Source organism: Lagopus leucura, unplaced genomic scaffold (assembly GCF_019238085.1).
Source record: "Lagopus leucura isolate 7727_CA_CO unplaced genomic scaffold, USGS_WTPT01 Super-Scaffold_100033, whole genome shotgun sequence".
Lineage (NCBI taxonomy): Eukaryota > Metazoa > Chordata > Aves > Galliformes > Phasianidae > Lagopus > Lagopus leucura.
In genome coordinates this window covers 6,581,334-6,650,695 of record NW_024962282.1, presented here as the reverse complement: position 1 = coordinate 6,650,695, position 69,362 = coordinate 6,581,334, and the positions used below count along the sequence as shown (strand labels likewise).

General features: G+C 42.1%; 4 protein-coding genes across 6 annotated transcripts in view; 1 reads left to right on the top strand and 3 right to left on the bottom strand.

The window, feature by feature from the left end:
• The first annotated feature begins 10,298 nt into the window (after positions 1 to 10,298).
• On the top strand, positions 10,299 to 43,075 carry RMDN3 (regulator of microtubule dynamics 3). The gene is made up of 12 exons (XM_042881898.1): positions 10,299 to 10,515; positions 13,094 to 13,289; positions 14,461 to 14,607; positions 18,591 to 18,858; positions 20,048 to 20,150; positions 21,627 to 21,687; positions 33,561 to 33,636; positions 34,391 to 34,468; positions 35,533 to 35,631; positions 36,981 to 37,034; positions 38,786 to 38,866; positions 40,377 to 43,075. The coding sequence occupies exons 1-12, from the start codon at positions 10,299 to 10,301 to the stop codon at positions 40,428 to 40,430; spliced, it is 1,434 nt and encodes a 477-aa protein (XP_042737832.1). The 3' UTR covers positions 40,431 to 43,075.
• Positions 43,076 to 47,126: 4,051 nt separating this feature from the next.
• Positions 47,127 to 49,041, bottom strand: LOC122185781 (cytochrome P450 1B1-like). The gene is given in 3 exon segments (XM_042881859.1): positions 47,127 to 47,632; positions 47,635 to 48,578; positions 49,034 to 49,041. Coding segments are annotated over 3 exon segments (1,458 nt in total).
• Positions 49,042 to 51,103: 2,062 nt separating this feature from the next.
• RAD51 (RAD51 recombinase) lies at positions 51,104 to 58,170 on the bottom strand. Of its 3 annotated transcripts, none has more exons than XM_042882075.1 (10): positions 58,131 to 58,170; positions 57,488 to 57,587; positions 56,548 to 56,685; positions 55,712 to 55,829; positions 55,315 to 55,406; positions 54,655 to 54,749; positions 53,778 to 53,891; positions 52,465 to 52,594; positions 52,102 to 52,223; positions 51,104 to 51,840 (listed from the first exon to the last, which is right to left on the bottom strand). In XM_042882075.1, exons 2-10 carry the CDS (start codon positions 57,572 to 57,574, stop codon positions 51,717 to 51,719), a joined length of 1,020 nt encoding a protein of 339 aa, XP_042738009.1. In that variant the 5' UTR covers positions 57,575 to 57,587; positions 58,131 to 58,170; the 3' UTR covers positions 51,104 to 51,716. The 3 variants fall into 3 exon arrangements, with proteins under 3 accessions (XP_042738009.1, XP_042738011.1, XP_042738010.1); XM_042882077.1 differs by lacking the exon at positions 58,131 to 58,170 and adding an exon at positions 57,744 to 57,763; XM_042882076.1 differs by lacking the exon at positions 58,131 to 58,170 and adding an exon at positions 57,739 to 57,758.
• Positions 58,171 to 60,169: 1,999 nt separating this feature from the next.
• KNL1 (kinetochore scaffold 1) overlaps positions 60,170 to 69,362 on the bottom strand; it is a 28,239-nt gene continuing 19,046 nt past the window's right edge. Inside the window, 12 exon segments of the mRNA XM_042882085.1 lie at positions 60,170 to 61,126; positions 61,235 to 61,357; positions 62,447 to 62,565; positions 63,099 to 63,208; positions 63,363 to 63,431; positions 63,720 to 63,820; positions 64,261 to 64,362; positions 64,470 to 64,509; positions 64,816 to 64,899; positions 66,453 to 66,540; positions 67,180 to 67,296; positions 68,817 to 68,907. Coding sequence (XP_042738019.1) covers positions 61,021 to 61,126; positions 61,235 to 61,357; positions 62,447 to 62,565; positions 63,099 to 63,208; positions 63,363 to 63,431; positions 63,720 to 63,820; positions 64,261 to 64,362; positions 64,470 to 64,509; positions 64,816 to 64,899; positions 66,453 to 66,540; positions 67,180 to 67,296; positions 68,817 to 68,907 — 1,150 coding nt within the window. The 3' untranslated portion in view covers positions 60,170 to 61,020.

The window sequence follows — 69,362 nt, the reverse complement described above, 5'->3', positions numbered from 1 at the left end:
TTCTGCCCCTGCACATTAAATAAGGGATGGAGATAAGGGATGGAGGATGCATGCTGGCAATTGATGGTGCTTAGTGATGTGCCATTTGCACAGCTGCTTAACAGGATCCTTTATTAGAGGCAATTACGTGTTTTATGTATATTACAGTGCTACAACAGGTCCATACTGCCTAGACTCTTTCAGGCTCCCTCAGAGCTCCTTAGGTCATGTTTAAGGCTTTGGATCTCAAGATGCTGTGGAAAGGGTGAGATTTGTGTCATCATGTGGCAGTGGGACAGAAAACCCTGCTCGACCATGGTGCTCTCCTCCCCAGCAGGGTTTTTTGGCAGAAGGTGAATGGAACTTGCCTTGCTGGCATACCACTGTGCCTCTCAGGGTGTCAGTATTCCAGCCACATTGTTTCCTCCACCCTGTGTTGCTCAAGAGCAAACAGGGAAGACATGCTTGAAAATGTCTATCAGGCCACAAGCAGGCACAAGTAGAAATAGAAGGATCCCCCAAGGAAGCAAAATCTGCCACTCTACTTCCTTATTACCCTGTAATGGCCTTAAAAGGACTTTCAGGCTAGACATTAGGAAAAATTTCTTCTCAGAAGAAGCGGGGATGTATTAAATGGGTTGCTCAGGGTAGCAGTGGAGTCACCATCTCTGGAAGTGTTCCAGAACCATGGAGATGTGGCACTGAAAGAAGTGGTCAGTGGGCATGCTGGGGATGGTTTGGGGTTGGACTTCATCATCTCAGAGGTCTTTTCCAACCTTAATGATTCTGTAATTCTATGAACTCCTCCCTGGCTGCTTGGGCATGCAGCATGGAGGCATTTCACCTTCCTTCCATTTTTGTTCCACTCAAATCCTGGAGATTCACCCCTATCAGAGCCAGCAAAACTTCATCCTCCTTGAAGCCTCTCCTGGTTTTCTCCTCAGGTCTCTTCTCCCATTGCATAACTCCCAGGCTCAGCTCCAAAGGCAGCAGCACGAAGCTGGCACTGCTGCCAATTTCTGTGCCACCCACGGGCTTGGGAATAGCAGTGCAGAGATGGCTCTGCAAACCCACCTGAGCCCTGCTGATGGAAAGGAGTAATGGAAGAGGCCAAGTTCCTGCCAAAGCAGATGGCCCAAGTTTGCATTTTGGAGACTTTCTTGAAAATCAGGGTACTTCCATTTTTCCTGTTCTTTGAACTCCTAAGTTTTGTAAAGCAATGGAGGAGCTGGGTCTCGATACCTGCCAGCCCAGTGCTGAGGACATGGGTCTTTCCAGCTCCACTGATGGAAGTCTGAATATGCTGGGACCAAGGAAACGCCTGGTTTTCCTCCCACTCCTCCTCTGCGCTGCCTCATGAGTGGGCAAGCATGAGCAGAAATCCAACTGCTGCCCTCTGCTTTAACTTGATTTGCATTTAGGTGTTTTGTTTTGCTGTGTGTTTTTTTTTGTTGTTGTTGTTGTTGTTTTTGTTTAGTTTTGTTATTGTTGTTATTATTTGAATCTTAGAGAAAAATAAGAAGTCAAGATACCAAATGGGGGGAGGGGTTGGGATGTGTGCCAAGATGTAAAGAACAGGATGGCAGCATTTCTAAGCTGCACCCTTGGTTTCAAACTCAGCGTAGGCAGGTAGAGACACAGCATCAGATGTGTTGGAAATACACAGCCTAATGGGCTGGGAACACAAAGCAGCTCAAAGCCTGAAGACTCAGCAGCCCAAGGGAAGGCTTCAGGGAGGGATGCTGAGAGGAGAAAGGGAGAAAGCTCAATCTGGGATGGGTTGGAACAGGCTGTGGGAGAGTACCTAATGTGGATTGGCACTAAACCTGGTCAGAGCCAGGCTGAGAGGAGAAGGATGGGCACCATTTGCTTCTGAGCACCTTGGGGCTGGAAGTGATACCAAAACAGAAAAGGTGTGTCATTGAGGATGGGATAAAGGCAGATTGTTATGCAAAAAAGTTAAAATGCTTCTGCATTTTAACTGCCTGCTGCATCTGTTTTATTTCAGCCTGGCTAGATAGCACCCAAAAGCGTCCCAAGAATGCGAGATGTGAGGATGAGAAAGGGTTATGGTTAGAAAATAACAGAAAACTGCTTGAAATATTAGGAAAATATCCTTGGCTGAGCACTGACAGGTGAGGGCAAGGACAGGCACATGCCCGTCCAGCAGCAAACCAGTCCTGGGTTTAGAAGTAGGTGTGCCAGGGAGTGAAGCTTTAGGGTAAACAGGGAGGGGGGAGAGATTGAAACATTGCACTTACAAGTGGTTCCCGAGCATGTTCCTCTTTCTGGCCCCCAAGAACTGCATCAGGTTGGGATCCGAGTGCTCATCTCCCACCATGGTGGGGCCAACCTCCTGCAGAAAAGCAGCAATGCATGGTGAGCATGGTAGTACAATTAACTGGGAAGAGAAGGGTGTCCTGAGAAGAACGAGGTTTCTTCTGCCACCATTAATGGGATCAGCGTGAGTTCCTCAACTTGTAGAAGCCTGGATATGTCCCAGGACAAAGCTACCTGTGCGTCTCAGGTGAGGACCCTGGTGGCTTTGCTCTGGAGGGCCACCTGCTGGCTGAGCACACGGTGGCTGTATGTCATTCAGTCTGTAGGACAGCTATGAGGTGGCACTCACAGCCTCGTTGCGACAAACCAGCAAACCTCAATGCTTGGCCATGAAATGATAGGACCACTTAGGTCTTGTCCTGGCAGAGGACAGCTTTGGGAAGGGCTCTACTAGCAAGAAAGAATGAAGGAATAATTAAGGTTGGAGAAGACTCTGAGACTGTAGAGTTCAACCATCAACACATCACCGTGCCCAGTAGCCCATGTTCCCCAGAGCCACATTCGTGTGAAAAGGAGATGTCATGGGTTGGTTTGGACAGACTGGCACCTATGGGACAAGAAAGGACTGTCACATTGGAGCGACAGGAGGCAATTGGAGATGTGAGTCATCTTCCCAAGACAGCCATCAGAAAGACTTCCCACATGTCATACAGAGAGGACAGGGACATTTTCACAGCATGCTCCAAAAGTGTTATTTTCTGAGATATTCTGAGTCTGAATAACTTTCAGAACTAAGGAGCAGGGCACAGCAGACATGTATAGCTCCCATGAGACCTCTGTAATGACCACACTAGGGGTGCCAACACTCTTCGTACTCCAATTTCTTACCCTTGCAAGCTCTTTTTTTGTAGCTCCTCATATTAAAATCAATTAAAAGCTCTTTTTTTTTTTTTTTATTAAAAAAAAAAAAAAGCCTTTAATTGATTTTGATGTGAGGAGCCACTTCTCCCTTTTCATTCTCCTCCATTCTACACATGAAAAATTGGCAAGTCAAAAACTGTTGTGGAAAGCGTCCCCTATCCATTGGCATTGCCATCAACAAACTCACGTTAATGATCATTTCATTTATAATATGCAAAGGGCTGGAGAGTCTGACAGCAGAGAAATTGTGTTTGGCTTGAAAAGCTGAAGAAATGTGGTTTGGGGAAGGCTGAAAAGCAGAGATGGAAGAGCCTTCCTGCAGCATCCATCCCCAACCCAGCAAGTTGTGTGTTAACTGTGAGTCTTTACCTGACCCCTGGGAAGCACTTATGCAGTGCCACTGAGCAAACATTTCGGTAAGCCACCAAAAGCAGCAAAGCCCATCACCTGTTAGGTGCCAGTATGAGCTGATTCCAGCTGTGGCTTGATGCCAGGGTTAAGGCTGTAAATGTTTGCTTTGTCCTGGTAAAGAGCAGAGTTCCTGAAGACTGCAGGGAAAAGTATTTCAGTCCATTCCATTGCATGTATTTCCCTGAAGTGCCTTAAAACATGACTACCCAATGCATTGTAGCTGTGCAAAGTCAAAGCGTTGTTTCTGCATTGAACACTGAAAAGGGCAATTGATCTAAAGAATTAAGCTGTAACATATCCTTAGAAATAGTTAAATAGCTGATGTGGAAAGTAAGAACACCACATACATATTAGTAACATATTTTAGAAACATAGTTACTGAATTACCTAACAAATACTTTCTCACAAAGCTGCAATAGATTTTGAACGTTCTAAACCATATGGGTATGGTATTCTCAGCTAAGTAACAGTGTAAGGTTGTTCATTAGACCAGCAGAAGCAAAATACATTTAACAAACTTTAAAGGAGTCAGGGCCTTTACACAAAGCAGAACTGTCCCACTTTGTGGGAATGTCAGGATGCCATAGGCAGGCTCCAAGATGCTCCCCTCTATCCGCCTTCCAAGCTTATCTCTATGCAAGGACAAACGAATGACCAGAACAATGACCCAGTGTGAAGGGGCACAAATGTTAGGGGGGTAATAAAACAATGGAGGCTATGCCTATGTTTATGTTGTAAAACTGACATCCAAAAAGTTATAACCAAATGTTTGTTAAGAAAGCAATTGTTAGAAGTCAATTAATCAATTAAGACATTTGTTTTTGGGCGGCAAAGATTTGTGTCTACTTGGTGTTTATACGATTAGTAAAGCATCGCGAAAGAGTGTGAACCTGCAGCACTCAGCCAATGAGGAACCAGGGGAGAAAGAGAGAAGCGGCAGGCAATAGGGGATAAAAGATGTACCACTGTTTTCTCGGGGCTCTCCTGCTTGCAGGAGGCCGCCATTGCAATTGCGAATAAAATCTGCTTTACCAGAGAAACGGTCCTAGAAAATTATTTGGATATTTCCAACATAGCTCAGTCCATAATTATTCAATCAACTTGTAATGATGCCAGATGCCATCACAAATGGAGGCATCTCCAGGGATGTGTCTGTAGGGCCAGGCTGGAAGGGGCAGCCTGGGGGGGTTACTAGCCCATGGCATGGGCTGGGGCTGGGGGGCTTTGAGGTCCCTTCCAACCCAACCATTCAGTGGTTACATGATCTTTAAGGATTCTTTCAACCCAACCATTCTGTGATTCTATTATCTGTAAGGTCTCCTCCAACCCAACCATTGTATAGTTCTATGATTTGGTGCCGCAGCATTCCAGAGCGTTTTCCTCAGTTCTCTGTTCACAGGGTCTGAGATGTAACTGTAACGAGGCATCTTTGCACCTCTCATTAAACTCCTGCCAACTTGGTTTGCCATTTTCCTCATCGCACCTTCCTATTGCAAAACGGTGGTACTTGTACCTATAGCTCCCTTTGGGAAAAGAATAAACACACCTAGATATCCTTCTGCTTTTGCAGATGTGCAGCTGCAGCTGGCTGCAAGAGCTGCTCTGAGGGCTGCAGATACTGCAATCAGTATCAAGCTGCAATCACTAGCAAGCAGCATTTCCTTTGTGTTTTTCTATGACAATGTGGCTTTGGGTGCTACACAACGATCCTGCTACCAATAACATCTTTCCCTTTTGCTGGGGCTGTGTTTTCCACGGGGGCTTTTCGGGGAAAAGGGAAAACCTGCAGTGAGGCCACATGGCTGGAAATTACTTTCCCTGACTTTCACAGGCTTCTGCAACAAGTTTCAAACGTGATGCTGTTGGGTATTTGTAGGGGGAACCGGGTAGCACTACAGGGACCCCACAGCACAGAAAGGATGGGACGAAGGGAGGAGGGCTTGTGCACAGCGCTATTTGCTCAGCATAACTCTGGGGCACCGCACCCCACGGGGAGCCCCCTCCCCATCCCGCTGCTCGCGTCGCCCTTTGCCCTTAATGCAACCTCCCAGCCTTAAATACGACCCACAGCCCGAGCTCTAAATAGCTCCCCACAGCCCGGAAGGGTCCGGCGGCGGGGCGGACTCACCATGCGGATCTGTGTGCTGATGAGGAGGTACGGCATGATCCCACCGCTAGACCGCAGCCCCGGGGCAGTGCAGGGGGAGGCTGCATCCCCTCCCATCCCGCCCCCGCTCCGCCCAAGGGAGGCGGTGGCCGCGCTGCACCCTCCCGGGGGACTAGAGCGGGGGAGGGGAGAGAGGGAGGTGTGGAGCCGGCTTTGTGAAGGATCTTGGCTCTGTTGGGCCATAGAGGGATGGGGAATGGGAAGATGTGCAGGGAGACATGGGACAGAGAGAAAAGGGAAAGGGATGGAGAGACAAACGAGGGAGGTGATAGATAGGGATATAATGGACAAGGAATGAAGGACAAGAAGATGATGGATAGGAAGGTGTTGGATAAGAAAATGATAGACAGGGAGACAAAGGACAGGGGATGAGGGGCAGAGAGATGAAGGACAAGGTGATAATGGAGACAAGGAACAGAAAGATGAGGAATAGGGAGATGATGGGCAGGGAGAGCAAAGGACACAGATAAGAGAAAGGGGGATGGTGGACCGAGAGGTGAAGGACAGAGAGATGAAAGATAGGGAGATGATGGACAGACAAAGAGCAGAGAGAAGATGGATAGGGAGATGAAAGACAGGAGATGATAGCTCAGGGGTGATGGAGCAGAAGACAATGGGCAGGGATGCGATGGAAGGAATATGATAAACAAGGAGATGAAGGACAGGAGAGGATGGCTTGGGGGTGATGAAGCAGGAGAAGATGGACAGAGATGTGACAGACAAGGATATGATGGACAAGTAGATGAAAGACAGGTAGATAAAGGCTGGGAGATGATAGCCTAAGAGGCACTGCGGCAGGAGACACTGAATAGTGAGAGAATGACCTGGGAAATGATGGATAAGAAGATGATAAACAGGGAGAAGGACAGGGAGAAGAAGGACAGGAGAATGACGGATGGGAGATGAAGGATAGGAGATGATATCCCAAGAGGCAATGGACCAGGAGATATTGAATAATGAGACAATGATCTGGGAGATGATGAACAGGGAGATGATAGACAAGAAGATGATGAACAGTAGACAAAGGGTAGGGAGATGAAGGACAATGAGATGATGGACAGGAAGGTAAAGAATGGGAGATGACATGATATTCCAGGAGGCAGTGGACCAGGAGACATTGGACAGAGTGACAATAAACTGGGAGATGAGGGACAGGGAGACAAAGGACTGAAAGATGATAGATAGATGATGGACAGGGAGATGATGGGCAAGGTGAACCCTGGGCCTTGCAGCTTTTAAATGTGATGGTTTAAATCCCTTCAAAATGTGAGGGGAAAAAAGTTCCTCCCATCTTGATCAGCAACTGTTAGCATGACATAATTAATCCCTAATTTCTTATTGATCTTCAGAAACAAGCAGCTCAGGGGGAAAGCAGAAGGCTGTTCCCAAGCAGCTGGGGCATGCTGTGTCCTTCCGGCCTGACCTGGGGCCCACTTCCCTGCAATGCCACAGTTACCGATTAACCCCAGTAGGGACTGAGAGGGAAAATCCACATTTCTACTCATTAGTCTGAAGAAAATGCTCCAAGGCAGCCAGGTTTTGCTGTTGTTCCTGTCATGTTCGTTAGTTTTGATTTGACAAAGCAAAACAACTAATATACATTGATGTTACCATCTTCCTAAAATGTGCTTGGGATATTTCACCCCTTGGGTTACGCATCCATTCATTTAGATCACCTTCCTAAGGTCTTCCTGAATTCCCTGGTGTGAAAACAACCCAAATGTTTATTCCTAAGATTTACTCCCTAATACAAATCTGTGTTATTTTCACTTTTTTTTTTTTTTTTTGCCCCTATCACCCAGCAACTGATACAGAAGTACTTTCCCTGCTGGTTTCACCACAGTTGTTTTTGCTTCCTATACCCAAATCCATCACCTTGTAACCTGGACCAGATGATCTCTGCTGTGAGAGCGTTCCCATCCCAAGGGAGCCCAGAGCTGAAATCCAGACCCTTGGATCTTTCATCAAATTAAAGAAAAAAATATATATCCAGGGCTCTTGTAGAGTGGCAGGCTGCCCAGCGCTCACTCTCACTGCTCAGTTTGGCTCCCGCAAGGCTCTTTTTAAAGGGAGGAGAGGAAATAAAAGAGAGGAAAAAGAAAGCAGAGCCTGCACACGACATTTTGGTATCAGAGTTCCCGTTGAAAAATCAAAACCTGGGAGACAGCCCAAGTGCTTTGAGCAGCAATGGCGTGAGAGCAAGCTATAAAACACAGTGCCATGTATCTCAGTGGTGCCATTCATCATCAAAAAGCAGTTATTGCCCCTTGGCATGGCTCTGAGATTTCTGCTTAAAGTTGGACATGGACAGCAAGAATTTGTGTGAAAGAAAGCAAAAGTCTTTTTGGCAAAAGGTTATCTATGGTCATAAATCCCTTATGCACAAGAGTGACACTGAAGAACACTGAAGAACTCTGTTTTTCTCCTTCTGACAGCAGTGGCTTTTTCTAATTACCACTCTTCTTTCTGCAATGCCAGTCGATACCAATCAAATTTCTTGCCTCAAATAATACTGATTAATGGGATGGAGGCGTTTGCTAACAACTCAGTTCCCCTGAATTTAAGGGATGGTTCTGCTTCTGGAAGGAGAACAAACTTCTGATCAAGGAGAAATCCCAAAAATGTACTGTAAAGCTGATTGAATGATTGAATGGCATTGCTCACCCTGTAGGTTGCTGCTGAGAATCCCCACCCTTGGGTTGGAGTAACAGAATGTGTTTAATCGATCTTCTAGCTGGAAAATAATACACTGTGCAAGTCGTTGAAGTTGTTGCTACTTTCCCTTCAGCTGTTCTGGGAAAAGGCATTTCTAGTTGTAATCCTGGTGTATGTAACCAGACAGGGAACCGTTTCACCCACAGTTCGCTCACTGACTGTGGAATGGGAAAATTCAAACCCCAAACCTTGAGATGATGATTCCACCATTCACGTTATCATTAATATCTCCCTTGTCTTACACAGAGCCCATTTCCACCTAACATACTGCAATCACAACCCAAGAGTGAGCAGTTTTTGGACTCGATGATCTTTAAGGTCTTTTCCAATGTGAGTGATTCTGTGATTCTATGATTCTCGCAACAAGACCTATGAATGGTCTGCTCTGTGAAATAACCATCATCTACTCCCACCATGGTACTCACCATCTTTCCTCAGTGCTGTTTTTTGCTACTTTTGTCCTTTGCTCCTCAAAGCCGACCAGAAAAGTGTGAGAGTTGAGAAATGTACATGCCTCTGTCGCTCTCCCAGAGCCCTGTGCCATACTTCAGGGCATGTTCCGAACCCCAGAGCTCTCTGGCTCGTGGACTAAGTCATCTTCAAGCACCTCTGCAGGGAGGATGAGAGCCTGTGCTGCACTAAAAGGTTTGATATTCCAAGAACATTGTGCTTAATGCAAATATTGATGCATACAAAAGTGACTACATTTCTTTTTAGTAGTGTCCCTAATTACTAAAGAAGTCATTCCTCCACAGCATTGGATCCTTGCAATCTGCTGTTTTTGATCCTGCTACAGATGTTGTTCATTTTATCCAGAGCCCTATCATATTCCATAACTAACAGTGTGGTTTCACCAGTGATCTATAATTCATCCCCTCCCTCCAACCCCAGCAAAAAGATTTGTGCTGAAGATGCAGAGGGCATTATTACAGCAATCTCTTTATTTCTAAAGGTTGTAATGACAATAACAAAACTGTGGTGCAGTTCAGGGGCTTGTTTGCAAGGGCTGGCAGACCAAGAGATACTACTACGTGAGCAGCTGGAGCTGTTGTGGTGATAAACCCAGAGGGGCTTATGAAAACCAAGGAGAAAATGAGATCCAATGGAGATTTCACATCTTTACAATTCTCCACCAACATACGGTTGTTATCTGCTGCATTACAGGGGTTAAAGGGAAAGAGCAAAGCAGCTCAAGCAGAAACTATTATTTCTGGGAATTATTTCCTTCAAAAAGCTTGTTTTTATTACTTTCGTTAAGGTTCAATGCAAGACAGGCAGGCATAATACAGCTGCAGAATGATGTTTCTCTGATACCATCTTTAATATCTGCAGAACCACAGATTTGTGCTGCCTTGGGTTGTACCCAATAACCAGGCAAAGAAATTCAGCTTCCTGCCTCTATGCCCACAGCCAGAGAAGTGTTGCTGTGCTTGTCACCTGAAATGTCTGCATCAATTGGAAAGGGTCGGGCAGGTTGGTGGCACCAGGATTTGTTGGGTGCGAGCTGCGGCTGCAGGGATTGTGTTGGAGGTGAAGTAGCTGTGAAGTAGCTGGAGGAACTGGGGTTGCGTTGTACAGGTGCAGATCCAGATACACGTGTGGGTACAGATGTGGGTACAGCTTTACGCGTAGGCAGAAGTGCAGGTGTAGATACAGGAATAGGTGCCAGGGAAGATACATGTAGAGTTACAGCTGGAGTGCACGAGTAGCCATAGCACCGCCCCGCCACCGCGGCTCCCGGTTCTCCGTCGCTAAGTGATGTAAGTGCGCCACGTGACCACCTCAGTGACGTCATCCCCGCGCCGCTCGCGGTTCTCGGAGCTGCATGGCGCGCTCCGGGCCCAGCCGCCTGGCGCTGGGGCTGGCGTTGGGCGCGGCGGCGGCCGCGGGCCTGGGCCTCAGCCTGCTGTGGGCATTGCGGCGGCGGCGGCGCGGCTGGCGGCGGGGCGGCGGCAGCGGCCGGGAGGTGGCCCGGAGGCGGCCCGGAGGCACGGCGGGACTCGGGGACGGCGGCGCGGAGGTCGTGGGGAGTTGGAGCCAGGGTAAGGCCCGGGGCCGGGGTAGGACCGCAGGGAGGACCCTCTGATTCCTTCCCAGAGGTACCGGCAGCCGTTCACCAGTTGAGGCTTTCTGTCAAGGCCGTCTGGGTGCACCTGCTCTCCTGTCAGTGGAGGACGCCAGAGTTGTTGGGTACCTCATGCCACGTGCAGTATGGCAGGAAAGCGATAAGCCACCGCGATATCGAAAAGATGCTTTTGTAGCATGAACGGGTTCAAACGCTCTTCACAAAAACCTTGGAAACAGTGACAAGGCTTTAAGATATGAGACATTCAAGGCAAAGTGCTCTCCTATGAGCAACTTCTGTTTATTTACTTTATTTAGTCTAGGCTCCTGAATTCTGCATGTCAACAAAGTGAAACACCTGCTTGTACCCACTCTCTCAGATCATCAGGTGCAACTGTCAGCCCATCGCCACCATGCCCCTAGAAGGAATTATAGAATCATTAGGGTTGAAAAAGAACTGTAGGTCATCTAGTCCAACCAATCAGTCCGTCACCACCGTGCCCATTAAACCACGCTCAAGCCCAGGGAAATTACATCTTTTCATGACTCTACTGCTGGGACATGACACCAACCTGGGAAGTGGTGTCGATCTGCCTGAGGGTAGGGCAGCCCTTCAGAGGGATTTAGACAGGCTGGACCGCTGGGCTGAGGTGAATGGGATGAGGTTCAACAAGGCCAAGTGTCGGGTCCTGCACTTTGGCCACAACAACCCCATGCAGCGTTATAGGCTTGGGGATGAGTGGCTGGATGATTGTGGAGAAGAGAAGGACCTGGGGGTGTTGGTTGATGCTCAGCTGAACATGAGCCGACAGTGTGCCCAGGTGGCCAAGAGGGCCAACGGCATCCTGGCCTGCATTAGAAATAGTGTGGCCAGCAGGAGCAGGGAGGTGATCATCCCCCTGTACTCAGCACTGGTGAGGCCGCATCTCGAGTACTGTGTTCAGTTTTGGGCCCCTCTCTACAAGACAGACGTTGAGACCCTGGAGCGTGTCCAGAGAAGGGCAACGAAACTGGTGAGGGGTCTGGAGCACAAGTCTTATGAGGAGCGGCTGAGGGAGCTGGGATTGTTCAGTCTGGAGAAGAGGAGGCTCGGGGGAGACCTCACTGCACTCTACGACCTCCTGAAGGGAGGTTGTGGTGAAGAGGGATTTGGCCTCTTCTTCCAGGCAACGAGCAGGACACGGGGTAATGGCCACAAGTTGTATCAGAGGAGGTTTAGATTAGACATAAGAAAAACTTTTTCTCTCAGAGGGTGGTCAGGCACTGGAATGGCCTGCCCAGGGAGGCGGTGGAATCGCCATCCCTGGCAGTGTTCAAGAGGTGTCTGGATGAGGAGCTGTGAGATATGGTTTAGTGCTAGTGGTGGCAATGGTGATGAAGAGACGGTTGGACTAGATGGTCGTGTAGTTTGTTTCCAACCTTGTGATTCTATGATTCTATGATTCTTAAAGTCCAGTATCTCTTAAAACAGATGTATGTAGAATAGAAACGGAACTTATTTTGCAGTAAGGTGTTCTTAAAAAGAAGCAATTTGCTCAACTGCCATGGTCTTTGTGATATTCAATATGGATTTTGTAGTTTTTTTAAGTGTTTCACAAGGGGATGCCTGCAGAAGTGTCACTGAAAGAACTCATAGAATCATGGAATCACTTGAGTTGGAAAGAACCTTTAAAGATCATTTAATCCAACTGTCCTGCAATGAACAGGGGCGCCTTCAGCTCGATCAGGGTGCTCAGGGCCCTGTCTAGCCTGACCTTGAATGTTTCTAGGAGTGAACTCTATTCACTCTGTTAGCATTGTGGAAGTGTTTAGTGTGACTGCATGCTGATGTCAGGATGGAGTGGTAAACCAGTGCAGGAACCAAAAGCACCAGGCCAGGTCAGGGGGCAGTACTCAAGATTAAACTTTATACCCTCTGTTTTCTGAAGACAAAATTGAACTGACATTTCCTGTGAGAAACCCTTTCCCATTTCCCTGTACTCAGCACTGGTGAGGCCACACCTTGAGTATTGTGTTCAGTTTTGGGTCCCTTTCTACAAGACAGACATTGAGACCCTGGAGCATGTCCAGAGAAGGGCAACAAATCTGGTGAGGGGTCTGGAGCACAAGTCTTATGAGGAGCGGCTGAGGGAGCTGGGATTGTTCAGTCTGGAGAGAGGAGGTCTCAGGGGAGACCTCACTGCACTCTACAACTTCCTGAAGGGAGGTTGTGATGAGGAGGGGTTTGACCTCTTCTCCCAGGCAACAAACAGGACCCGAGGAAATGGCCACAAGCTGTACCAGAGGAGGTTTGGAATAGACATCATGAAGAAGTTTTTCTTTCAGAGAGTGGTCAGGCACTGGAATGGCTGCCCAGGGAGGCGGTGCAGTCACCTTCCCTGGCAGTGTTCAAGAGGCGTCTGGATGAGGAGCTATGAGATATGGTTTAGTGGCTTGTGGTGGCAGTAGTAATGGGAGGACAGTTGGACTAGATGATCTTGTTTGTAGGTCCTTTCCAACCTTGTGATTGTATGATTTTCATCTGATAACCTTTTTTTCTGTCTTGTTTTCTCAAAGGTCTAACCAGAAAGCCAGTTCCTTTAGGGGCAGGAGATTGTGCTGTGTATACACCTCTGTTAACACATGGTGAGCAGGTGGATGTGCTGGACCGCCTGGATTTTGTGCTGACAAACATCTTGGAGCTGAGGAGGGAAGTAGAGGAACTACGAAACAGCCTGCAGAACCTTGCTGCAGATATTGTGGGTGAAGTCAGGTTAGCGTCTGCCCTTCTTGTTTTGTCATCTTTTGTCTGCTCTGCTGTGTTTTGTGTTCTACAGCACAGGGAAACATCTTGAACAGTTGGGTGTCTGTTAAATGGAAAAAGTGGAAAAAAATGTCTCTTTAGTTTCTGCTGCCGTTATATCTTGGCAGTGAGATTATGTTGAAATAAGACCAAGTGCTAGGTCCTGCACTTTGGTCACAGCAACCTCATACATCACTACAGGCTTGGGACAGACAGAGTTGCTGACAAAACTGCATGGAGGAGAAGGATCTGAGGGCATTAGTCAGCAGCTGGCTGACTAGTAGTGTACCTGGGTAGCTAAGAAGGCCAGTGGCATCCTGGCTTGTATCAGAAATAGTGCAGCCAGCATGAGCAGGAGGTGATGGTCCTTCTGCAGTCAGCTCTGGTGAGGCTGCATCTTGAATACTGTGTTCAGTTTTGGGTCCCTCAATGCGAGGAAGACTTGGATCATATCCAAAGATGGGCAACAGAGCCGTGAGGGGACTGGAGCACAAGTCTGATGGGGAGCAGCTGAGGGAACTGGGATTGTTTGGCCTGGAGACGAGGAGGCTCAGGGGAGACCTCATAGCTTTCTACAACTTCCTGTTGTAGAGGTTGTGGCAAGGTGGAGGTTGGCTTCTTCTCCTGGGTATCAGCAACAGGACAAGAGATGATGGCCTTGAGTTATGCCAAGGGAAGTTCAGGTTGGCTGTTAGGAAAAATCTCAGAAAAAGTGGTTGGGCATTAGAACAGGCTGCCTAGAGAAGTGATGGCGTCACTCTGGGGGATTTTCAAGAAAAGTAGAGATGTGGCACTGAGTGGTATAGTGGAGTTGGGTCCTTGGTTGGACTTGATGATCTTAGTGGTCTTTTCCAACCGTAATGATTCTGTGATTCTGCAACGTGTTTCAGAATTCCTTTGTTCACTGAGGAAAGCATATGATAAAATTATCCTTTACTGTGTGGATTTCAGTGGTCAGACTTGCTTTAACTGTAGAATACAGTCTTTGCTGTATGGTAATGAGATGTTTGTATAAGCAAGAGCAAACCACTTTGTGAATTCTTTGGGGCTAGAGCAAATTGGAGAGAAATTGCTGGAGAGCAGGAGGCGGAGTAGCACAATGTCAAGTGCTCATTTGTTCTTCTTTTTGCCTTTCTTACAGGTCCCATCTGGAAGAAACACAGAGAGTAGCACGCCGAAGGCGGTTCCCGTTCCATAGAGAAAGAAGTGATTCCACAGGGTCCAGTTCAATTTATTTCACTGCTAACTCGGGAGCAACCAACACAGATGATGGAGAAAGTGAAGGCGGGTAAGGCAAACACCATGTTGATGGCAGCTTTTGTAGGTTTTGGTGTCCAAAAGCTTGTTTCTGAGCAGTTTATAATGTGAAGGTGGGTTTTGTTTGTTTGTTTTTTCCTTCCAGTTGGCCTGAATTGTACCTTTGGAATATAGATCTCTCTCTCTCTCTTTATATATATATATGTATATATATGTTTGGATTACATCCTAAAGGTGCTTGCTGAAACCTGATAAAGTTCCCTGAGTATCTGAACAACTGTACAGATCAAAACAAACACACACACAGGTGCAAAACCTCTGAAGGTTTAATACAAAATATGAGGGTTGGGAGCATCAGTCCGTCATTGGTGTATTATGGGTGATAAGGAGCTTTTGCTCTTTTTTTTTTTAATTGTATGGAGTTAAATTTCCATACAATAAAAAATACATTATAAAGGGTCTAGAAAACTTGAGAAAGCTAAAATATATTCATGTTAATTACAGTGTCCTTTGCGTAGAGTATTTCTGCTAAACTTTTTTCAATATGGCACAGTGATCACTTATGTTGCTTAGGTTCTTTAAATACGGATGAAAACACACAAAAAAATCCAATCTAAGTGCAAACAGAGATCTGCTCCGTACATATTTCATTCTTTCTGATTAAATGCTTCTATGCCTTAATCAGATGAATTTCATAGCTTTTCAGATGTGTAAACGTTTTGTAAAACATGCAGTGCTGGCACTAACCATTTTCCCAAAGGTATGAAACATAAAATAAAGACAGAGTTTTATTACAGCACAGAGAGAAAGTCAGAATTTGGGTGTGCAGTGCTGTTTGGTAGCAGTCAAAGAAGCAGTGAGCATTAGAGAGTGACACTTCGTAGCACGTTTGTAATCAGAGCACAAAGCTGCCATTGCTGTAGCAGCCTCCTAGAATAAAGGACACAGATCTGAGGGAAAACGGGCTTTGTTGCTTCCATTAAAATACTGCGTTACTGTCTCAGTCAGTGCAATTTTAGAAGCAAGAAAGAGCTGATGAGGTCTCCTTTAGGTTATAGATGTGCTTCATTCATCTGAAGCGAGTGCTGAGTGTTCATAAAAAAAGCAGAATTTGGAGTGAGTGATTCATGGCAGTGTGACATTTAAGAAGGCTACATAGCTAATTTTAAATTGACAGGGCCTGTGCTAGCTGGTTAGTAATATATGTGTTCAGTCATCAGGTTTCCAACGTGTATTTTGTAAGGCACGCTAAATAGGAGAGTGTTTTTCAACAAAAACCTGTCCTGAGTGGCACCTGACCATTAGAAATGTATAAATTATGCTAAGGGCCAAGGAGGATCCTGAGGTTTGCTTGGGCTTTCACCTTGGAGGACCTTAAGTGAAGTGTGGAGCAGGGGATGTGTTTTCTTGTAGAACCTCATATATGGTTATGGCTATATGGGGTCATTGCTGTGATGTTGCTATGTGACGTTAGGGGGAGTTTTCACTTGTTGCTTAAAATATGTAAGTAGGTTTAGTGTTTGGTATGAAGAATTGGTGGGTAAGGTCTCATCTGATTTGATTTAAAAAGTTTGAGTAGTGTATCGTGTCACTCTGATCCAGTTTGTCATGTATGAATAGGTATAATGTTAGCAGTGTTGTCTTCTGTGGATACAACTTGAACTTTTCACTTTTTGGAAAACAAACTAAGCTTTTTAGCAGCCACTAGGAAGAAGAATAAGACTACCCTCAGCAGATACATTTCAGCCACGTATTTATTTCTGACAGTTACATTCTTTTAATGAAGTTTGGGGGGGGTAAGGGGGAGAAGTTATGTTTCAGCTTTATTTTTTAAACCACGTGAACATAAGCATCTTCTCTGATTTCATACATGATTGGCAAAAATCATTACAAGTTGTCATGAGCCTGAGGATCTTGGGCTGCTGCAGAACTTAATTTCTGTCTATTGTTTTGGCAAGGCTTTGGTCTTTTGGACTGCTTTGCTTTCTTCCACGTTCTTTTCAGTTCCAGACAATACGTTTTCATTTTCCATCAGGATGTGTGCCAGCCAGAGGCCTCAATATACAAAAGCCATTTAAGTACTTTCCTTCACTGTAAATTTCAGGAAAACAGTTGGATAACATCTAAATCCTGTAATTTTCCTAAAAACTCTGAGTTTATGAGGTTATAAAGCATTGCCTCTCTTGTAAGCTAGCAGCATCTTGTATGTGCTGTCCTGGAGAAAAAACACGTTTTTGTGTTGGAGAAAAAAAGGTCTATTGTTGCTTGTTTTTAAAGACCATATTGTATTTCAGCATGGGAAATGAAGTAAGTAAGCTGCAGTACTGAAATCTCTGCAGCCACCAGGAAAATGCTGTAGTGAAACACCATCCCTGCTGCAGAGCCCACAGGACAGGATGGGAAATAATGAATCAGGCTAAATGTAAGCAGCAAAGAGAATTGCAGGAGTTTTTGTTAAGTGCTGAAAATGAAGTAGTCTGGGGAACTGATAGCAGCATTACTAAGAAAATACCAAGAAATCAAGCTTTTAACTCAGTTTGAAATAGACCCGCACCAGTGTCGCCTACGTGGTTGCTACAGCATCCATTAAATTCATTGCTGCCTACTTAGTCTTAAGCTTGTTGTCTTGTGTTCAGCTTTGCAGTGATAAGGCTGATTGTTACTTTATTTTTCATCTTAATTTTTCACTACAAAACTGTACTTCTTAAAATTTATGGATGAGGGTTTTTATTTACTCTCTACCAGAGAGGGAAATGCTTGAGCAAAAGGGATGGTTCTTGGAAACTTGAAGTTTTGATAGCCAAATGCGTTTTGCTATCTGTGTGTGGCTAAATGGGTGTCACTGCTTTCTTCAGAGGCAGACCCTGCTCACATATCTCTGTCTGCAGACAAGGGCAGCTTCACACACAGAGCACAGGGCTCTGTCTTGAGTTACTTGAGCTGTAGTTACTCATTACCCCCAGGCTTGGTGGCTTTTAATCCTAAACAAAGTTTTCGGTACGTGGTTTGGTCACCGTTCATTTGGTTAACAACTGCAAACATCTAGAATTAAATATTTATGGGATTTGAAGTATTCTCCTTCTGAGGAGAGCCTTCTATCTGAATGTGGAAGTGCAAATTTCTGAAATCCCTGGGTAACTTGGGCTTATTCTTTGACCAAATACTCAAATAAATGTGAAGGGAGGAGAAATAATTTTAAAGAAACTTCTTAATCTATTAAATTGTTTGAGCGCTTAGTTATATAAGCATGCATCTTCCTGCAGCGATATCAGTCAATATGTAATGCTGTTTTAAATGTGCCCATGTGTATTTGGAGGAGCTCAGTTTTGGCCATTTTCAGAATCTCCGCTTTAAGCTTTATGGTATGTTGTTTGATTAAGTTAGCAGCTAATCATTGCTCACAGGGTGCCTTTCTGTGGCTCATCTGCCATCTCCTTGCTTGACTTCTCAAGTGAAATAGTTCGGGTCTCTCCCCTCCTGTTTTGCAATGTTTCACATGTCAGTGTGAACAAGCTGCTTTGTATTTAGCATTCAGACAAGGTGGTGGAGCTACTAAATATTGCCAAAACAGCCGTTGCATTTGAAACTCCTTGAAGCAGGCAAAAAGCCTCAAATTATATTTTCTACATGGATGAGTGTGCTGTATCTTTTGTTGAAGTTCGCTTTCATAATTCATACACTGAACTGAATAGTTCTGGTTCTAGTTTGTTTAATTTTATATTAAGAGACCGAAGATAAAATCATACAGATATTATGTGGGCACTTGTGACTGAGCTGTGCGTAAATTTGGGGGGCTTTCTTTCTGTCTTTCTTCAGCTCTTTATGGTTGCGTTACGTGAGAAATAACAAATGGTGTCATTTGGGAGACTTGAATTGCACAGTACTCTCTGGGCTAAACTAAGATATATTGCTCTATTAGAAGGGGTTTTTTTGTGTGCCATCTGCGTCCCAGCATAGCATCTCCACTGACTAATTTTACAATGTGTTGGTGTTTGTTTTTTTTTTTTCTGAAAGGTACACCACAGCCAATGCTGAGTCTGATTATGACCGAGAGTCTGAGAAGGAGAGTGAAGAAGGGGAGGACGAACTGAGCTGTGAAACAGTGAGAACAGCAAGACGGGATTCCCTGGATCTCATCAACGAGGATGAAACGCATTTAGTCCTTGATTCCTTGCAGGATGAAGGACTGAGCCAGCTACTGCAGCAGGCAGATCACTTGCACAGTGGTGATGAGCAGGAGAAGAGAGAGGGATTCCAGCTGCTGCTGAATAATAAACTGGTGGTAAAAGTTGCCTTTTGGTATTTTCCAGCAGTGATTTGTGACTTAGCTACATAGCTGGGAAAGAGGAAATAGCATTTCTTAGCGGGGTCCAGTTCTACACAACGGCTGGGCCAGTTTCCAGTTGCCGCCTTTCTCAGGAGCAGCTTGAAACAGGCTGAAGACCAAAACTGCTCAGGCTGCAGCAGCAAACAGTTCCAGTTGCCTGACCTGGAGTTCCACGTCTCCTCATGTCATCTCTTTCCCTTAGACAATATGTTGTGCATGTGTGAAACAACAGTATGTCGTAAGCTCAGTAAACTTCTAGAGAGCATTGACAGCATCATGTTTTTGTCACCTTAAAGCTAACGTGGTGATGTACCCTGCACTGAAATGTGACTGAATGTGACTGCAGCTGGTTCAGGCATGCCTGTGTCTGGAACTGTCATCCTCTGTTGGTGCTTTCTTAAGCCAGTGAAGGCAGCTTGTCAGGTTACCAGCCTTTTAAGCAAAACTTCTATTATTTCTGTATATAACAGGGGGAAGGTATTAAAAAAATGGTTTGTGGTGAGTTCTTATTCCAAGGAAATTCTTCTTTCCTTCCCATCAGAAGTAAATGGCAGCCCATCAGCTTCTCACATTATTTTATATGCTTTCTGTATTTACAGTGCTGTTGTAACATAAATCAGACTGTTGGGTGGCTGTGTTTCTAAGGGGTTTTGTTGTTGTTCTTGTTTTTCAAGTAAACTAGCATTTGTCAGAACACAGCTACTCCAAAATCGTGGTGTACCTATAGTACAGCATCTGGTTCGAGAATGATCCAAGAACTGAATATTTGAATGCTGGCTGACACATGGAAACAGTACTTTTAATCTGAGGTTGTTTCTTTTTTCCAGTGTTTTGAGATTAGTGGACACTGCTTAAAAAAGAATGGCCCCAATATGGCCTTCAGAGTGAAGGAGCAGTCTGCTGGAAGGCAGCAGTGATTAGACCTGTTCCTTAATTATTAATTTGGCTACTGTTTGCTCTTTTTTGGCTCTGCTTCAATTCTCATATTGAGGACTTCTAAAGTTTCAAAAAAATGTCCCTACAACTGCCAGTATGTATCCTCATTTGATTTTTTTTTTGTTTTTTTTTCCTTCTCATACTCTTTGTCAGTGGCAGAATGGATAGTTTATGTGGCTGATGCATCTTATTTATGTTTTTACTGCAGTATGCAGACCAGGGAGACTTTCTTTGGCGCCTAGCCCGAGCATATAGTGACATGTATGATATCACAGAAGACACAGATGAGAAGAAATCGTATGCATCTGATGGTAAGGAATTGCGTGCTCAAAGGGAAGGAAAGGTGCAATTCAAACCTGTGTTAAAATGTTGCTTTGTTAAAGGCAGTGTAAGTAGACCAAGGGCTTATGTAAAAGTTCGTTTGCCAAGCCTATTTCATATATATCCTGTCTGATAGTAAGTTAAGTAAGTTTATGCTGTAATCCGTTTAATTTTTTGTTGTTGACACTAGCAAGTATAACAAAAACAAAGTTTAAAATGTGTATTTCTTATTGAAGTCCATTCAATTTTATTTCTTCATTCTCCTCTATTTCAACTGTAATTTGTGTTCAAGATTGTAGATGGGTCAGCAAAAGCAAAAAATAATCTTTTTATGTTAAAGGTGTGCAAGAAAAGATAAAATAATCTCTATCTAGTGTACAGCTAACTAAATAGAATTGTTTAATGCTGTAACAATATAATTGTTTTTTTGGAGATCATTGTAGCCTTTTGCAATGTGAAATTTTAACTTCTGTTCTGATACTTTCTTTGCTGTTTATAGGTGCTTAGTTCCCACTTTTTTTTTGAGACTGCAAGCTCTTGAAGGAAGGGGGCAAGTGTGGCAAACTAGATCAAAAGCTGTGAAATGAATCAGATTAAAACCATTGCAAACTCCTGCAAACTCCTGTTTTCTCATCACGTTGAGGAAGATATTTTCATTACATGTGAATGTACTTTCAAACATGGTGAAACCATATTGACAGGTTAACATAATTTGCTACTTAAAATTTGCATGAGCTCTTTAAGAGGTTTTGGATGCTCAGTATTGCTGTGAGAGTGTGACGTTTTGTGGGGATATGGTTTCACACTGGGAGCTCAGCTCTGCTGTGTCACTCTCTGGCTCTTCCTCCTCAAGAAAAGAGGGAAAAAGTAGGATGACAAAAAATCCTGTGAGTTAAGGACAGGGAGATCACAAAGACCAGCGAGAACTCCAAGCAAATTAAAATTGCCTTTCCCCCATCCACCTTCTATGTCCTTAAAGCGGAGAAGGGGAACAGCAAATGGGTTTTGCAGTCAGTCCAGAACACCTTGTCATCCCCTGCTCCTTCATCCTCACTCTCTTCTCCTGTTCTGCCATGAGATGCAGAACTACTGCTCAGGAGTACCTCCTGCCCTCCTTCTGTACTGACCTTGGCTGATGCAGGGCTACTGTTTCTCCCAGTTTGTCGCTCCCACACAGCAGTTTTTGCCCTTTTTTCAATGTGATTTCTCAGAGGCATTCTGGCTGGTGGTGGGTCCCTTTAGGATCTTGCTCTTAGTTAACAAGGGGCAGCTGCTGGGCTCTGCTCACCCCTCCTACAGCTCCTGTTGCTACCAGAATCTTGTCACTGAAACCCGGTACAACAGAATGTTTTTGAGCCCAGTATTATAACACTAACAAATATATAACTTTTCATGCCATTCTGTTATTGTACCCTTAGCAACTTTAAAGAAAGAAGTTGAAAAATGACTGAGTTTCTTATTTGCAGGGAAAGAAGAGCTGCAGATTGCCTTTCAGAAGTGGGATCAAAGTGCTGAGTGTCATCAGTGGTATGTAACTCTGAATTTTGTTTTTAAAAAGCAAGGGGACTGCTGTGAGCTGACCTGCATTTAAAAACTTGGAAAAAATAACAGAAAGCTCATCTGCGTTTAGAAGGAATGTGCTACTGATGCTATTTTTACCTGTTGAAAAGACACTTTTACCAGCTTTGGCTAACTGTCATAAGTAATGTCTTGATAGACAGCAGGTTTTGTTGCAGTTATAAACTTTGTTTTGCTTTGTTTTTGCCTCTTTAATTATGAATTTCTCTTTGACGAGATGAAGTTCTCTGGCAGCATGAAGGCTTCTGTGCATCTGTGCCCAGCAAGGCAGACTGGTGGTGGTGGTAGTGAAGGATGCTCTTCTATTTGGGCTTGAAGAAATACAATGGGTTTTAGGTGAATTAATACAATGAGCTCTATTAAGTATAGCTCCAGTGTAAATTCAGCAGGCTAAAACCGCCTTGTCTTTGGACTGCTTATAGGCTCAGTGCACTTATTTTACAAAGGTGAAATGAATGAAAATTTGCTTTAGAAGCTTTTCAGGGAATGCTAAAATAGAATGTGGAGGACGATTTACTTAGCAGCTGGCTTTTGGGCTCCACATCTGTGTCTTTTGGCACAGAAACTCCATCAACACCACTTGGTTATTGTGCAGATCCTGGGAAAATGCATATTTGAACATCCTGTGTGTAGAGGGGCTGCCAAAAAATGTTTGATGCAGATAAGTTGCAGCGAGCTAGTTCCTGAGTTTGAACCCTCAGTATGGTGAGGCTTGCTTTTATTTGACAAGTCCTCTGTTTCATTTGGTCCCTTTCCAGATCCCTGTAGAGTGAGATGTGTATCGTTGAAAAGCAAAGCTCACAGCCAGCTGCACAGCTGTGGGGACATTCTTGAGAGTTACATATTAAATATGCATTATTTTTACTTTGTGTTCCTCCAACACTCTTGGGTTAATTATTGATATTTCAGTCTGTTACTGATATTTCAGTAATGCTTTTCTGCACAGAGATGCTTGCCGTTTGTCAAGAGTGATGTATTTGCCTCAATCAGTTAGGCCTGTTAGCATGGGCTCAGTGCTGTGCCAGTGTTCTTCCATTCATCTTAATTCTGGAAGAAGGAGAAACATTATTCTCAAAAGATTTTTAGTCTTCTGGAAAGTGTCTAATGGCTATAGTCTGATCATGTGTGCTGCTTGTCACACCACAGAGCACTCTGGCTTTGAAGTGTGTTGAGATAACAGTAGTAGCACCATATGGCTTTCTTTGTTATATATCAATGTGTAGATTTCTTTTTTGCATGAGAAAAGATGAAATGATCTGTAATTTAACCAAGCAATATCCATGTAAATGCTCCAGCTGCTAGGATTTCAATATGGAGGTAGGGAAGCATTGAGGTACACAAGCACAAGGAGGATGCAGAGCTGTTGTAGCAGGTCCAGGGGAATCCATGACTGACATTTAAAATAGAGCAAAAGTAAAATGAATGGTTTTTATTAGAAGCTGTTGGGTAAACAGGATGAAGAGTGTCTCTGCCAATCAACATCCATGCTCTTCTCAGATTACAGTAATTTGACAGTTGGACTCTGATCTTGGAGGTCTTTTCCAACTTCAGAGATTCTTTGCATCCTTGATTTGGAGGACAGGTTGGATCGCTGACCTCTAAATAAAAGTATTTATCGTCTTGGAAATATCATGCTTTTCAACTCCTAATAATTGAATGCTGTTCTCAATTAAAGCTTTGATATGAATCAAAGGAGAGACAACATAACCAATTCCTAGCATGTTATGGGGCTTGGTGTTTTCTGCTAGGCGAACATCTTGAAAGAATCTGGTTTTGTGTGTTATTTCTTGTGGCTTTTATGTTGAGTCTTGAAGTTTCTAAGTCACTTTAGTATCTGAATTTTTGACATTTTTCAAAGCAGGGTTCTAATTCAGGATATAACATTGATAGCTGTATAATTGATGGATATCAAGATGTTACAATCACAAAATAAACAAGAGAGTTAGGCGAAGTGGACTACGATAACAAGAGAGAATAAATGGAGGGCTTACCCTTATGCTGGGCTCACCACAAAACACCAGAAGGAGGGATCTCCAGACAAGGTCCTTCCCCACTGGTAGCCAGCTCTTAAATAGGTCTAGGAGGGGTGGAGCCAGGCTCCATCCCTTCCAGCAGCACAGGTGAATTGCCTTCACCTGTGCTCCTCTGGCTGACTCATGGCTCGCCTCAGGTGATCAATCAAAGAGAGATTCAGGCTGTGACTCAGTAGTTCCCATACAGTAGCTTAGCTCTGTCATTCAGAATTGTATTGTAGCTGTAATGGGATGTTCAGTCATGTTTCTAATATAAAATGCCAGGCCTTGGGATCTGGGCACACTGCTGTGTGTTCTCTGAGTTCTCTGTACCTGTATTACAGCCTGCTCTTCCCTGAACAGCTTTAGTTAAAGGGTGCACAGTTCTTGTCCTGTTGGACCTTTTTGCAAACAGAGGTAGGCCTCTGCACATCAGCTTCTTGCTGTTAATTATGGAGAACAGCTGCAGAGAGGGCTTTTTCCCTGCTTAGTTGGCTTTAAGCTTGTTAAGCAGGATAGAACATGCTCTGCATTCAATCTAATAATTGTTGGTAGCGAAGCTTATTTTTCCTCTGTCTTATGGTTATTGCAGTAATGAGTGACATTTTAAAGCAATAAGGGAAGAAAGAAATGCTATGAACAAGAAGGCACTGCTGAGAGCTGGCTGAGGCAGCAGTGGTTGGAGCATGAATGGCTGCAGCCTGGGATGCTTTGTGACTGCGAGGCTTTGGCAGCATGAAAGTGCTTTCTGAATGAGAGGGAAAGCAGTAAGTGTCTGGGACTGTCTGAGCTAACCTTGGGATCTGCCCAAATGCAGAGGAGAAGCCTTGCATGGATCTCCTGGGTCTTCTCAACATTATATTTGGTGCAAAGCTGCTTTTGTGGTTGTTTGCTCTTGGAACCCAGCTGGTCCCAAAAGAGCCATCTCTGCAGAGCTGGCTGAAAGAGAGCTGAGATCTGATGAGTGCAGCATGGATGAGTCAGCTTGTGCACAGCAGGATTGATCTCTGGCTGTGTTTTCCTTGCAGGCACCATTCTGGAATACAGAAACATGTAAGGGTTGTTCTGAGTGTCCGACATATGTAGTGCCTTTAGAATGGGCTCACATGAGAGCTGATGAATGCTTTACCAAGTGTTCTTATGCCTGTGTACTCCCGTTGTGGTATTATCTCATTCTTATTTTTTGATACTGACATAAATATAATTCTTTTGCTGTAATTGTAAAAGATCTCTGATTACAGAATCATAGAATCATTAAGGTTGAAAAAGACTTTCAAGATCATCACCACTACGTCCAGCCATCTAACCATGCCCATTAAACCATGTCTCACCATGATCAGGTAGATACGATACCCAATTAAATAATTTGCATAGTAAATACATTTCAGCTCATGAGTAGGAGAACAGCACAGACTTGTAGGTTTGTTCTTGCTTGCTATTAGAGATGGATGGAGATAGATTGTTTTACAAACCCATGCATTTTGCTGCTTAGACATAAGTGTGTGACATCCTCATGAATGAAGTGAGAGAAAAGCTTAATCATTGTTAGAATCCCCTACCCATTTTGGCATGTGTTTGTAGTGCAACTTCAAGCACCTAACAGCAGCCTTAAAGTTCAAGATCAGGATTTAAGTGTTTGTGGATTGCTGTCCAGAACTGATTCATTTTGAGCTGTGCCTCAATTTTGGGCTGAGCTTTTCTTGTGTTGCCCAGGTGGTTTAAACAGGGGATTCTTTCAGTTAGGGACAGAACAGAATACAGCAAACAGGAATAGGCAAGGTATTTCAGCATACACAGGAGGAAGAATAGCATGCAGTAAGAGCACCTGATGGCGTTCCCCATTTTCAGGAAGGTCCTTCCCTTCTACAAGGCTGTCAGCATCCTGAGTGTCTCTGTGTCCTGAGCCCTGGAGATGCTAGGGCTGATGAAGAAGAGCCAGGGAAGAGGAAAGCTGTGAAAACTATGGGCATGAACAGAGGGATAATTTCAGCAGGGATAATTTCAGCAGGGATAATTTTCTTCCTTTTTTTCACTCCTTTTGGAGACAGTGAAGTAAGTTGACATTTACAGTGTGTGGGTTGCTTTTTATCTGTTAGACAAGAAAAAGGAGATGTCTTGTTTAAACTGAAACAAAGGCTGTTGGCTACAAATTGCCCCCAACGTGCTCCCTTTTCTTTTTTTTTTTTCCATCTCTTGAGGGACACTTATAATGAAAGTGGTGCAAAGGGAAGTGTGTAGCATGGAAATAATTTTGAGTTTCTGTACCCTGTTCCCATGAAAAATTTAGCCACTGTTATTTCTCTAGAATGTAATCCTTTGTTCCATGCTTGCTGCTGGAGAGCAGCAGGTGATGTTAATGAAATTTTCAAGTATTAGTCATATTTCTGATGAATCCTGAAATTGCAGAAGTAGGGAGATTGTTTGGAAATAATAACTGAGTTCCATTTTGTTGTATACTGTTTCATTTGCATTTAGGTCTTCTAGATGAGAGCTTTTAAACTGTACATCTACTGAGATGTAGTTTTGATGTGTCAGCAACAATGTTATCTCTATTATGTTTAAATATATGGTTCTGAATATAAAAGCTGTAATTTCTAATTGTGCTTAATACTTGCTTTGAACTTCATTGGGATAGAAGGGAGAATAGTCCTAAAGGTTATGCTTATGTTCACTAGGTCTCTTCTTAGGTTGCAAGTTTCTTTAAGAGAAGAAGATCAACTAATTTGGGCTATTCCACTAAATGTGTTTTGTTTGTCTTTCCATCTTGTTTCTACCTTTTTAGCAGGAATTCTGAGCAGTTGAACCAAGTAGTCTTGGTTCCTTCTTAAGATTTCTGTATTGCCCTTTTTTGAGGGCTTGATTCCAACTCATCAGAGCACTTAAAGAAGAGCTAGGTTATTACTACCATACCTGTTGCTGCCCTTTCTTGGCTGCTGGTCTTCTCCATTTGAAAAGCTTTTAGGCACACAAAGTGACTGACATTTGAGTATGAGTTCTGAGAAATGAGGTCTTAACAGCATAGGTATGTCAATAGAAATCCCTCATAGCAAAACTGGTGGTGCTACAAACCTGGGAAACAGCTTATGCACTGCGGAAGACTTTGTTCTGAAGCTCTTCTCATCAGTGTTGATGAAGATGACACCTTCCTTGAAAGCAACAGTAGATCCTGCAGTAAGTCATTATGATAGAAGTATCTTGCCAAGATATGTGCCAGGCTCTTTCAAAGTAGTTCTTGGGGAAAACTTTTTCCACTAAAACCAGAGGTTTAAATGAGCACAGAGTCACCATAAAAATGATACATTACATGGAATAATTACCATTTGTGTCTTCAGGCTTTGCTGAGAATGAATACATATTGTTCTGCAAACACACATGGTTCATTCCTAGCACTTCCTGAGGCAGACTAGAGATCTTTTAGATGAAACCAACTTGGAAATCAAACAGAACTGAAGACACGCTTTGTATTCCAGCTTCGGTAACTAATAAAGGCTTCAACCTTTTCTAGGATTAAGGAAAAATTGATTGGGGTATGGGTAGGGAAAGGGGGCATTTCAGCCTTTCTCTTTTGTGACAGTGATCAGGTTTGACTTAAATCACAAATGAAGATTAGTTTTGGTTATAGCCAGCTAACTGTATAGACTCCTTACTTAATGTAATTAGCCAGGATTACTTGCTCTCCAGATATTGAAAAAAAAATTAACATGTGGAACTATTTGTAAGAGAATAGAATAGTTGGTCTACTTGCCATAACATTTGAGTTTGGCAGTGTTGTGCCAGCTTTCTGTTCCTGTAGTTTTGTGGACTCCATCCATCTGATTGTCGTTTTCTTTTTGTTTATTACTCAAATATTCTGCATACCACTTGAGCTGAGGCATTCTAGTACAGCATCATATTATTATCTTGGGCTACTTATGGTCTACTGTTTTTAATTTGATTCTCTGCTACCACCCACCCATTACTAGATGAATCTTCAAACATAGGCTGACCTGCCATCTATTTAAATTTAATCTGTTACATTATCCAGCTTCATGAAGTTATTTAACAGTGACAGCACTGATGTCAGGGGAATCTTTTGCTGCACCATTCAATATCTATTAATTCAGTCAGTCTCAGAAAAAGTTGATCATGTAAAATTGGGATAAAGGAGACCCAGGTAATTTATTCACTCCAAAACAAAAACCATGTGCTTTCTGATGAATATCTTCCAAAGCAGATTAGGTGGACCTCCAGCAGTGAGGCTCCCACACTAACCCTTCGATGAAGCACAGATCACCTCTGCATATGGTTATTCTCATATTCTTTGTTTGCCAGTGATAATGCCTGTAGTTTTTCAGAATTGTAAAGTTTTAATGACCACAGGTATGTGAATATGAGATATCTTTTTCAACATTTAGTCTTTGTTTAACACCATTTCCTCCCAGCCTGTCAGCCTTCATTCTCTATGACATATGCTGTTGCGGGGTGATTTGTGTTTGGCTTTTTTAGTTTGGGTTTCTTTTAGGGGTTTATTTCTTGTTATTTTCCAAGAAATTTCTGTGTCTCAAGCCCAGGTTGTTCAAAGTTTTTTTTTTTTTTTTAATTTTCCTATATAAAGCTAGAAGTTTTGCTTCCACAGTAGTCCCAAACCAACCTGTCAGGGTATGAATGTTGCATGTTCAAGAAAGCATAGAATAGGTAAGGTACATAATTAACCATATCAACAGATAGCAGAGAATCTCTGTGAAATTAAATTCTGTGTTGAAGTACATAGAAAATATATATCATTAATTGACTCAGATTGTCATACACAAGTTTGTGAATTACTTGATAAGGATATGGCTATGTTCCAGAGCACTGAAAACAGAAAAACAAGTCTCAGTTTGGCATCAGTAGAGTAGGGTTTGGAGTATATTAACAGCAAAACCATTGTATGGACATTACCATGAAGTACTGAAATTGAATGTCCTTGTACAGGAACATGGGAAAGATTTAAGTAAGTAACAGTAACTTCAAAAGAAACAGAATGACTACAGAAGAATTTGAGTACAGGAAGGGAGCTAGCAGTAAAGTGCTTATAGATAATTCAGAGCTTGTTTAAAGACTGTTTTGAAGATTTAATGTAAATATAGGCTACTCATTAATAAAAATAAAAGAAGCCTTTAATCATGGTACTTGTAGAATTTCCTTTAGACATCAGAGGAGGCTATGGAAACTACAAGATGACATCCTCAGAGTTCTGTGCAGTAGAATGGCTCAAACTAAAGCTAAGCCAAAACTGGCTTTTGAAAGTTGCTGAAAAATGTCATTGCATGCAGTGACTATGTAAAAAGTATTTTTAGACTTCATCAAATGCAGGAAACAAAGCATCAGTGGCAGGAAACAGGTTTTAGTGCACATTTCTTCAGAATAACTCACTTTAGTAGAGGACAGTTCAGACAAGCTGTATGGATTTGATGTTCATTTACCTCAGTCAAAATGATGATGCTAGGCAAGACCAAGATGCCATCTGGAATATTTTTGTTGACACTTCCTCACTTAACACCTGTAGCTCTGATGGCTTATGATGTTGAAGTCTTAATTGCAATGTAAAACCAGGTCTGTAGGAAGTCCATCTTTTCCTGGAAAAATATGATCCTCAACAACATGAACAGGAGGAGCTGCTGCAAGATGTTTCTATGTTTCTCCTACAACTTTTTTTTTGCTAGGTTTGGTTTTTAATTTTAGGGATAGTGTCTTAAAATGACTCACCCAAGAAGATCTACACTAACAGAGCAGTGTCTTAGGCTGTGGCTCTAGTGGTGTTCACAGGTAGGGTTTGATCAAGAAAAACTTTGTGTCATTCATTATGAAGTAGTCATCTGGCTATGAATGCCTACAATTCATGGGAAATCAAGGTAGCTACTGCTAGTATTAGTTCCAGAGTATTAAATATTTTATATAATATGAGCTTGCCATCCCCACAGAGTCTGCAGCATGTTTGAAGGTCTTTGGGATATAGACATAAAGAGGAATTCCTTTGGAAAGGAAATGTTGTGCTTCAGAAGCACAGGTCCAAAGGACAGAGTGCAGAACCTGTGTGGATAAAGCAAACAGTTTTATTACAGGCAGAAAACTCTGTACTATAAAACAACATACGTGCATATGCATGAAAAGATTTTTCGTCCACTAACTATTCAGAAAGTGGCAGAATACCATGCACGGTGACCCATGTGGGTCAGTCAAAGGGTAAAATGTTTTAACATCTCAAAGTTTGGTGTGGCCCCAAAGGAAAAAGCAAGCTTTTCATCTAAATTGGCTTTTAAAACTGTATTTCGTTCTGGAAGATACAGGGTGGATATCATGGGCTAGGTATGTTTTATTTCATACATCATCTGGAAGGAACATTTATAGACTTTTGTTGCATTGTGGAAATGGTATTGAGTGCATCTTTCACATCAGATATACTTTAACTTCTGAGATTAATGCAGACAGCAGCCTTTAAATACATCTGTTGCATAGAATCAAGTTCATGTCTGTGGACAGCAGGCAGTTCTCTGAATTTATAAATGAAATGTTTTCAAAGGAGTAGTGGAACGCATTCTGAGAAGTGTTTCTATATACAACCTTGATTTTATGCATCAAGATTTTATATAACTACATAAAATCAATTCTATATACTTATATATGTGTCTAGGTCATACAGTTTAAAGCAGCGAGTCAGAACAGGGATGAAACTGCTGTTCATCACTCTGTTCTGTGGTGTGATTCCCAACTGTGAGAATACACTTTTTTTTTTTTTTTTTTAAATTTCTATGGAAAATTGAGACAATAATAAATTAGTCTTGCTCTAATCCAGAGCAATTTATTGTGCTTAAACTTGCAGTGTGTACGCCAGTATCACCGAGTGTTTTATTTAAACCATCCATGCTCTAGAGTGCTGCTGAGTATGTTGGAATGGGAAACAAGGCAGCATAATTAGTGCTATGTGAATTTACAGCTCAGCCTACTCTCCAGCTCTCTGGACAAGCTTCTTATTTTTTCCTTTAATCTTGTCTCCCCTTGTTTTGAAGTTTAGGAAAGCCTGATTTCAACCCCTTAGCTCTGTATGGCCATTAGTGACAAATGCTCATTAATTTAAGGTTGAGTTTCTGGGAATTTTGCTGTTTCTCCCAAGGTACTGAATCCCAAAATTAATAAACATTTGAATTTCTGGTGTGTTTCATTGCACAACTACATGGTAGTTGTCTCATTTCTTTACAAGTGAAGAGGCTCAGTGCACAGGTAGGTAAAAACTGGTAAAACTCATAAAATATTGCCAAAACTTCTCAATTTGATATAAAAAAAAACTTGAAGCTCTGCTCCTCTCAATTATTTACTTGATTAGGAAGGGATTTATTCTTTCTGTCTTTTAATCTGACTCTTGTTGATGAAAGTTGAGCTCTGACCTAAGGTTTTCATCTGTTTGCCTTGTGTGTGATGAAATCTCTCTCTTGATTTACTGTCAGTGTTGTTTGAATAACGCCAAACAGATTTATGGGCTAGCATTAATATTTTCAGCTCACAGCTTGTGCTGGTTGACTAGCAGAATAATCTAGCTCATTGGTTTGTTGGGTATTGCAATGTAAAGTTAGTTGAGTATTTGTGAAGTAAAACTTGATCTGAATAAAATGCAAAGACTTCCATGTCCTCATGCTGTTGTCAGCTGGCCAATTCAATTTACTTCTTGTCTTATTCAAAAGGAGGCACCAGCAGACTTAACTAGTGAGTCTTTGAAACTGTTTGAAGAGATAAGAGCTGTATTTGGGCTGGCAAGCCACCCTGGCCATGAGGCTGTTGGTGCTGGGCTGTGTATTTTGTGTTCAGAAGCCAAAAGTCCTGCTTTCAAATGGAAGTCAGCCAGAGTGCAGCATTGGAAATAAAGCTCCATCAAAGCTGTGTGTTCTGAGCCTGGGGATTTGAGAAGGAAGAACAAGCAGGTTCTCATCTGGGGATGTATTCTCTCCTGCTGCACAGAGTTTATTTTCTAATGAATGGGGAAATCCTTACAGAGCTGAGAGTTCTGTGGGAACTTGTGGCTTGACCTTAATGAGTAGTTCTGGTTAATAGTTAGTCCAGCAAGTCTCATAATGCAGGGTTTAAGTAACTTCTGAGACATTGATCCTTGTAGTTATCAAGTGTTTACAAGTGATGAAATCCCCAGTCCGAACTCATTATTCTTAATCTATCCTATTATTGTTAGCCTTTGTGCAACTTGGTAGTGCCTCATGTGGCAATTCATCTGAAGACATTTCACAAAAGAGATTAAAATAAATAGTTCTGAAGAACAGGCCAAGCTAAACAAACAGAAGAGGAAAGAGCAGGAAGCCATCCTGGTGCTGCAGAAAGGGAGAGGAAGGGAAGCTAAAGACCTCAAGAAATCTCGGATCAGAGTTTCATATGTAGAAACCACCACCATGCTCTGGATCTTGAGGCACAAATTAGAAAGAATGTTCATGCTAAGGTTGCTCTTCCTGGGACTGCAATAAAAGACCAATTCATAGAATCATAGAATGTCCTAGGTGGGAAGGGACCTTAACAAAATAGTTCCAACCCTCCTGCCATGGACAGTGTTGCCATTCACAAGGTCAAGTTGCCCATGGCCTCATCCAGCCTGGCCAGCGATGGATCAACCATAGCTTTTCTGGGCAACCTGTTCCAGTTCAGCTATCTCTTGCTTTATTTCTTACCTCTTGTTTCATGACAGGTCTGCTGTTAACTGCTTATTTTACTAACATTTCAATGGTCTGCTTAAAAAAATAAAAATGTGATCTTTATTTTTACTTGACAAACAAGTATTGCGCCACTTGATGTTGGTATGCTGGTTGTTGGAGAGGTCAGGCGAGGCTCCCCTCATCCCATTGCATTTATGGGAACGGACTTGTAAGGCTTGCCCTGGGGAGGAAGGGAGTGGTATAAAGGAAGATTATACAGAGTTTTACGTTGTATTTAATGTACATGTCCAGAAGACTTAAATAGTATGGCTAGAGGAACCATATTGAGCTGGGACCCTGGAGGGTATAATGAGGAGACAGAGGATCGGGCAGTATGAACAGGGCTGCAGATATGGCTAAAGAAGTCACAAAGGAGATGAAATTGCATCTTTCTTCTATATTCAGCTTTATTTTTGAGTCTCTGAACCAATTTCAGGGAAGAGCAGTGTGTGGGAAGGTGAGATGGGAGAGTGTAAATCCATGGGTAATCAGCTTCCCTGCTTTAACTGCTACAAAATAACTGCTTATGCTAGCTTTGAATTGTAGTGTCTCTTGTTAGAGAAAACTAAATTGCCTTGAGCTTGCAGCACTCAAACGATGTTATTTTGTTTCCCAAATTCAGTGGTTGCTCAGGCTGCAAGACATAGGTAGGTTGTCACAGTATTTTCCCTCCTAGTAGGCATCCTAGCCTAGCTAGGGTAGCTAGCATGCTATGGATTTGCTGTTGTGTAAGGGAGATGCCTGTGCATCTTAGAGCTAATTAGAGCTTTTTGCAATTCTGGCTCCTGCTTCAGTAGGATTTGCTCTTCAGCATTCTATATTTTCACACAATTCATTGCTGAGTAAGGAAATTTAGGATGTAGAAGTGCACTGGAAGACTTTCCACGGTCAGTGCAATGAACAAAAGCTACTCCTGCTCAGTTGCTGACATCCTTGGAGCTACTGCCTTCCCATGCAAAAAGTGCTTGCTGCATAGGTCCCCTCCCTGTAGAAGATGTGAAGCTTAAATGTGCTCTTATCTTCAGAAGGAAGATACATGCAGAATGTAGATGTATATTTAAAACTGCCAGTTTAGTTTCATACAGATGCCTTCTTTATGCAGGTATGCCATTCTCTGTGGGCAGCTAGCAGAACATGAGAGCATCCAGAAGCGCATTCAAACTGGATATATTTTTAAGGTGAGTGAAAGGAGCATGCTGGCTTGTGTGTGTGTTACGCAGTACTTCTCTAGTAGGGTAAGTTAGGAAGACAGCTCCAGCTTTTAGCAGAGGAGTTGTAGGTCTCAAAGGGATGCTTTTAAGGGGTGGTTTGGATGAGGAAGGTGATTCCAGCAAGAGGTGCTGAGGCTGACTGGTTTCACTCTGCATTTGTGCACACTGTAAAGTCAGAAAAAAGATGAAGAATAAAAGTCTTGCAAGTAAAATACAATCCCAGTGAGAACTTTAGATGTGAAATTATCATATGGTAATAAGATACCAACTTTTCCTGCCTGCTTGCACCCTCCAGTAAGTACCAAATAATGAATTTTCAAAGGTGGCTCATCTGCTTCAGGTTCTTAATTTGCCTTTCAGCCAAAACTGGGATGTTGCAGGGAAAGGAGATGCACCAGTTGCTGCAGAACTGGCCACATAAAATTAGTGAGTTGGCAGCTATTCACATAACCACTAATTTGGTTATGTCAGGTTAGGAAAAGGAGGTAGAATAAAGTGAAGGGCAGCTTCTTTTTTTTGCATGCAGTAATTCTTTTTTCTGATAAAATGCTCATTTGGGGTTCATTGAAACATTTTAAAGAAAATTTGGAATCTCTTGGTCGCTGTAGTTTTCCTGATCGCTGACAAACTGTGGGCTTATTCCTTTCCTCTTTCCAAACATGCTCATCTGCTCTTGGCTTCTAACAAGAACGTAATGTGTGTTGGTGATAATTTTCCATAGGAACACATTGATAAAGCGATTGCTCTGAAACCTGAGGATCCAAAGTCTTACTACCTTTTGGGCAGGTGGTGTTACCAGGTAAAACAGCTTGTTAATATTGATTACTTACTTCTTCCCTGGAATTTACTTCCTTGTTTGAGTGAAAGCTAGGTGGATTTAAGCCTTAACCAACGAACACAAGGGGTTCCAGCCTTCATATTTTAGTCTCTGAAGGTGGCATGGGAAGTGACATGGCAAGGAATGGACTGAGAAAAGCACTAGCTGCAGACTAGCTTACTGTTTGCCCTCCTTTACTCCGTAAAAACAAACCGCCTTTAAACACACATGGATGTGATCCAAGGACATTTTGAGGCTGGCAAGAGCTTCTGTACACAATACAACTCTATAATTCTTTGCACGTGGTTCCTCTGCTACCCAAGTATTGGAGGTGTTAGAATTGTGCAGGCTGCTTTATATTTCTTGACAAGGAAAAGCTTGGAGTCAAACGCCATAAGTCAGATTTAGTGTCTATAAAAAGAAATAAGGGCTTGCAGTAACTATCTACTTTTTGCTTTATGCAGTTTGAAAGTGCTTTGCTGCTGTCAGAAATGAAGTTAAATCACAGAGATTATAGCCAAGATAATTGACTTGGTTAATTACAGGGGAGCAACAAACTCAGCCAGTGAAATCTCTTCACTCTGTTCAGAACTTCCTGCTCAGCCTTCCTGCTCTCACAGCTGCAGAAGCTGAGAAACAGAGGCAGATCCAAGTAGAAGGGAGACAGGAGGGCTGCATATGTGCCTTTGCTCTGATACATAGGTGAAAACTGCCAGGAGCTGGTGTGGTTGCACTGAGTAACTTTAGGATTTCAGACCACCCACACAGTTGCCCTGCTGCAATATTGAGTTATAGAGACAAATCCTGTATTTAACATTATGCATATGGCAGCTGATGGATTAAACTGCAGGAGGTGACTAGCAGTATAGAACAAAGAAAAGCAAATCAGGTTTAAATCCATAGCTGGATTTGGGTGCTTGACCAGAATCTGCTGGTACTACCAAGATTTTTGGCCATCTCCCAGGTGCCTGAAGCAGCTACAAGAAACCAGATAATTCACTGTCTTTGCATACACGGGTTTGATGGTTTTGTCTTGCTCTCTGTAGGTTTTCCACCTGGGATGGCTCGAAAAAAAGACTGCTTCTGCTTTGTTTGAGACCCCTCCTACAGCCACTGTACAGGATGCACTGCAAAACTTCTTAAAGGTACTGTAATCTGACACTCAGGGGAATCCCTAACAAATGCACACTGACAAGTGTAACCACAAGCATGGAATTTGACTACTTGTGTTCTGCTTAGCTCATTGCTCTCCAAGTGCTTCATGATATCTCTCTATTGACTAGAACCTGAAGAGGAAAAACTGGTGGAAGCAGAAAGGTAGGAGCCTCTATTATAGAACAGCCAGATGGAAGAACATGATTTTCAAGAGCTCAGAACTAGATCCAGAGAATTCCACATATTTTCAGAGGGTTTTGGTTTTCCTTTTCAATGCTGCAAAAGCTGATGAATTCATTGCTTAGTGTTAAGTGCATGTGGCCTGTGCTCTTTTCATGATCTTGTAAGATCTGTTTATGCTCATGCCTGGGAACACTTGCATAGGTAGTCAGAATGTTTTGTCACTTTAAATTTCCTCATAATATTTTATAAAGGCCTCTGATTAGATTCTCCAGATTTTTGAACACAAGTTTTTAAGCTTTCAAAGTGAGATATGTTTTTTTTTTAAACATACATACACCTCTGATTAAAAGTTGCAGAAACAAATTGCCCTACCACTATATAACTCATAGGCCAGCAGTTCTGCAAAGTGTTAGGGTTTATCAGATTTTATCAATTTCTTGTCATTTTGCCTAAATGTTAAGGGTAAGTTTGTGGTAGGTAGGTGTCTGCCCTAGGCAGTCTGCTTTTCAGCATAATTTTAGCCAAAATGATTAAATCATTCCACAGCGAAATTTGAAGCAAAGTGTGTTCTTTCTTCTCAATAGAGAAAAAAGCTACTTCTTCCTTTGATGAGTTAGAGTGGCTCAGTGGTTTGAAACAGGAATTTGGATTTTTCTGAGCTTTTACCTTTGGTCACACCCTGAAGAAGTGCACTTCCCATATGCTCAGCAGAGTCCATTTCAGCATTCAGCCACAGTTAGCAAGTTCCAGGGGGATGGAAATCATCTCAAGAATTGCAGCTCTGGGTTACTCACAAGCTGAGCTAGGTCTAAAACCAGACAACATAATTAAGAAGAGGAACACTGTCTGTACTGAGTTCTCATTGCTTGCTCTGATAGCCAGTTTCTGATGTCTTGATTGCATGCACTGTGAAATTTGAATATAAATAGAACACAGGGTGTGCTACAAAGGGTTTGTTTGCAGTGGAACAGGGAAAGTATGAGGGCTTTTACTAATGCAGCCAGTCTAGCCTATGATAAGTGATGTATGGACTTGAAAAAGTGGGGCTTCCTCATCTAATAAAGAGATGGAAAAAATTGAAACAGCTTTCAAACTGTTCTTTGCATATCCTCATATTTGCTTTTCTCTGCCTGACCCTTTCTCTCTGCTGTTCTAGGTTGAGGAGCTAAGTCCAGGATTTTCCAAAGCAGTAAGAGTGTACATTGCCAAGGTAACCTGTCACTTTATTGAGTACAGTTACATGCTCCTGGGATAAGAAATATTCATCTTAAAAAATACACATGCATCTTTGGATGGATTGTTGTACACAAACTTAAATTACTCCATGTGGAAGCAAGATTTTATAAGTTTTGGATTTCTGTGATGTATACAGGAAGTGCATCATGAGGAAGAAGTAAAGTATTAAATGCATGTCTGTGTTACCAATAAACCTATGTACAGAATTTATTTCATAGTGTCTTGTTAAAGAAAAACAAAGGTGACCAAAGAGGAGAACTCTGTAGGAGATGTGGTGGCCTTCACGCCAGCTGGATCATACACTGTCACTCATCATATCTGCTCAGTGATGAGACTTTGTAAATTAAGTGATGTATATGTAAATCAGCAAGCCTTTTGTTTCTGACAGCTTATGCACACTGATGAATATGGTCTTGATTGCATCTTGCTCTGTTTGTAAATACGGCCAGCAGTCATGCAAATTCAAAGTCACTCCCTGAATGTCTTGTAAAGAATTGGAACTTATTTTCAGGGAAGCTGCAGCAGCAGCAAATTCTTGCAAATCACGACCTGATGAATTTTCAGAGTTGATGTAAAAAAATCTGGATTTCACAGTGGCTAAATTATAACCTGAATGAGCCAATACATTATTACTGGGCTCATAGTTCACCACATGTCTGGCAGATGTGGCTGAGCTTCAGAAGAACTCTGCAAATCAGCATAGAAGTTAATAGGAGTACTTAAACGTATTTGGTTTTGTTTATTGCTATTTTACTCAGTCCCATAGTTGGTCATTTTGGATCACATCCTTCATCATAAAATTCTAATAGTTCAATTTGTATCTCCTTAATTTTCCAGGAAATAGTGCTCTAATGGGTCAGACTTCAAAAGAATAAAGGATTGAGATTTATAGTCACCTAATGATAGTTTTAACTGATGCTTAGGGGCGTGGGACTCCTGAAGGCTCCAAGGATGTCCATGGCACCATCTGTTCTGAATTCAAGAGGTGCAACAATGTGACTGTTTGCAGAGCAGAGAGTTCTCTTTCAGAACTGAAAGAGGAAAATCACCAAGATGCACGTACCTTGTTGTCACGATCCTAAAGGAACACTGGCTTTTTGAGGCAATTGCAACAATGATTAGCTGCTGCCTTTTAGCATCATCATTTTTAGCTTCCTTCTAGCATGCTGATTTTGCAGTCCATTGCTTCCATGACTCTCTAGGCACCAGAGCCTTTTGTGTTACTTAGAGCTGTCTGTTTCTGTGCTGCTTGAGAAGTTCACGATGAAAGATATGAAACCTCCGAGACCTGTAAAGATGAGATGTTACAGTGCTTGCACTTGGACCTGATTTTCAAAGGCCTGGAGAGTTAAAGCTTCATCAGATGATATGCTGCATGTGTTGAGATTTTATGATGAAAGCAGCATGAGGAATGGTGGCTGTGGAAGTGGAAATAAAAATGGTGGAAGATGCTGAAGATCACAGGGAGACCTTAAAATCTTTTGCCAAAAAGATCTCCTTGTCCAAAACATTAAAAAAAAAAAAAAAAAAAAAAAAGAAAAATCTAATATTCCATAACTTGATGGTGATTATCAAGCCTGAAGTTATTCTGTGTGAATGCCTAAAGGAGAAATAATCCTTTTTTATCAGTTGTCAGGTTACAAAATTGCTCAGTTACTTTCTGCTGCCTGTTTCATCTTTTGTTCTCCCTGTTTAACTCTCCTCACGTTGTCATTTTTCCTTCAGTGCTACAAGGACCTGGGGAACAACTCTGCAGCTCTTCTCTGGATGAACCTTGCTTCAGAACTGCCAGTTAACACAAAAGAGGTATAGGATTATTTTCCAAGAAAGAAAAGAAACCAAAACTAATTTAATGTTGTATGCTTTTGACCCTTCAAATCAAATATGGTTATGTAAAATTCTCTGCATATATATTATGTGGCAAAATTAATCATAGGGAAATTTTTCTAAAATCCCAGTCATTTAACTTAAGGTCAAGACTTTCTCTGGCAGTCTGACTTGGCATGTGTGTTCATTGGGCTGATCAATATTATAGGCTGCATTTGCATTATGGTGTTAATTGCTAAAGGTAAGCTGAATGGTTTCAATTTAAGACTTTTGATTTTCAATTTAAGCTCTTAATGAAGTCTTTAGGCACTCTGTGAGTTAGATCCAATGAACTGAAGGATGTAGACGTTTTTGCACCTGAGTCATCTAGTAGTTCCTATCTGTTGCTTTTAAAGCTCTTGGTGCCAGGTTGGCTCCTAAGCTCCTCCAAGCTGGATCAGATCAGTAGTCTGTGTGTGCTGCTCAGCATTTTTTTCTATCTAGGATATTTTAGCTCTTCCATTGCTTTCACAGGGTTTCAGAGAGCAGATTGTACTGCATTTCAGAAAGTGCCATGTGGTTGTGTTTTCCATCTGGGAGCTCTTTTCCACTTTTTTTTTCCTTTGTGCTTTTTCTGTTAAGCTGAAACTGTATAGAAGATGCCATCAAATTAGTACCAGGTAGAAAATACATAAAAGCAGATATCAATCTGTTGTTCTTTGCGTTGTGGAGAAAAATGCAGCGAAGTGACCAGAATCCTCCTGATCTCATGCTTTCAGCGTTAGTCTGATGGAATCCTGGATGTAAGGCAGAAGTATATGCCAGATTTTCCTGCCACTGTGTTTCTAAGGCTTCTGGGTTGCTGTAGCAAAAGTATTGTGCTGAAATTCACAGCACAGGTGTGCAATAGATCTTGGCCCACCATCTGTTAGTGCTGACTTGCCTGTGCTACCACCTGCAGGGCACTGGCTAGTACTGCTGCTGGGAAACCAGGGCAGCAAGCAGAAAAAATATCCCTTCTTCCAGAAGGAAATATCCCAGCTCTGCCAGATGAGGAGCCTCCTCACCATCCGCGTCTTAGAAATCATGCCAGACAGAGTTGGAATGGTATATCAGATAAATAGAGGATTTTTTTTCTCTTTATATGTTGGAGGCATAAGGTGGTGTTGTTTCATCCCAAAGAGGCAATCAAATAATTTCCATCAGACTGAGAAGGGTAAAATAAAAAAGAAAGGGGGGCATTTGACCAGAGTAGGAGAGTCCTCAAGGGAGCAAAGGTTTGAAATCCGCTGCTCTGGTTTTCAGTTTTCTCAAAAGGAAGCATGAGAGAAAATCTCTCTGATATTTGGAGAATTTTAATAGGCTGCCAAGAGACAAGTATGAAAAGAGGAAAAACACAAGGCTAGACTATACTTAAAATCTGGTGTGGGGCTTGAGAAGAAAAGAGGAATTATCTTTTTTAACTATATTGAATTAGCCTGTGTATTAATGCCTTGTATTGCATTTCCAGGATTCAGAAGCTGAGAGAGAACTTGAGAAGATGCGATCAGCCTTGGAAGAATAAGAGCAGAAGAGCTCATTCCACTCAACACTGCACAGACAATAAAATTCCATTGAAAGGGGTTTCATGATTCTAGCAAGTTTGGTTGCACAGCATGGATAAGCCAGAGGAGCTGCCAGGAGGACACACTCAACAGTCTCATCAGCACTTCCAGGGAAGCATCTCGGTGGGATTTACTGAGATAAAATCGTGTGTTATTTTCCTATTGAGAGCACAACATATGTTTGCTCGCTTTTAAAATTCCTTAAAAAAAAAAAAAAAAAGGCCAAATAGTCAAAAAATCAACCAGATATTAGCTTGTAGGAGTATATATATGTACACACACGTGTGTGTACGATACCTGAGTTTCAGGTCTGCTTGCTGATGAGCTTCCTGGGGAAGTCCTCAGCAGATAGTTTTCTCTAATTTCACTGTTTTCTCTTTTCCTTTCTAAAACATCCTCATTGAATCAATTGAAATAACTGATTGCACCTTTGCATAGATGTCCTGCGGAGAGAAAGGTGAGAGTCAGTGGGCATTGTGAGGCTGATTTTTAGCAACCTGATGCACTGCAGGTTGTGGGAGTTCCTCACTTCCTTCAGTCTCTTGTTTCAAATGGACACTGACACAATGGCTTGAGGAAAGGCCACTGCACAAAAAAGACTGCATTGACTTAAAATAAGTGAGTTGCTGTGAAAAAACTGATGGTGATGTCCAAAATACAGTCCTGTTGGTCCTGTCTGGTTATACCTAAACTGCCTTCCTGGTTTTCTGTTGAGAAACCAGCACTGCTCGTTACAGTGAGAAAATACTGAGGAACCAAGAAGATCTTATTCACAAGAAAAACTTTATTTTTAAGAAGTGCACGTCAGAACAGCAAGTAATGAGGTTTTCAACTTCAGGACTTTCTCCTAGTGACATCACTAGAGAGCGAAAACTTGGTGTGTCCCTCCAAACTATGCGGCTATGGTTTAGATATAACAGCTTAGCAGTCGTTTATCAGTGTAACACTGGTTACAGGAACAGGAGTACTCTGTGGCAGAGCTGACACTTTGCTGTGTATTCCTCCAGTTCTTGTTGACGAATGCACTGGCACTGAGAAAACGGAGTTGGCAGCTGACATTTTCTCTGACAGCTTCTGGGTACCAAACAGAGAAAGTAAACTTTGCTGTATGCTGACAAAAAGGGTGAAAAGCAAAAACAATGTTCAGAAATTTCCCAAAGACTTGAGCAAGGCTTGCTTTATATCCTAGCACATTTCAGCTTTTCCCCCTTGATGTTACTTTCATAAAGTAGATGTTAGCAGACTCAAGCTCACAAACTTCCCAGTTTATATATTTGACACTTTTCAGCTATTTTTATTTTGGTCCAAATAGAACTCTACAATTTTGATTTGCTTGAGACTATACATATGATTCTTACAAATAGAGAACTGAACTCTGCCAGGCTGAATCACTGGATCTTTGCCAAAAGATAGCAGCAATCCAGAGCTTTTCTTATTTGCAGGCCTTCACCTGTTGTCTAACTCTTCAAAATGTAGAACATTAGAGGTGATTTTGAATTAGATTTACATGCTGTGTTTTCAAAGATGCAATTTCTTTTTGTTTTTTGTTTCTTTCTTGCTTAATATCTGTTTCCATACAGTGAGCAGCCATAAGTTTGAGGGAAGAAAATGCTGATCTGTTTTTCTGATCATCTTGTGCTTTGGATTCTGCACTGGCTAGGTTTAAGTCTTTCACACTGTGTATTCTTTGGGGTGATGATGTAAATCCCCTTAGCTTTAAAAGGGTCACGGATGAGGTTCAGTTACTTGTCAAGGTGACTTATGAATGGAAGGATGTCTTCAGATGGTAAGTAGAGTGCTAGGAAAACAGAGCTTTGGGTTACAGACTAAACAAAGCCTGTTTGGAAACAAATGCCAAAGTCTTGTTTTTCTTACTGATAGAAGTTGAAGTGAGGGAATTTCTTCCTTGTGTCTGTACTTCAATAGCTTTTAAGCAATGCAAAAACCAAGACTTCTTTAATTTTGCACACAATTTTTAAAACTCTGCAGATTAATCCCTGAGTACAATGTGAATTTCTCAAAGGTGCCTGCACTGTACACTCCCAGGAGTTGGATTTTCATAGTAAAAGACTCTAGATGTTCTTCTAGGCTTATCGTAGGGTAAGACAGAACAATTTCCTGAGCTAGGCTGACTTTGGAAACACACCTCCCTGTGGCTAAACTATGATACTATAGAATAACTGAAGCTGTTTAATTTATCCTCACTGTGCTGGTCTGTTTGAGATAAGGTATTTGCAATTAAGGAGAAAGCCATCCTGCTTAAAGTTTCCTGTGTCACTGTCTTGCTTGTTGTGTTGGTACACAGACAGGTAAAGAAACGCAACAGTCAGGAGGAAGTCTTCTAAAGTATTGTGGTGTCTATTGTATGTGTGGTGGTGTGCTGGAATATTATGGGAAGGTAACATATAAAATTCTTGTTTATATATCACTGTTTATACATATGTTTGTAACTGTGTGGGTTACGCCTCTAATACATTTTGTATGTAAATACCATGACTACTGTTTATGTTTCTAAATTGCACCAAAGTAATACAGCCACAAGTTATGGTGAGCAGTGTGCTCCAGGTGAGGTTGTTTTTCAATAAATGTGAGTGATCAGTTGTTACCAAGTCTAAATATTCTGTGCTCCGCTTTCACAGCCTGAAGCCATCTCCACCTGCTCCAGACAGAAGCCATAAACAAGGGGCTTAGCATTGCTTTTGAGTGTTTTAGACCTCCTGACAACTTTTATTTCATTGTGTTCCAAATTACTTTGCAGAGAGAGTGAGTTATAGCCCTAGCTGTACTTCTTCATTCCTTAAAATTCACTGAACTGAGGAGTACTGATTGATAGCATAGTTGCACTAAAGAGTAGGTATAGTGGGAAACAATATTTGGGCTGCCTAATGGAGTAGATAGGAGTGATTTGTCTGTGTTAATTTGCTTGCACATTAGTCACATACCATCCCTGGGAGAGGGACGTTGGAGCTATGTGCAATCACAAGTACAAAGGAAGTCCTCTCCCAGCAAGCAATGGATAGAATCATAGAATCATTGATATTGGAAAAGACCTCTTAAGATCTTGTCCAACATTCAACCTCTAACCACAACCCGAAGTGCCACACCTACACATTTCAAGAAAACTTTGTCTGTCCATGGTAAATTAGGACTGGATTCAGCCTGCAACTTCTCTGTAATCTCATCCCTTTTGTTTTCTTCTTAAAGTGAAATTGTAGCGTCTTCCAGTGCACTGAACCACAGAGCCCTGTGGCACTGAAGGCAGCAGCCCAGGAGAGGACATGTAGGTACACTGTTGTTCAACATAAATCTCTAGGACTCTAGAACCACTAGAAGACTTTTTAAGTGACATTTTGCAATACTTGAGTGTTAACAATCAAATGAGTGCTTTGTCTGCTGCAATCATACTTGACCATGGGTAGGAAAACACAGCTTGAAAAATATTTTTGAATCACTTCAACATCGCAGAGAGGAGGTCAGCACTGACCCATAGGAATGGGTTGCCAGTTGAGGATGAGGGATTTAAAAACAGGCAGGTTCTGTTTGGAAGTTGATTTCCAATAATTAGAGCATACCAGGGCAGTGACCACCTCCTCAGTGTTCTGGGAAACATCTGACTCAATATCGGAGTAGGAATGTCAACACTGCTTCCTACCAGGAATGGCGCAGTCATTCTGACTCCCACCTTGGCTTCAAGATTTCTGTGAAGTCCAAATTTTTTTGTTTCAATGACATCTGCAACTCCTTGGAAATTCCCTGGCAAAGGCTGACCTGCTGAGATCCTTGGTTTGAGGGAGACCCTGAAATGGGAGGATTGCAATAGGCTTGCCTTGCCATCTTGTTTTTTACAGCAAGTCTTACCGACATGTGGCAAACCATTGGGTTCATGTAGGTGAACTGTCATTATTTTCCTTAGAGTAATATATAGCAAAGGCCCATTTCAGAGTCCCCTGAGTATTACAAAAAACAAACTTTTTTTTGCAGCAGTACATATGTTGACTTTGCTGATGTTGGCATACAAAGCGCACATAATGAAACTAGGCAAAATTCAGGGGAGAAAGGATAAATGTGAACACTGCTACTGTTTGCTGTAGACCTGTGATGCTTTCACAGGTTTTGCATGTGCAAGCATACAGTCTCAGTTGGGCATGCAAACATGATCTCAAAAACTTAAGAGAGATTAGTTCTCTGAGTGAGATTTATTTAAATGTTGCTTTTCCCAAAATATAAACATGAGAAGGGCTCAAAAGCTATGAAGGAAGACAAGGCAATGCAAACCTGGGGATAGAAATTCCCCATCATTATAAATGCATCCTGTAACAAAGGTCAGCTTCCTACTTACTGGGCTAATGTCAGCTTGACTGATGGAGAAGTTAAAGGCCCTTTAGATCAGGTTTAAATAAATCATTTATGAGAAGCAGAAGAGGCTCCGGGATTGGCATAGACTCTGTTTTGGGTTGTTTACATACCTGCAGACAATTATTTAGAAGGAAAGATTAATTTCTGATTGCTTTTCTTCTTAATGAACGGGTTAGTTCTGCAGCTGGATCTCTTGTGCATCTTCTGCTAAATAATAAAGATCCTATTCCAGCATTTCAGTATCTTGAAAACTGTGGGGGAACCTGTGCAGCACCTGCTTGCATGCGACTATGACCGTAATTGTGGATGAGGAGTAGGAAGGGGTTTGGACACAGGGGACTGTAAATAATGCATTTCCTGGCATCGCGCTTCCAAAAATCGTATTTCCTGGCAGCGTCTCTCTCTAGATTTGAGAAATGGGGTGGTCAAAACATTGCAAAATCATTTGAGGAAGTGCTGTAAGCAGCTTCCACCCCCCTGTGAGCTGCAGCTGCACACTTTGCACAGCGCTGCCGCCAGCATGCAGTCAAGAATAATTTCTGGACACCGTCAAACACGTCAAACATCCATCTGAGTGGATGCCTTTGCTTTGTGCCAGTTCCCATTAGGTTACAGAGGGCATCTTGGTTCTGTTGACCATCACAGCATCTGTGGTGGATAGCAGAGGTGTGAAGCAGACTTGGAAATACCTACATGCTCTGATATGCTGTCAAGAGGAGGGCTAAATTGGTAAGGATGTATTCAAATCTTCCCAGATAATTAAATCTCATATTTGGTAAAACTTCTGGAGGAAGGTGAGTTTGTTGTTGGTAAATTGTTGTCATTAGGAGGTGTTGTCATTAGGAGTTCCTTGGGGGGACTACACTGTAGTGGCATGAGGTGAGCATGACGGTAGCTTGGGTGGAGACTGTTTTGGGATGGTTTATCTTCCTATTTCAGAGCCAACTCTATTAACTTTGGTTGGACATGTTCACCTGCATTATTTTTAAATATGTGTAAGAAAGACCACGCGATGGTGTTGGTAGCATACAGGCAATAGACAGTTACCCAACCACACTATACCTGTACAAAAGAATGGTGACCCTCCAGAAAAGAGGATTTCTCTACAGGTCTGGGTTGTGCTTCCAGATGCCGTTCAGGAACATTTAGGGGAACAAAGAATCTTGTTTTTGGAAAGGGGCCATGTCCCATTTCAGCTAAGCATCTCAATGTAAGCTGCCAAGTGGCTCTTTCTACTTAAAATTTAAAGGTTCATAGAGGAGAAATAAAATTCCCGAATTGTTTCTCTACTCCAGCAGATGTACTCCCACCCCCTTCAAAACTCCTTCCACTTATATATATGAGGTAAGTTTAGGTCAGACGTTAGGAAACACTTCTTTACAGAAAGGGTGCTTAAGCACTGGAATAGGCTTCCCAGGGAGATGGTTGAGTCACCACCCCTGGAGTGTTGAAAAACCGTTTGGATGTGGTGCTCAGGGACATGATTAGCAGAGGGGTGTTAGTTAGGGTAGGATGGTTAGATTATGGTTGGACTTGATGATCTTGAAGGTCTTTTCCGACCTGAGCAATTCTATGATTCTGTAGTATGGAGTATCCCTTTGGACAGTTTAAGTCAGCTGTTGTAATTTTGTTCCCTCCCAGCTCCTTGGGCCTTTCACTGCAAATGGCCTTGTGTTATTACAGAACAGCTTAGCAGCAACTACAAACAGCAATGTATTATCAAAATTGTTTTTCTCCTACAACCAAAACATAGCATCGTCTCAGACACAATTCCCTCCCAACTAAAGCTAGGACGTGAGAATTGGGGGCATGAAGGTAGGCTGTGCTCATGGGGTCAAACTGATGGGGCCATGCAGCAGGACAAGACCTGTCCAGGCCGCCATGGGTGACCAGTCCATAAACTCAGGTCTCAGGATGAGGCTCCCCCAGAAGCTTCCCTTGATCCACCATGGCTTTCCCTGAGTTCTAAAGTATATCTTCTATGAATGTCTCACTCCTGCTAGAAGGAGAGAAAATCACACTTCTTGCTACATCTTAGGGTACCAAGGGAGAGGGTTCGATTTCTGCAGTTTTGACCTGTCTTGGGGAAAAGAGCTCAGGGGTGTTTGTGATGGAGCTACAGGTACAAACGATGCTTGCAGCCACCCCACAAAGAAAATAAGCAGAGATGGGTCCTGTGTCAAAGATGTTTATTACTGTGGGGACTCACTGCCTTTGACACTATAAGAAGCAAGAGTTACTAGTGTGCAAGGCAAGGTATTCCCTGCCACCCTGTTGATGCACCTTGGCTGGATGGGCCATCATGGCTGGATGAGCAGGTGGAGCCTCGGCCACACATTGGCAGTGAAAGGCAGTGGCTTCAGCACCAGCCCATGGATGCAGTCCATGGTGAGGTGCTCCGCTGGGTTGGCATGGAAGGAGCAGTGGTGGAGGAGGATGGTGGTGAAGAGGAAGAGCTGGAGCTTGGAGAGCTGGTCACCTATGCAGCGCCGCTGGCCAGCCGAGAAGATCATCACGCTGCCAGCCCGCTCACGGTCCAGGCACTGCTGCTTGTCCAGGAATCGCGTAGGATCAAAGCACTGGGGCTCAGACCACTTGCTGCAGTCATGGTTGACTGACCACTGGTTGACAAAGTCCACAGTGCCCTTAGGGATGTGGAAGCCCTCGAGCTCCACATCAGCTGTGGTGGCATGTGGAATGGTGATGGGCACAAAGTTGCTGTAGCGCAGTGTCTCATAGATGAAGGCCTCCAGAAGGGGTAGATGGGGTCGGTCCTCAGTTGTGGGCAGTCGGCTGTGTCCCACCACCGCTCCAGCTCAGCCTATCAGTCCTGCTGGACCTGCGGGTGCTTCAGCAGCAGCAGGAGGATCCATGAGAACGTTGTGGATGTGGTGTCCTGCCCTGCTCCGAAGATGTCGGTCATGGCACCTTCCACATCCTCAGGTCCCAGCCCATCAGGGGACACACCCCAGCACTCTACAGAGGTGATCATGACATCACTGATGTCACGGACTGCTCGCCAGTCAAAGGTCTGGTGGTGCTGTGCCACCTTGGCCTGCACAAAGCCACGCAGTTCACAGTTGAGGGCCTGGAAGTCACAGTAGACACAGCGGACAGGGTTGGGGAAGCAGAGGAGCCAGGGCAGCATGTCCACCAGACTGCCGGCCCCCGTCTGCCCAAAGCGGTCATTGCGGCCAAGCAATGCGGTGAACTCGCTGTCAGAATGGTCATAGCGGTGGCCAAAGCAGAGAGCACAGAGGACATTGGTGTTGGCCACCACTAAGAGCGGGCAGGGCTGGAAATAAGCACCACCCTGGCTGTGCCTCCGGAAGAGCTGCGCCAGGTCACCTGCCTCGGCCGCCACGTGCCACTCCACCTCGGCAACCATTGAATGAGCCCTTAGGGCAGCATGGGCCAGCCGCCACTGTGCCTGCCATTGGGGTGAGCAGCTCCCAAAGGTGATGCTGCGCCCACCAGACACCAGGCCGAAGGAAGGGAAGATGGCTCCATAGTGGCACGCCATGTGCATGAAGGTGAGGTGGGGCAGACGGCCCAGCTGCAGGACATTGCCCACCAGAGGCCACGCAAAAGGACCCGGTAGGATCTGGCCATGAGTGGCCTTGCGGAGAGTCCTGGCAAGCAGCAGGATGGCAGTGAGCACAACGGCAATGAGAAGGGCAGAGAGAGGTGACAGCACCAGCGCTGTGGCCGCACCTTTGGGGGTCCCCATCGCACTCACGGCTGCAGCTGCTCTGCACGGAGGCTGAGGATCAGCGCGGCTTTATGGTTGCCTCCAAGACAGGCCAAACCTCTCTCCTCCCCCCAGGAGGCTGCTGTGGGCTGGGGAGGGAGAACATGGGTGGAGCCACCCCAATGAGACACATGGAGATGGAATCATGGTGGAGAGCTCCAAGTTTGGGTGTGAGGAGGGAGCGGGGTCCAGAAGGGGCTGTGAGTGGGTGCAGGGTTCAGGGAGCAGCAGGGTGCTGACAGCAGTCAGAACTTTATCATGGAGCTTGCTAGCATCACCCGTATCCTCCCTGAAAGTATTATGGACCCATGTGGGGTGGGTGATGCTACATATCCCTGTCCCCCTGTGGAGTTTTTCTTGCTTTATTTTTCCCACTCGTGATTGCAATTGTGGCTCTGGGCTTTGCAGCTGGATTCAATCATCTCAGTGCAGCTTTTGGCAGCTCCATCACCAAACCTGAGCATCTCCGCTTCCCAGAAGGCATCAGATTGCAGAGGTGAGCTGCAGGATGTGGGGTGGCTCTGGGGACATTGCTTAGTGGCTTCAGAAGGATGATTTCATTGTCTTGTCTGACCCTGAGCAAGGCTGATACTTGCATGTAATGTCCCCTGGACCAAGAAAAGGCAATTTTCCATGGTAAGGGGAAATTAATTCTGCACAAATAGAGTGAATTGGGCTGCCTGGAGCTTTACAGCGTCTCTGGCTGTTTACTATCCCAAAAAACAGCAAGCTGAACCAGCTTGCTTCCTGCTACTTTTTCTCATAACCCCAACCCAACTTGGGGACAAAACAAAAAAAAAAATAGCTTTAATCAAAACTTTGGGGCTTTCCATGCTCGTCCCCAAACTCTTCTTTGGACTGCTCTGATTTTGGCTTCTCCCTCCTTATAGCAACACTCCAGCTCACTCCTTCTGCTTCCATCCCTGTTGAATGTTATACAGCTGCCTCTCCTTGACTTTGATGCTTACTCTCATAATGATGCCTTGGTTGGTCTCTCTGATGCCATGTGTTGCCCCCAGATCATGATGCTGCCTATTCTAGCATATAATATATAATAATATAATATAAATAATATAATACACCACCTCTACAAAAAAAACAGAACAAGTCTTCATGCTGTGCAGCTGTTCCTCTCTGAATGGTGGGGAGAAAAAAAAAAAAAAGGTGTTTTTTCCCCATACTATTTTGGTTTGGTAGGATTTGACTTCTTCATGAAAGCACCCAATTTCAGTTACGTATTTCAAAATAAATAAAATAAATGAGGCATTTCCTTCTAGTCATTGGCCTGTTTAAGGGGCTTTCCTCAGCGTGGCTGTGAAACAGCAGAGAGAAACATTTTCCCATCATTTAACCCCAAAATACAAGCCTTAGACACCAACCTCCTTTCTGCTTCCCCAGCACATATTGCTGCCCCTCCTGTGCTTTGAAGTGGCTTAGAGAGAATTTGAAATTGGGGAAAGAAACACCAATTAATTTCCTTCAAAAATAAAGGCTGAAACAATGAGTAGCTCAGAACAACACACCCATTTCTGCACGTGCTTCAACGATAAATTCCTTCTCACCTCTAGGTGAGGGTTCTAACAGAGCAAAAGTTGGCTGGGTGAATGCAAGCCAGATGGTTGCACAAACACACAAAAACTTCTAAGAGCTTTTAAAGTTATGATTTCTAATGATATTCTGCTTCTTTAAGGGGAGTTTTAGAGTTTTTGAGAAACGCTGAGACAAATACTTCAATGAAAGGCAGGAAAAATGTTTCCAAAATATTATTAATTGTAGCTCCTTGAGATGAAAGCAATGTTGACAATAAGCTTATTTTAATTAATGTTACATAGCCTTGAGTCACAAGCAACTTAAACCCTTTATGGAAATACTTGCTATGGGATGTCATCAGATAACTTGAGGACATTCCTAAAGATTCTTGTGCTAAAAAGAAAAAACCCAAATCCCACCGAGCTCCAAGCCTGGGCTGTATAAAAGCTTAGATGGCTGTATAAGAGCTTAGAGAAGAGGAAAAATTTTTCCCATTTTGTTGGGTTTTGTGGCAGTTACAAACCTTTCAGCTTGACCTAGAGAAGTGCTGTGGACTACAGAGAAAGCAGTTCGCATGCTAAGCATTGGATGAACAGAGGGAACTTCAGAAGTTACCTCAGTTGTTCAGACTTTGAAAAGAATAATGTGTTCTGTTAGATTAAACTGTACAACACTAACACTGGAGGACTGTGATCAAGTCATGTCAGCCTACAACAAACCACTGCCAGGTGTTGGCCACCAGAAGCACATAGAGTGCAAGGACAGGGTCTTACAGTTGGTCACAGTTTCACCAGTCACTTGACCAGGCAAGTGTCAGCAACCAAGCAGCTGTACAGCACGTATCAGAAAAGGAAATGATGTTTTGTAGAAAAAAAAAACACCCCACGTTGAGAGTCACTGAAGATCTTTTCCCTACCTCAGGCAAAGAGTGCCTAAGTTTGAATTAGCACCTGGCTAAAGTCCAGGCGCCTGTAATGTCATCAATATTTTCATGGTCTTTTTATTAAAAAGCAGATTTCCAGAGAGAAATAATGACATACAATAAACAACATTATTGAAATGTAAATTAGCAGTTCCCAAAAAGCAGCATATTGCAGAATTCAAAGCAAAATTAACAAAAAGTTTAGGGGTCGATCATAATCTCAGACACAGCAATATTCACACATTCTTTTTGTGGAATGCTATTCTGCTTTATTTTGTAACTAATTATTAAGGCAACCTGTTATGTTCTCAAGCCACCACGTTCCTTACCTGACTTACTTCAAAGTCATTAAATTACAAACTATTGCCACAAATTTTCAGATCACTGTGCTATGTCCACCTGTAGAACTCAATGGGAGCAACAGCTGTGAAGAAAACTTCAAGCATATGGTCCTCTGAAAATATTCTCAAGAAACCACATTAACCTAACACTTGACTAAAACCCAGTCTCTTCCAAGCAACACCTGCAGACATGTCTCAAATTGGATTCACATGATGAACACGTATGCTGACATACAACAGAATCCTCGGACAGCATTTGAACAGCAGGTGCATTGGGAAAGCTTCCATCACAGGAGCCGATTGTGGCCACCCAGTCTTAGTTTACACGGGGAATGAGATGAAGTCTTCACTCTTTTGCATCTCCCACTCCATCAGCATTAATAGCAAACATTGCTTCAGCCTCAGGAAGGCAAGGAGAGTCATAAATTTTACATATTCTGGTTTCACCTCGGCCTTTTCGCAGATAAAGTCTGAGGGGGAAGAAGAAAGAAAAGAGGTATAGCCTTCTTCCAGAGAATCCTGATAGTAATTATTAAAACATTACATTGAAACGTTACATGGAATGTAGCACACTTTGAACTGTAAGAACTGAACCTGCTCAGAGTTTCTGCAAAGCAGACTGGAAGTGACACTGGCAGACCAAAGAGAGACCCGGAATTAAAAAGTATGTATTCAGTGACACAAAATCTTCCAAAATAAAGCTAATGGAAGATGATAATCTGTTCTCTCACCTGGTGGTGGACGCATGGGCTATGATATTTCCTCCAATAGGTTTCTTGGGATCTGCTGCAAACATGGCTGCTCCATCTACTTGTGCCACAACTTGGTTAGTGATCACAACAGCCACACCAAACTAGGAGAAAAGCAACAAAGCAAAATCACTTTCCACCACCTGAATAAATTAAAAAAAAAAACAAAAAAAACCCATGCTTGTACTTCTGCTCTGCTCTCCTCTCTGCAGGTAATACTCACTCTCAAAATACAACAGAAGCAGACAACGAGCAGGCAGAACACCTTTTGTACAAGATTGCTGAGCTTCACAAGAGAAAGAAAATCAATCACCAGTCCCCTAGGGAGCAAAGTTCAGCATTTACCTCATCTGCAAGTCGGAGAAGCATACGCAGAAATCTGGCCAGATGCATCTGTCTCGCTGACAGCTCACCTCTTCCAGAGTAATCTGTCCGATACAGAGCTGTTGCACTGTCCACTATCAGCAGTGCATACCTGGAAAAGTTACATAAAGCATTCTCAAAATTGTTTTCAGAGGTGAATAATGTGACCATCTGAGTCAACTGTAAGCTGCACGCAGATGTGGATATAAGCCCGTCTCACCTACCAGTTAGCAGAAGTGTTATTTTTACCACCACAGAGTCAATTTGCAGCATTCAGATTACTATGAAATAAAACCCTTTGTAAGGTCTTTTACATGGGTATTCTGCAGGTAAACAGGCCCCTGTGTATCTCATATCACCACCCCCTTCCTTCTAAAGGGTCTTGTAAACCTCAGTTTCAAACTAAAGCTATCTGCACACGTCCTGGTTTTGGCTGGGATAGTTAATCTTCTTCACAGTGGTTGGTATGCTACTGTTCTGGGAAAAAAAAAAAAAAGGTAAAAAAAAAAATGTTGATAATAGATTGATGTTTTAGTTGTTGTGCTTATACTGAGTCAAGGACTCTCCTGCTCCTCCTGCTGCCCTGCCTGCAAGGAGCTGGAAAAGAGCCAGGACAGTTGACCCAAGCTGGCCAAAGGGATATCCTATACCATATATAATGGCATCATGCTGAACAACAAAGCTGGAGGAGACTGCTACTGCTCAGTGACAGGCAGAGCATTGCTCAGCAGGTAGCGAGTAACTACACTGCACCATCATTTTCTGTAGCAGTTGTGTTTTGTTTTCTTTCTCATTAAACTGTCTTTATCTCAGCCCAAGAGTTCTTGCATTTTTACTGTTTTCAGTTCTCTCCCCCACCCTCTTGGGGTTAGGGAGGTGAACAGCTGGTGCTAGCTGCCTGCCAGGCTAAACCACAACAGCTGCACTGCTCTATATCAACTCTCTTTCTGAAAGCAATTATATAATGTGATCTTTAAAGTTGTTTCTCAGGCTGGCACTCATTCTTTGTCAAGTCAAGTCAGTTGTCATAGCTTAAGTCAGTTGCTACCATCCAACATTTCAAAAGGAACAGGTATTAACTCACAACTAAATTACTCACACATCTCAGCTGATACACAAAACTTACTGCATGCAAGCGTCAAAGCAAAGGTTTGAGAACAACTTTAAACGTAAGCTGTTACTTTGACAATTCAGTCATGTAGTGCAGGTGATGAACCAGTGCAAGAGAACTGTACAAGCATGTTTATAATGTACCAGCACAAAAATCACCCCATCTTAAGATGAGGTCTCATTACCGTGATTCAGCCATCATAGCAGATGCCTGATAGAGCAGCTGGGTCTGGTGATCTGTGTTAAAGCCTCGAGCATACGCCACATTATCCAGGACATCACTGCCAGACAAGCCATACCTAGAGACATCAGTGACAAAAGTCTTCAGCAACAAACTTCACCAACAGGAGTTACTGCTACCTTTCAATAACTTGACTTTATTTCATTCATGCAGGATGATACGTTGATTAGGTCAATTTCCTCTCTAAAGAAAAGGGAACAACTCTTGTGGACCAGTACAGCTCATATTAGTTTGATATTTAAGTATAACAAGAATCTGCATGTATCCAGCAGTTTTTATTGCCTTCAGGAAACTCAGTTAATTACCTTATCCCTGATTTGTGTACAAGACACTTCTGAGGTATTATGAAGTAGAGGCAGGAGATAAGAAAACTGTCTTCCAACTGGTCAGGGATGACTCTAACATTTCTCAACAAAAAAATTCCATGTGCTGTTAAGATAAACTTCTTGTAAAAGAATCTTTGTTACAAAATACTAGTAGAATTTAAGGAAAATCTTGGTATGCCACCAACTGTAAAACTAAATTTGAGGGGGATATTAAGTGAAAACATATGCCAAGAAACAATGATGTTAGCTTATATCATAGCTAAGTAAAAATAGAAACTTTATAAAATACAGCTAATGAACTGGTCTAAAGAGCATCTAGGTAGGCAGTGATAGAACCCAGGAGGCAGGAAGGAGCTGTTGCTTAAGGATAGTTCTTACTCTAACAGTCCAATGAATGTAAAGAGCCTGGCTGATTTTAACTAGGCTGCCTCACCATTAGGAAACGCATTCCCTTCTTCACCTAATGCCTGTTTACTTCCAGCCGTAAGTACAGACCTTTCAGCCACAGCAAGAAGACGTTCTGGACGGAAGGTGCCTTCAGTGTCAATATACATGGCTTTTCCTTCTCCACCTCCTTGGTCAATGGGAAGCTGAAGGAAGAGCACATTTATGAATACGAAATCAATAACAAGTAATTTAGTTACTGCTTTATGCCTTCAGCTGATGTTCACATAATAAATAACGTACCAAGCTATGGTGATTAAAGTCACATTTGTCTGGGAAAAGTGACAAGACAGATTCTTGTCTTCAGTGTCTGTGCAAGAGGACAGGAGCTCAGCTTCAAGCACCTCTCTGTGCTTAAGACCTATGATTACACCACAAGGCTAATGTCTGTTAATGGGATCAAAATATTAAGGCCAAAAAAAAGCTACAAAACATAAGCCAAAATATGGGCAAAAAGATAACAAATTTAACTGCTGCTACAGTAATCCTAACAAGCAGGTTAAGTGAGGAATAAAAGACCCTTGCAAGCTGAAAGTTCAGTCATGGTTGCTGCAAAAGTTTCTGAGATCTCTTTGGGAACGGATAAAATCCACTCTTTGCAGCTGTGCATGTGTGGGGTTGTTTTTGTAAGAAAATGGCATAAATAAAACTAGCAAATACACAAAAACTGCATTGTCTGAATACTTGATTTTAATAAAGTGGATCACTCACTTGACAGGTTACTGCCAAAGTATGGCACAACTGTGTTTTTCCAGTACGAAACTCCCCAAATAATTCTGTTATGGACCCTGTTTCTATTCCTCCTAAGTGGAAGAAAGAAAAAAAAATAAATAATAAAAAAATTGTCACATACTTCCAGTAAAGACTGCATACACAAAGTTTTAATTTAACACAGACTGAGTTTAACACTTTGGCTGAAAGTTTTCAAGCTAATTGGAAAAACTGGTTTTCATATTGAGGTTTGCTCATTCTGAAGGTGAGAAGTTCAGCTAAGTTTATTTTTGATGATGCTGAAGAGCTGAAGTGACTTAACTGTGCTTTTAGATTACAAGTGGGAACAGGGAGATGATCATGAAAGTTAATCAATAAATAGAACCCAAGTTATTACCTTGAAGAAGTTTATCAAGTTCTTTGGACCCAGTGGTGATCTGGATGATTTCAGACCTCCGCTGATGGAATTCCGTTGCTGTGGTAAAACCCATTGGAACCAGTTTAGCTGCTTCAGCCTAAAGAAAACCAAACTAAGCAGTGCAGAAAGAGCACATCCCATTAATTTACTCCCTAGTAATTAGTACTATAAAGCTCAGGTGCCACCTGCACCTGCGCTTCAGTGGGTTGTAACAGAGGAACAACTGTATGGGGTCAGCCCAGTGGTTCCTAACTAAGCACCCTGTGCCTTGACAACTGCCACAAGTGGATGCTTGGGGAACAAGTCAGGGAATAAGGAACTGATTCACTACCTGATAATTCCTATGAGTTCGCCAAGTGCCTCTGTGTGAAGATTATCTCATTAACACCATACTTATCTCTTGGTATTGTTACATTATTAAACCATTCATAATACTGATGGTTACAGCATTGTGGGACAAGTAGTTCTGGAACTCCATCATATCCTGTATGAAAAAATGCTTTCTTTGCTTCAAGCCTCCTTACCATGAGAGATATTGAGCTGGAAATGACAGTCTTGGCCATACTCTCCACATCTTCCACAATTTTTAGAGAACTTCCTAATTATTTCCCCCAGCCCTTCACTTCTTCTTGAAGCTGGTTCTAGCCTCTTCTGATCTCTTCCCATAAAAAGCCACAACACATCCCTAATCAGCCTTATTACTCTTCTCGGTCTATCATTAATTGAAACCTTCCAAAATCACTGGAATACTTTAAAATAGCAAAAATAAACCTTCTTGACTTTCTCAGCTTAAAGTTTTTGCTTAACATCCTTACCAAGATTTTATCAGCTTTGGCTTCACTGATGCCTTTAATATTTAACAGCTCCTTCTTGGGTGCATGTGCAACAGACTCAACAGTGTGATATCCAGCTTCTTCTAATTTCTTCACGTCATTTGCATTTATCCCACATTGCTGACAGACAGAGGAAAAAGAGACACAAGGAGTCACAAACACCAATCACTGAACACCTTCAGCTGCCTTTAGATTTAAATCAAACGCTGTTATTACAAGTCAGCACGTTCAGTGTTATCATTCTAACACTTACAAACAAATGGACAAGGGGAGATGGCCTCAAGCTGCACTAGGGTATGTTTAGGTGGGATATCAGGAAGAACTTCTTTACAGAAAGGGTGCTTAAGCACTGGAATAGGCTCCTCAGGGACCCATCCCTGGATGTGTTTAAAAACTGTTTGGATGTGGTGCTCAGGGACATGATTTAGCAGAGGGCTGTTAGAGTTGGGGTAATGTGGTTAGTTCGTGGTTGGACTGGATGATCTTGAAGGTCTTTTCCAACCTGAGCAATTCTATGATTCTACTTTACAATTTAAATCAAACTCTGTTATTACAAGTCAGCACATCCAATGCTACCACCCTAACACTTACAAACAAGTAGTCTTTTAAATAAAAATGATCGTAATGCAGTGTTTGCAAGAGCTACTCTCTAAATAGTGCAGAAAAGCAGATATTGATTTAACAAATACTGAAGGTAACTAACAAATATCAAGGAAAAGATAGAAGCATAAAATTGTTTGAAGTGACCTCTAAGGGCAGCTGGTCCAATAATGCCATGACCAGGGACACCTACAGCTCTATCAAGTGCTCAAAGGCCCTTTCAGCTTCTTCACCACAAACATCTCCAGGAATGGGGCATCCCTCACCTCTCCGGGCAACTCGTGCCAATGCCTCACTGCCCTTATCATACAAAACCTTTTACCTCTAGCCTAGATATGGGCTCTGGGCCAAAGCTCTCCTCCTCTGCAGATGTGTCGGCGTTTGCCTCGAACTGCACCTGCATAGCCATGGCTGCAGTCGTCCTAGAAGGAAAGCAGACAGCTTGGTGACACGGAGTGCAACACAAACGGGACACGGGCGCACAGAGCAGCAAAGTCCCTTCCCACAGTGAGAAAAGTCTTCTGTGCGCTCTCCTGGGCAGCGTTACACTCTAAAAACAAGACCTTGACTGACCTCACCTGACGGGAGGTTGAACTGAGGCTCCCGAGCATTCAGGAGGATAATGGTGAAAAAATCAGCACGGTGCTAGCAAACCGTCGCCTTCAGTGCGTGCTCGGGTTGTCCCCCGAGTACTGCGTGCTGGGAGGCTCCCAGCGGGGCCACTCGCAGCCTGAAGGCAGGGCGGTGGCCCAGCGTTCCGCCACCACACGCATCGGAAAGCGGCCTGTCCCGTTTCCTCTCGTTCTCCACTCTCGGGCCGCCCCCGCATCACCTCAACCCAGCGTTATTTTTCAAACTTCTTATGGGCCCGCCTCAACCGCCGCGCCGCGCCGCGCCGCGCCGCGCCGCTCCTCCCCAGGCCCGCAGCCGCCCGCTGCAACCCGCGCGCCCGCCCCCGCCATTACCGTTCGTAGCCGCCACCGTTTCGGAGGAGCCCGCCACCGCGTCACGTGACGGGGGAAGACCGCGGAGCCCGCCACCGCGTCACGTGACGGGAGAGAGCGTGGAGTCACGCTCACCCAATGGATTTAGCTGAAGCTGGCGGTGCCTTAAAGGGGACGCACCCCTTTTTACATGTACACACACATATGCGCAAGAGTGCTGCTCACCCTTGGAAGCAGAGCACGGAGTGGGATGGACTTCTGCATCTGAATGTAATGCAGAACAGGAAAATCTGCACCTCCCTGCTGCTTTTCCTGACCATCATTTATAAGGATTTCCATCTGCTTCTGTTTTAGTTGATTAGGATTAACATCACACTGCTGTATTTTGTCCTAATGTTTATTACAGACGCTGACACCACTATTCCAGCAGTAGCTCCAGGCCAGCTTCACTGGAAATATCTGCAGAGGGCTTGTGCTTTTCATTACAATGTGTATTAAATCCTTTTTAGTGTTGGCCAGACATCTACAAAGAGAAGGTCATGCAAAGATAAAGGATATAAGATATTAAAGAGATATGACCTTCAACAATTGAGAATATTTGTGCAGCTAGCTTTAAAAAAGCCTATTAATAATTCCCAAATCTAACTGCACACAAAAGAGGAAGCAAGAATACTGCTCAGAGGTTCGCTTTGCACATACTGTGAGCCTTACACCTTTTCCTGGGCTGGATGAAGAAAAACGTGGTAGGCAGTTCAAGGGAACATCTCTGCTCCACGGTGTGAGACCTCGCCTGGAGCATTGCACTCAGATGTGGAGTCCTCAGTGCAGGAGAAACATGAGCCTGTTGGAGTGTGTCTAGAGGAGGGCCACAGAAATGACCCAAGGAATGGAACATCTCTCCTCCAAGGACGGGCTGAGAGCTGGAGATGTGCAGCCTGGAGAAGGGAAGACTCCATGGAGATCTGAGAGCAGCCCTTCAGTATCTAAAATGGGGTTAATAAGAACTAGATGACTTTTAAAATTCCCTTCCAACTCAGGCAGTTCTGATTCTGTGATTTATCAATAGCTTCCTGTTTTAGTGGGTTGTGGTCAGACACAAAGGAGGCTGATGCAGTGCTGTCTCACTATTGAAGAAAATCACTGAGTCTACTTGGACTCAGGAATTTCATTATGTCATTGAAAAGCTGCAGATTATTGGACATAAGACCAACGCTAAGCTATCCAAATACAAAAAGACATGGAAGTTGGGAAGACTCCTTGTGCTGAGTAGCTAAGAAAAAGGTGCTTGTTTCTTATGGTAAAGCTTGTTTTTACTCACTCCCTAAGTACTTACTAAGTAAATCCAGAGCTTTTCAGGTTGAGCTATTCACCTGTGATAGCGCTGAAATCAGATGAGATCACTACAGCTTCTAAGAAACCACACAGAAGTCTTTTTTTTCCCTGGTTTTATCAAAGCAAAGAGATAGCAAATGACATCAGCAGCTTCCATTGCTGCAAGTGAAACTTCCTAAACACTATTTTTACTGTAAATACATGGAGCATTTTGGTTTTGTTTCATCTGGTACTTCATTACCTTTTTTTTTGGCTTAGAAACATGCTACAGAAAATTAAAAACAAAACAAAACCCCTCAACAAACTAGACATGGAAAAAAACCAAGCAGGATAATGATCACACAGTACTACTGCAGCTCCCTCTACTGGTTCTTGCTGCTGATAAAATGGCCTCAGGAACCTCGAAAGTAATTCCAGGTATAGCATCCAAGACATTTGCAAATTTATTACTATTTTCTACTTAAAATGTTTTCTCCTGCAAAGATCACACTATAACAGTCTAACACTGTGAAGTACAGGGAAAAAAAAAAAAAACCAAAAACAAAAAAAAACACATTCAGATTATGAGAAGTCTTAAAGAGATAAAGTTTTGTCAGTAGTAATAGGCAAACTTTCAGACAGAAGTTTAAACAGAGCAGTCAAACAGCTTGAAGAAAGAATAACAGTAATTCATATATTTAATGAACTTCCACCTTCCAAATAGAAGGAAAAAATTAGAGAAAGACACAAATATATATGCACTTAAAAAACATAAAAACACTTTCAAATTCAATGTATTTTACAGATACAAAAAATACTATCTGCCTACAGAATGAAGAGCTTATAAATGGTAGGCATGCCAACTCTATCAACTCATCAGGGTTACATCAATTTCAACATCTCAAGCTATGTAATACACAGACTATACATAAAATCAATCAGGACTTCACCAATGACATTAAAAGATGCCTCCTAAAATTTAAATAGTTCAGTCTTCTCACTAAGTTTGTCATTACCTCCTCAGACAATGTACATAAAGCAGGAGGGAGACTGCACTGTACCAACCAAGCCTGTACACAGAATGTCAGAACAAAGTTTTTGAAAAACTTGCGTCGATTGAACTGATGGTTTTGAGTCTGTAGCACCCAGAAGAGTTCATGATTAACCACAAGGATCTGTAGTCTTCAATATCAGAAGTCTTTCCAATTTTGGCCAGCTGTCTAATTATTACCAGTTATTTGATTCATCATAAGCAAGACCATTATTTCAGCATTTTGGGAGAGGTTCCAGGAAACTGATGAGAATTAAAACTGATGCAGTATGTTAGAATGTTGCACAGTAGTGAAATAATGATAGCAAAAGAAAATTCCAGGCACATTTAGAATTTAGATGAATTTAGAAATTCATCATCACCATTTTATGTAAGAGCTCTGTAAATCAATCTAGAACAAAATTAACAAGCTAAGTAATACAAATAGCCATTCTAGGGAAGACTATAGAGGGAAGCCAAGACGACTAGTGAGAGACCACGCATTCTTACAATACATAAGTCAAAGAATGTCCTCTTGACTTCTTCAGTCCTGCATGTAGACCTAAACAATCATCTGGGATCCTGGAGCAGATTTTGATGAATCAAGCTCACCATTCTTCGGAGATAGTGGTAACCAATAGGTACTTTGGAGAGAACAGCAGAAACTTCCTCATGTCTGGAAAAGATAAAGTGACACGCGTTTGAAAAGATGAAGAACATTTAATTTCCTGGCTCTAGCTTTGAAATATAAGTCATGTGGGGTGGTTCTTTCTGCTCAACTCACCCAATATTCCCAATTTTTTTTTCAACAGTGAAAGGCAGCGAAGAAGATGGGTAGTTGGATGATAAAGACAATGTTAACTCAAACTTTGCAAAAGCAGTGGAAGTGGAGAAGAGGAACTTCACACTGTCAGAAACAAAAACAAAAACATCATGGAATGTACGTCTTCTTCGAACTCTGTCCTAGAATGAAATCTAATTGCAGAACGTTTCAAAATTATAAAATACAGAATTATAGTGAAAAATAAGTTTTCTGGTTAACATAAACCATTTCTAGCTAAATAAAGTTTTATGAGCTTTTAAGCAGGACCATAATTCTAAAATTGTTTCATGAATTCAATCCTAATTAAATCAGGACAAATTTCCATCTAGAAAACTAGATTTCCGTGTAGTTCATCTGTCTAGGATAACATCCAAGAAGAACAGAGTCGAATCTTTTTGTATAAAAAGGTAAGACCATCACCAAGTACGTGATGCCCACGAAACATGCCTGGGGTAGCACAGAATATGGCAAGATTAAAGAAGACCTTTTGAAGACAGTTGTCCCACAATAAATCTTTCCGAGAACAAGCTGCCTGCACACGTGTTTTATTGACTTAACTAAATGTAGCTTCGATGGGACTTCTGGCATGTACTAGAAGAATGCTCTTGCAAAGGGTACTACAGAGTAATGTAAGTAAAAAGCATCAAGGCACACAGATAAAAGTTAACCAGGCATTTCCTAGGTAAGAATGCTCATAAGGAATAAAAACCGTTTCACCTCATCCTTTTATCTTGTTCCAGAGACGTGAAACAAAATTGGGAAGCAGTAGGAGAAAATAAAAGCTAAGGAAAATAAGTTTTAATTTAAATGCTTTCATCTTTCAAAGACTGGCTGGAGCAAATCAAAGTTTGAGCCTATTATAAAAGAAACAAAGCACTAAGCTACACAGGTAAATTCTTGGCTCTGTTTGCTTTGTATTGCTATGCTGTGAGAGAGTCAAGTCCAACAGGAAAGCAGTAAATAAGAGGAGATTAAATAAAAGTGAGAAAATTGACTGAATGCAAGGGGAGCTTCATTTCCAAGCACAGTCCAAGTGTAGTAAAAAATAGTCGACTTGTTAAAAAATAATTGCATAAAAGAACATTTTCATGAAAACCAACATAGCATCTTGTGCTTCTGCTTACGTAGAGATCCTTTGTAAAATTTGCATAAGCTACATCTAAAGTTACTCACTTTGTGTCGATGATATCTGTCTTGAGAAGATTGTATTTTCCACCCCATTTCTCCAGAAACTCAATCTCCTCTCCTAAGATCCTGCAACGACTTACCACCAAAGAGACATTGTGAAGCACCTACGGAAGAGATTAGAAAAGGATTTACAATGAAACGGAAACCACTGAGTGACACTTGAAGTTTATGCTAGAAAGCATTAAAAATACACAGCTTAACTACTATCTCACTCTGTACACAAAATAAAAATTTACAAGCATAAAAAAAAACATACATCCTTCCTTGCCATAAGTTTTTCCCTTTAGCTTTGTCACCAAGGTTGCTCAAATATAGATAACACCAGATTTGGCTTAGGAATTTAAAATACTAATTCTCTTGAAAGCAGAATGGCATGCAGCTCAATTCCCTGATTTCTACTAACGGGAATAAGGCTTTTAAGCCATCACTGAGATAGTCAGACATCAAGGCAGCAAATAAGGAAGAAACCACAGCTTTCAGGTCTCTTGACTTCTGGGGCAGGTACTTCTCCCTCTTACTTCAGAATATTTATGAAACAGATTTTGATTTGCATTAATCAAGTATTCATCAATACACTTGTATTCTCTGTATCAACCTGTGACAAAAAAGATTTCATATTTTTCTTTGGACACTTTACCTGGGGCAAGTATTGCAGCATGGGACACTTTTCCTGCCAGCATCCCTGACTTTCAATAAACTGGAATATGAGTCTTTGGACTAAACATGAGGAGAGTGGAGCTTTTTCCTCTGTAACAAAAAAGGAAATGGTGTTGCAAAAAATCTTTTCAAAGCCATGTAAGCAATGCACTAGCAGCTAAAGCAATGTGTAATGTGTAATGTCCTCCCAGTAAGAGTATAATATTAGTAGGCAGCTAATTTCAAGCTATGTGAAATATCTTACCATCCAAGAGAGATTCAAAGCTCAGGCTAACTATTTTTCTGGAAGGATTTTCACCAAAAACATCACCATCTGAGAAGGAAAGGAAAAAGCCTGAAGTAGTAACTATTTCTATACTTAGTTCTCTTAAGAAACAGATACTTGTTACACACATTCAGAAATTTTGTAGAGAGCACTGATAAAACTATTTAAATCCACTATTTATTATTTCTCTTAGCTTACATGCTAACTCTGTAGTTCATTTTTTATTTCAACATAATTTTTTCTAGTGTAAAATCTGTACATTTCTGTTAACTATTGTGCATAACTATTTAACCTATCAAATTCATGAAACAGAAATCTGCTAGTTTTGCAACTTACCTACTGGGGTTCCAAACACAACTGTGAGTTCAATGGAATCATGAAGAAAATTAAAGACTGCCTGTCGTTCACTCCATTCACTGATCTCCCACTCAGTGAAGCTAAAATGAATGAAACGAACACAGACAACTTAAGTTTCAACCAACCAATCCAAACAATTACCCGAAGGATAAAGATCAGAGAATTAAGAATGCTTGCATGTATACATTGTATGAGAGACCAAATAATTTTTCACTTGTTAATAAAGTGTAAGAATCTTTTGGAATCCAAAGCACAATAATATTCATTTCACATAAACATTACTTTTGGGATGGGAAGAGAGCTGGATATAGAAAAAGGAAATACAGAGTATCACTGTAAAGCCATTAACAGTTCACAGAAGTTTTGTTGCTTATCATAGGTTGCCAGGAGATGGGCATCCAAATACAAATCAAATAAAAAGGAAAAACAACAAACACTGATACATGTACATAGAAATGCGAGGCTCCAGAACTAGCTGATAAAAACAAAAACAGAACACCTGAAAGTCTTTTTTCCTTACTTGCATCTCTCCAGGAGTTCCTGGCAGCTCTTTTCATCTTCCTGTAGGTGCTTCATCTGAGCAAGCGTTTGCTCATTCTCAGTTTCCAGATCTGACAGTTCTCTACAAAGATAAACATCTGATGTAGTACACTGGTTAAAAATAATACAAATCTCTAGTTCCTGAATGTGAATATTTTTAAGTTCCTTAGATCCCCTTTGACATCTTACCTCTGAAGTTCTTCTTCTTGAGCTTTGAGGCTTCCCAATTCTAAGAGAAAAGGGAGGAAGAAAAAGTTGTGAGAGAAAAGAGCAGCAAAGACGGTCCTAATTACTGTGCAGGTGCAAAAGATTTCAACCTAATGGCTGTTTCTCCTACATGATAGCCAGCACACACTCTTCTAATCATGCTGATCTGAGTTCTAAGTCCCATTTTGCCAAGAGAAGTAAAAAAAAAAAAATCTGTTTCATACTTAAACATCTATGCTCTTCACTATATCCAGTGTGAAAAAGAAAGCCATAATGTTTGCATCAATGAATTTCATTCTCTTCAGAACCTAAAAGTTGGTACCATTACCTTCTTCTAGTTTTCTTGATTCTGAGTCCTCTTCTTCCATTTTATCATCACTGCAGTCTGTTTCACATTCTTCCCATTTGGCATCTGTGGGAAAGAAGTATCAGAAGGTCTACACAGAACTCCCATATTCAATATTTAGAATCCATTTGATCTGTCTCTGTGTTCTAGACACTTAGTATTTCAAAAATAGCTGATAAAGATGTGCAAGTAGCCAGGGAGAGAGGGGTATCTACCAAAAACCTGAAGAGGTAACAGAAAAGGAAAAGTAAAACTTTTACTGCACTGCTTCAAAGCTGTTACCATGCAATGTAATCTGTACTCAAGGCACTGAAAGACAATTTAGAAGGACGAAAATAAATGAAAATACAAATATGACAACCCCAAGTACTGACTGCAGCTTGTGTGAATGCAGCTGGACAAGTTTGCAGCCATTTTGAGGTGTGTACAGTATACAGTACAGCTGTACTGTCATCACTAGCAGATTTACTTACACAGTTGGTTACATGTTCATAGGCTACAATTATAATTCTATATTTCAGCTCATTTTGGTGTATTTTCTAGTCTTCATACGATGTGCAAGTAATTCTCACAAGGCAGTTTGCAGCACAAGTGAAGCCTAAGAGAGGGAATGTTGATCTGCCAGAGGGGAGAAAGGCACTGCAGAGCGACCTGGACAGACTGGATCGATGGGCCAAGGTTAACGGCATGAGTTTTAATAGGGCCAAGTGTTAGGTCCTGCATTTTGGTCACAACAATCCCAGGCAACCCTACAGGCTTGGGGAGGTGTGGCTGGAAAGCTGTCTGATGGAAAGGGACCTTGGTGTTCTGATGGACAGTCGGCTGAACATGAGCCAGCAGTGTGCCCAAGGTGGCCAAGAAGGCCGATGACATCCTGGCTTGTATCAGGAATGCTGTGGTGAGCAGGACTAGGGAAGTATTCAGCACTGGTGAGGCCTCACCTCGAGTGCTGTGTTCAGTTTTAGGCACTTCAGTACACAAAGGACATGGAGCTACTGGAGCAGGTCCAGAGAAGGTCAATGAGGCTTGTGAAGGGCTTGGAAAATCAGCCCTATGAGGAGAGGCTGAGGGAGCTGGGGCTGTTTAGTCTGGGGAGAGGCGGCTGAGGGGAGACCTTATTACTCTCTTCCAGTACCTGAAAGGTGCTTACAGTGAGAGCGGGGTAGGTCTCTTCTCATGGTGACAGGTAACAAGACGAGGGGAAATGGCTTCAAGTTGCACCAAGGTAAGTTTAGATTGGACATTAGGAAACACTCCTTTACAGAATGGGTGATTAAACATTGGAATAGGCTCCCCAGGGAGGTGGTTGAGTCACCATCCCTGGATGTGTTTAAGAGTCGTTTGGATATGGAGCTCGGAGATATGATTTAGCAGAGGGCTGTTAGAGTTAGGGTACTATGGTTAGGCTGCAGTTGGACTTGATGATCCTTGAGGTCCCTTCCCACCTGAGAATTCTATGATTCTATGATTCTAACAGATACTTGCAACTCAAGACATTTAAAATTCCAGGTGGCCAGTGAACAGTCTTGAAACAGCAATTTAGATAGCATCTTGACAGGAAAAAGAAAAGGGACCAGACAAGAAATCAATGAACCACTCACTTGTTTGGGAACACATACCTGCTTCCAGATCTGCAAGACAACTTTCTGCCTCCTTAAGCAATTCATCCATATTTGCTATTCTTGATTGGAGCTTTTCATATTGTTCCTAAGGTGAGAAAGTTGTGCTCCGTTGCAGTGTATTCTTACGCAGGTCAGCAACATTTTAAAAGAAACCAAATGCCTTCTGGGACCACCATTTAGATCTTTGCTTACTAATAGACTAATTAAAGAAGCTGATACAATCTGCCATTAGAATGAAGAGGCAGAATAACTGACAATAAGGCAGATGCCATGCTTAAGAAAGTACCAGAAACTTGACAGTGTATCTTCCTACCTTTTCTTTTTTAAATGAAGGTATGAGATACATAACTAAGTAAATTTCTAGATACCTATCACAATGCACTGCTTGTGCTTTTCCTTGTTATTTACTAATACAGACATTAGTACAGTATAAATAAGTGATTTCTGATGGCATTTCCTTTAATACTTCTGTTTTTCACTCCCATTACTTTAACTGCCAAAACACTTAGGCAGAAGATTCCTATAAGTTAGTGCAAGAAAATGTCACTGTCCTGAAATGTCTTACAATTGCGTATAGGTAAAAGAAAAACATGATGAGTAAGCAGACTTACATTAGTTAGAATCCCACATTTGATGTCCCACTTTATGTTAGTTTAAGCACAGATAAAATATGGTAGAATTTCCTCTTTCAAACTTGAACCTCTGAAGCCTCGAGGCAGATTACCTGTGCACTCTGCAGCAATTTGCTGTATAATGCCTCTTTCTCATTGTGAGCCAGGATTTTACTTTCCTTGATGAAATAGGATTTCATTTTGTTTAGTTCTGTTCCAAAGCTCTTTAGCTGCAAAGAACAGAGAATATGGAAGGGAAAGTGAATGAGAATGTGAAACAAAGAATTTTTCAGTCTAGTCTTTAGACTCTCTCCCTTCTCTTCTCCCACTCCCTGCAATATCCCATTTCTCTAGGAACAGTATTTCATATGTTTCAAATGAAATTCAGATTGTCCAGCCTTAAATTCAATTAATTCAAGTACAATCTACTAATAAAGCAATTTCCTTAGCAAAGATTCAACACAATCTTCCAAGAGGGAACAGCACAGAAAGCAGAAGCACTAGATTTTTAAGATTTACTTTCACAAAAAAATAATAAAAGGAGCAGGTTTATTAATTATGTCAGATGGCTCTCTTTTCAACTGTTCAAGACTTACTTAGAACACTTGTTCCTTTACTGTTAAAGAGGATAACTGAAATGATAGCAGAAGTCCAGGCAGTGCCTAAACCACAAGAAATGGTAACAAAGCCACCTGTTTGAATAGAACATAGCTACAGATTATGTAAGACAATATTTTCTCTGACAACTATTAAGCTAAAGATGCAAAATGTACAAATTGCTTTTTCGTACCACGTTTTCAATCCATCGCCACTAGGTGGTATCATTCTAAAGCCAGAATGTGGATCTTTGCTTTCAAAAACCTTTCAAATTTGTAATTCTTAGCTAAGGGTCCTAAGGCCTTTTATTATTCCTGAGTACATTCTTCCTGAGTCCAGTTAATATCCTAACCTCTGTAATACCCTGTAACACAAATATAATTATGAATTATGAAAAATACTGTCTTTCATTGTTTTATTTTTATTTTTTTTCATTGACTTTTTTTTTCATTGACTATTCATTATTTTATTTTTATTTTCATTGACTAGTCCTTTATTCTTGGCTTTAGAAGCATGGAAAACAATGTCTTGATCTTCTTCCTTAATTCTGTCTAAAATACTCTTATAATGCTTCTGTTTTTTAAATGCAAATGTCTTCAGGGTGTCTTTTGTGCCCCCTGTCATTAGCATTCTCCTTTAAATACCCTCCGGCTTCACAATCTTTTGCTTTGGCCTGTGACACCACTATTGCACTCTGAATTCTGTATGAGATTTTTTGAAATGACCTATTTTCTATTCATTATAGGTCTCGCACTGTCATACATACCTTTCCAAACTAAATAAACATTTAGGTTAATGAAATATTCTGCTCCTCCAATGAAACTCCAATGAGGCTCAACAGTAAGAGTAGTTCATTTTTTCCTTCCAAAATTGTGTTGCTTGCCTAGGCTCCTCTGAAGTTTCTCTACTCTGAACTAACCTGTATTATCAACTTCAGTTTTTCTGTTTTATAGTAACATATTCAGTCTAATCTATTTTATATTGACTCTGCAACTTAACTCCTCTGACATGTAAAAAATTATTCCACTTCTTACAGTAGTCTTTCATCCAGAAAAATTTTGCCTTGTATCTTCTACCTACCGTTACACATTTGAACACATAGTTCGAGCTTACTTCATTATGTAAAGAACGTTATCTCGTCATGCAATATTACCTCTTCATCAGAGCAGGTTCTCATTACTTCCCATAAACTCTTATTCACATTCACCAGTGGTTGATCCTGGACACTTACATACTGTTTTAATCTGAAATACAGGGGGAAAAATAATAATTGAAAGAAAGGCTTGTTGTAACTACACCAAGCAGACAAAGAAGCTGAAGGAATAGGAAATGTTGCTACTGGGGCTGGGAAAAACCTTACTACAGACTTGAATTTTAACATAAAACTTGTTATAACTGAAATTGTAGATGGCATAATGTATTAGACCAAAAAGTGACCTTCAGGTAAGGAAATAAACCATGGTGACTGCATAAAAAACACTGGAAAATTGGAACAACAGATTGTAATCAGTTATGATTCCGCTTCCTGTATTTGATCATTTTCTGTATCACTCAAAACCTTTAACTCTTCTGATAGGCAACTGAAACCCTTCATTAGTAACGGAGGAAAATCAAGCTATAACTATATCCATTATCACAGCTCCTCTCCAGGAGGCTTCGCTATAAACCTAAACCTGTAATAAAACTGGCTGCCAGCATT

Excerpts from the sequence above, each read along its gene's own strand:
- RMDN3 (XM_042881898.1), top strand. The coding sequence starts at position 10,299 with ATGGCGCGCTCCGGGCCCAGCCGCCTGGCGCTGGGGCTGGCGTTGGGC. Across the intron at positions 14,608-18,590 it reads GATGGAGAAAGTGAAGGCGG|GTACACCACAGCCAATGCTG; the intron begins GTAAGGCAAACA and ends TTTTTCTGAAAG. Across the intron at positions 33,637-34,390 it reads AAACTGGATATATTTTTAAG|GAACACATTGATAAAGCGAT; the intron begins GTGAGTGAAAGG and ends AATTTTCCATAG.
- RAD51 (XM_042882075.1), bottom strand. The coding sequence starts at position 57,574 with ATGGCTATGCAGGTGCAGTTCGAGGCAAACGCCGACACATCTGCAGAG. Across the intron at positions 54,750-55,314 it reads CTTTGGCAGTAACCTGTCAA|CTTCCCATTGACCAAGGAGG; the intron begins GTGAGTGATCCA and ends CTCTTCCTTCAG. Across the intron at positions 52,224-52,464 it reads TTCTCCGACTTGCAGATGAG|TTTGGTGTGGCTGTTGTGAT; the intron begins GTAAATGCTGAA and ends CTTTTCTCCTAG.